Below are 72,089 nucleotides of genomic sequence, written 5' to 3'. Positions count from 1 at the left end.
GCGATAACTGTTGCGCGCAAGCAATAAGGTGTATATTGCAGCTCTTTGTGCCTGTATTACGAGTTAAAAGTAAACGCATTCGCTTGAGCACAATCTAATTTAGTGTGCGTTGGGATAGTGCAACTTGAGAGTTCTGGTTGACTTACGTGAGACAAAAAAGTTGCACAAAACACATCAAACATGCATTTAAAAGTACTGTTACTGTAATGAATGTTTTTAGTGAATATTTCAGGAGTGGAAAGAGTATAACCAATATTATCATACCAAACAGGAACTAGATTCTGTAGATTCTTTCAGTATTTATATACAGCTTTAGTGAGCTCAGTCTTCCCATGAATAATCAGCAGGAAATTGGTAAAACTTAATATAAACCTTATGGTTGTGTCTCAAGTAATGGGATGTAAATAGGCATAAACCCTCAATGCCCATCTACTTCCCAGATATGAGTGGACTTTGATATTAAGGCCCCTATGTATCAAGCCGTCTACTTAGCTGCATTCGACGGCCCCAATACGCTCGCCTAAGCTCGCCTAACATCGCCGCCGCGAACCTGAATACGTTCGCCAAAGTTATCAAAAAAGCTGTCAAGAAGTTGCGCACCAAGAACGAGCGATGAGCAGCGGACTGTTGTTAACTGACAGTCATCGATCTCGCTGCTCATCGGCTTCTTCGCAGCTTTCTTGCTAGCCTGTCACTAAGCACCCACACTATACTATACAGTTTTACCCCCTAAACCGCCGCTTCGGGAGGCCCCCGCACCTAAATAAACTTATTACCCCCTAAATCGCCGCTCCCGGACCCCGCCGCCACTATAATAAACTTATTAACCCCTAAACCACCGCCACCTACATTATACCTATTAACCCCTAATCTGCCGCCCCCTATACCGCCGCCACCTACATAAAGTTATTAACCCCTATCCTACCGATCCCGGACCCCGCCGCAAATAAATGAATTGTTTAACCCCTAAACCGCCACACCCGGAGCTCTCCGCAAATACATTATACCTATTAACCCCTAATCTGCCGCCCCCTATACCGCCGCCACCTACATAAAGTTATTAACCCCTATCCTGCCGATCCCGGACCCCTCCGCAAATAAATTAATTGTTTAACCCCTAAACCGCCACACCCGTAGCCCTCCGCCACCTACATTACATTTATTAACCCCTATCCTGCCCCCCCTACACCGCCGCCACTATATTAAATGAATTAACCCCTAAACCTAAGTTTAACCCTAACACCCCCCTAACTTAAATATTATTTAAATTAATCTAAATAAATATTCCTATAATTAAATAAATTAATCCTATTTAAAAATAAATACCTATAAAATAAACCCTAAGATAGCTACAATATAATTAATAATTACATTGTAGCTATTTTAGGGTTTATTTTTATTGTACAGGCAACTTTGTATTTATTTTAACTAGGTACAATAGTTATTAAATAGTTATTAACTATTTAATAACTACCTAGATAAACTAATTACAAAATTACCTGTAAAATAAATCCTAACCAAGTTACAAATACACCTAACACTACACTATCAATAAATTAATTAAATAAATTAACTACAATGATCTAAAATAAAATACAATTAAATAAACTAAACTATAGTACAAAAAAAACCCCAACTAAATTACAAAAAATAAAAAAATATTACAAGATGTTTAATCTAATTACACCTAATCTAAGCCCCCTAATAAAATAAAAAATCCCCCCAAAATAATAAAATTCCCTACCCTAAACTAAATTACAAATAGCCCTTAAAAGGGCCTTTTGCGGGGCATTGCCCCAAAGTAACCAGCTCTTTTACCAGCCCTTAAAAGGGCTTTTTGCGGGGCATTGCCCCAAAGTAATCAGCTCTTTTACCTGTAAAAAAAATAAATACAATACCCCCCCCCAACATTACAACCCACCACCCACACACCCCTACTCTAAAACCCACCTGATCCCCCCTTAAAAAAACCTAACACTACCCCATTGAAGACCACCCTACCTTGAGCCGTCTTCACCCAGCCGGGCCGAACTCTTCATCCAATCCGGGCACAAGTGGTCCTCCAGCCGGGCAGAAGTCTTCATGCGATCGGGGCAGAAGAGGTCCTCCATCCAGCAGAAGTCTTCATCCAAGCGGCATCTTCTATCTTCATCCTTCCGGCGATGAGTGGCTCCATCTTGAGGACCTCTGGCGTGGAACATCCTCCTCGGCCGACGAATGGCTGGTTCTTTAAATGACGTCATCCAAGATGGCGTCCCTCGAATTCCGATTGGCTGATAGGATTCTATCAGCCAATCGGAATTAAGGTAGGAAAAATCCGATTGGCTGATGTAATCAGACAATAGAATGCAGCCAATCGGATTTTTCATACCTTAATTCCGATTGGCTGATAGAATCCTATCAGCCAATCGGAATTCGAGGGACGCCATCTTGGATGATGTCATTTAAAGGAACCGTCATTCGTCGGGTAGTCGTCGGCCGAGGAGGATGTTCCGAGGCCGGAGGTCTTCAAGATGGATCCGCTCATCGCCGGAAGGATGAAGATAGAAGATGCCGCTTGGATGAAGACTTTTGCTGGATGGAGGACCTCTTCTGCCCCGATCGGATGAAGACTTCTGCCCGGCTGGAGGACCACTTGTGCCCGGATCGGATGAAGAGTTCGGCCCGGCTGGGTGAAGACGGCTCAAGGTAGGGTGATCTTCAATGGGGTAGTGTTAGTTTTTTTTAAGGGGGGATCAAGTGGGTTTTAGAGTAGGGGTGTGTGGGTGGTGGGTTGTAATGTTGGGGGGGGTATTGTATTTATTTTTTTTACAGGTAAAAGAGCTGATTTCTTTGGGGCAATGCCCTGCAAAAAGCCCTTTTAAGGGCTGGTAAAAGAGCTGGTTACTTTGGGGCAATGCCCCGCAAAAGGCCATTTTAAGGGCTATTTGTAATTTAGTTTAGGGTAGGGAATTTTATTATTTTTGGGGGCTTTTTTATTTTATTAGGGGGCTTAGATTAGGTGTAATTAGATTAAACTTCTTGTAATATTTTTTTATTTTTTGTAATTCAGTGTTTGTTTTTTTTGTAATATAGTTTAGTTTATTTAATTGTATTTTATTTTAGATCATTGTAGTTAATTTATTTAATTAATTTATTGATAGTGTAGTGTTAGGTGTATTTGTAACTTAGGTTAGGATTTATTTTACAGGTAATTTTGTAATTATTTTATCTAGGTAGTTATTAAATAGTTCATAACTATTTAATAACTATTGTACCTAGTTAAAATAAATACAAAGTTGCCTGTAAAATAAAAATAAACCCTAAAATAGCTATAATGTAACTATTAATTATATTGAAGCTATTTTAGGGTTTATTTTATAGGTAAGTATTTATTTTTAAATAGGATTAATTTATTTAATTATAGGAATATTTATTTAGATTAATTTAAATAATATTTAAGTTAGGGGGGTGTTAGGGTTAGGGTTAGACTTAGGTTTAGGGGTTAATTCATTTAATATAGTGGCGGCGGTGTAGGGGGTAGATTAGGGGTTAATCAATGTACTGTAGGTGGCGGTGGTGTAGGAGGGGGCAGGATAGGGGTTAATAAATGTAATGTAGGTGGCGGAGGGCTCCGGGTGCGGCGGTTTAGGGGTTAAACAATTAATTTATTTGCGGAGGGGTCCGGGATCGGCAGGATAGGGGTTAATAACTTTATGTAGGTGGCGGCGGTATAGGGGGCGGCAGATTAGGGGTTAATAGGTATAATGTAGGTGGCAGTGGGGTCCGGGAGCGGCGGTTTAGGGGTTCATATATTTATTATAGTTGTGGCGGGGTCCGGGAATGGCGGTTTAGGGGTTAATAAGTATAAAGTAGGTGGCGGCGGTGTAGGGGGTGGCAGATTAGGGGTGTTTAGACTCTGGGTACATGTTAGGGTGTTAGGTGCAGACACTTCCCATAGGAATCAATGGGATATCGGGCAGCAGCGAACATGAGCTCTCGCTGCTGTCAGACTCCCATTGATTCCTATGGGATCCACCGCCTCCAGGGCATGGGTTGAAAACCAGGTACGCTGGCCCGGAATAGTGGCGAGCATACCTGCTAGTTCTTTGATAACTAGCAAAAGTGGTCAGATTGTGCCGAACTTGCGTTCGGAACATCTGTAGTGACGTAACCATCGATGTGTGTCGGACTGAGTCTGGCGGATCGTATGTTACGTCACTAAATTCTACTTTTGCCGGGCTGTAGGGTTTGATAACTACAGCGAATCAGCCTCGCCACAAATACGCTGCGGAATTCCAGCGTATTTGCGGTTGACGGCTTGATAACTAGAGGCCTAAGGATCTTAGTTTTCGAATGAGCACTATAACTAGTACATGGTGGAAAATACACTAGTAATGCTCAAACAGAATAAGATCCCTGAACTGCAGTTTTTATAAAATAAATAATGCTAGCTGAAATATCACAGATAACTTAGGCGACATCAGGTAAGTAGGAAATAATTAATCTTATCCCCCTTAATCACAGTAAAGGAAGGAGTATCTCTCGATGGAAGACTCTGTGGTCATGACAGCAGTCAGCACAGAGTGGAGACAGCGAGAGACAGATGCGCTGTACAACTGAGCGTCAGACAGAAGCATGGCCGGTCAGATGCAGGACACTGCGCGCAGCTCCTGAGAGAGAGAAAGCGAGAACAGGTAGAAATCTGTGAATGGCGGTAGCAAGGATCATAGCAAACAGGAGTGGTTGAATTTAGGTGCCAGTAGAGTAAATCCGTAGGATAGATAGTTTAGTTGGATTCCAGGTGAGACTTGAAGCCAGGAGAAGCATTCAGCACTTCAATACCAAGCAAGGTATTGGAATAGGGAGGGTTATTTTATAGGCAGTAGATGGTGAGCATGCGCCTCTTAAAGATGTAGCACAACATGGTGGAGCATAAATGTCACAGTTACACTCATAATAACACTGTCTGATAAAAAATAATTTAAAAAATATTGCATTAAAAAGTTGTAAGAGCTCAAAGATATGAGGTCTCAGGCATTAGAGAAAAAAAAAGGACTGCCAAGGGCTTTAAAGGGACACTGAACCCAAATTTTTTCTTTTGTGATTCAGATAGAGCATGCAATTTTAAGCAACTTTCTAATTTACTCCTATTATCATTTTTTCTTCATTCTTTTGCTATCTTTATTTGAAAAAGAAGGCGTCTAAGCTTTTTTTTGGTTCAGAACTCTGGATAGCACTTTTTTTATTGGTGGATGAATTTTTCCACCAATCAGCAAGGACAACCCAGGTTGTTCACCACAAATGGGCCGGCATCTGAACTTACATTCTTGCATTTCAAATAAAGATACCAAGAGAATGGAGAACATTTGATAATAGAAGTAAATTAGAAAGTTGCTTAAAATGTCATGCTCTATCTGAATCCCAAAAGAAAAAATTTGGGTTCAGTGTCACTTTAACATAGAGATACATACATATATGTCTCTAAATATGTGTATGTATGTGTGTGTTTATAACATAGAATATGTGTGTGTACATATGTATTTATATATTTATATGGGTATGGGTAAAGACATATATATACATATAAACAAAAACATATGTTTACATATATAGACATAAATATAAGAGCATTGGAGCCCTTTCCAGTCAAGTAGCTAAAAACATGAAAAATCATAATTATGCAATATAGTGTTTAACTATGTATTTCCTGTAAATATTTCACATTCCAATGTTCTTCACATAGGAGAATAGGTTCTAAGTATTTTTAAATAGATATATAGTATAGATATATATTTTACCAAAAATCCATCATATATATATATATATATATACACAGCATATTTAAGAATAAATAGAACATATTCTGTTATGTGAAGAACATTGGAATGTGAAATATTCATAGCTCATGTTGGGTTAGCGCACTTGTTTAAACATGATCGGGTTTCCACGCGAGTAAGGGTGTTAGGGTTTTTTAATGCTTTTCGCGCTTCATTGTAGTCTATGGGGGTATACGGTAACACGGTCGCTATATTCTATGTTCCCCTTTTTGCACTAGTCAGGTTAGTGCTCATGCACAACTTTTTACTTTCAACTCATAATACTATTGCAACCCGACTCTCTCAAAAAGCCTCCATCTAGTGAAGTTAACGCACGAGCGGGAGCGGTAATTTGCACTCCACTTGTAATTTAGCCCTGTGTAATTAAAATGCTAATTTACATGTGAAAGATTAACCTATTGCAAACCTTCATCCCTGTTAAACCATCTGAATGCCATTTGTATCCAGGCATGATAAGTATACTGGGCATGTTTTGTGTTACATAGAAACATAGAATTTGACGGTAGATAAGAACCAAAAAGGCCCATCAAGTCTACCCATATTACATGTTACTTTTTCCTTAGGATAGCGTTATGCATGTCCTAGGCATTTTTGAATTCCTTTACAGTCTTTGTGTTTACCACCTCAAATGGAAGTTTATTCCATGAATCCACCACCATTTCTGTAAAAAAATGCTTCCTCAAATTTCTCCTGAATCTGCTACCCTTTCACTTTAGATTGTGACCCTTTGTTTTGGCATTTATTTATTTTTGAAAAATGCTTTCAGCTTCTATTTTATTAAGTCCCTTCCTTTATTTGAAGGTTTCTATCATGTCACCTCTTTCTCTTCTATCCTCTAAACTATACATATTTAGATCATAGGGTCTTTCTTTGTACGTTTTATATTTTAGACCATGTACCATTTTAGTAGCCCTGCTTTGGCCAGCTTCTAGTTTATTTATATCTTTCTTCAGAACTGTACACAGCATTCCAGATTTGGCCTAACTAATGATCTGTAAAGTGACATAAGAACCTTGCTATTTCTGCTACTAATATCTTTTCCAATGCAACCAAGTATTCGACTGGCCTTGCTGGCTGCACTGCTGCATTGTGTACCAAATTTTAAATCATCTGAAATAATAATGCCCATGTTCCTTTCTTCTTTAGTTACAGTCAGTAATGTACCATTGAGACTATAATTGGCCTTTGGGCTTTTGGATTCTATATGCATAATTTTGCTCTTGGTAATATTAAATTTCAGATCCCATTTATTTGACCAGTCCTCTAGTTTTTTAATATCACTGTTCTGGAACATCTACCCTGTTACAAATTTTTGTATCATCAGCAAACAAGCAAACCTTCCCCTTAAGCCCAATTCACTTATGAACGTGACCCTTGGGGAACACCACTAGTAACTAATGCCTCATTTGAATGTACTCCATTAATTAAAACCCTCTGTCGTCTATCTTTAAGCCAGCCAGCTACCCACTTAACAATCTTATTATCTACTCCAAGGCAATACATTTTGTGAATAAGTTTGTTGTGTGGGACGGTGTCAAATGCTTTGCTAAAGTCTAGATATGCAACATCTACGGCTACTCCCTGGTCTATTATTTTAGTTATATGGTCAAAGAAATCAATTAGATTAGTTTGACAGCAGTGAAACCATGCTGTCCTTTGTCTTCTAAGTTGTTTGTCTGAAGGAAAGATACAAGTCTTTCCATTAAAAGAGTTTCCATTAATTTCCGTGCAATTGAGGTCAAACTGACTGGCCTATAGTTAGCAGAATCTTCCCTACTACTCTTTTTATGAAGAGGAACTACATTGGCAATTTTCCAGTCTTTTGGAACAACTCCTGTCAGAAGTGACTGATTAAATAAATCAGCTATTGGAGTAGCTATCATGGATCAAAGTTCTCTTAAAACCCTTGGATGAATATTATCTGGACCCACAGACCTATTTACTTTTATTTTTTATAAAGCCATTGAAACCTCTTCCTCTGTAAAAAGAAAAGTACTACTCACATTATTATTTACAGTAATATCCCTTAATAGAATCTCACTATATTTACCATCTGTCCTAAAGACTGAACAATAGTAATCATTTAAACAGTTTGCTATTTGTTTATCTTCTTCCACTACTCTATCATCATTCTTGAGTCTAACGCTTGAGTCTAATGGGTTTTTTTTTAAATATTTACATGAACTGATTTAAAAGCACCGTTTTCAGGTTTGGCATGATTTACATCTGAAATCAGGAAGAAGACTACAGATTTCTATTAGAAGGACTGTAGACATTTTATTTATACTGGATTCTAAACCAGAGTGGATAAAAAGCAATGATCTTTTATTTAAATCATATTTTTTTATTTAAATGTGATAAAAAAATGTATTTAAATCAGATTTTATAAAATAAAATGCTTTTTAGAGAAAAATGTATCTAAATATAGTTTCTATTTAAGATAAATTATAATTCAAAGGTTATTCATCCTGAAATATGGATTAGTTTTTAACCCCTTAAGGACAAGGCCATCTTTTTACATTTCTGCGGTGTTTGTGTTTAGCTGTAATTTTCCTCTTACTCATTTACTGTACCCACACATATATAATGTTTTTCTCGCCATTAAATGGACTTTCTAAAGATACCATTATTTTCATCATATCTTATAATTTACTATAAAAAAAAAAATATGAGGAAAAAATGGAAAAAAACACACTTTTTCTAACTTTGACCCCCAAAATCTGTTACACATCTACAACCACCAAAAAACACCCATGCTAAATAGTTTCTAAATTTTGTCCTGAATTTAGAAATACCCAATGTTTACATGTTCTTTGATTTTTTTGCAAGTTATAGGGCAATAAGTACAAGTAGCCCTTTGCTATTTCCAAAATTAGCGCTAGTTACATTAGGACACTGATATCTTTCAGGAAACCCTGAATATCCCTTGACATGTATATATTTTTTTTTAGAAGACATCCCAAAGTATTGATCTTGGCCAATTTTGGTATATTTCATGCCACCATTTCACCGCCAAATGAGATCAAATAAAAAAAAAGTTCACTTTTTCACAATTTTTTTCACAAACTTTAGGTTTCTCACTGAAATTATTTGCAAAAAACTTGTGCAATTATGGCATAAATGGTTGTAAATGCTTCTCTGGGATCGCCTTTGTTCAGAAATAGCAGACATATATGGCTTTGGCGTTGCTTTTTGGTAATTAGAAGGCCGCTAAATGCCACTGCGCACCACACGTGTATTATGCCCAGCAGTAAAGGGGTTAATTAGGGAGCATGTAGGGAGCTTCTAGGATTATAAAATTGAAATTAGTGGATAAGAGTTATCCACAAGAAAGTATGCATATAGCACTCTAATGCCCAGACTTAGAAATTGACGGTATTCCTAGCGTTAAAACAACTTTTAATTAAATCAGTTAATAAAGTAAGTACTCCATCACACCATTCATACTATTAAAATGTCTGACTCTAAACTCTGTGTTGAGAGAAATTATAGTTTAAGAAGATAAACTTAATCCAATATCGGTGGCCTTGTCCACAATTATAGACACCTTCTTCTGTAATCCAATGTAATGTATAGCTAATCAGTTAGTCTTTGAGTGAATATAAATAAACTAACTTCTTGTTAGTTCTAAATTAGCCCGATCATTACACTCCGTCATCAAAGTGCATGGTCTAGATATGTGAAATCAAATTCTCCACACGTGTTTCTAAGGGTTAAATACCAGAGTATTGGAGATTCACATATATTTCTAGACTATCTAAATATGAAACCTTTATAGAAATAGGGAATAGGCGGGGGTTCATAGATCAGTAAATAATTGGTGAATATGAGATGTTTAGTAATGTGGTGGCCAGTATATAAATCACTAATAGCTGTACTCTGGCGAGTATTCAAGTGAATCTTACTTGCAATCTATCATCGCATCAAGACTTAGAATTTAACTACATGCTCCTAATGCCTTGATGTGAGGTTCGGGTGTATCTGATACTGTTTATACTGTTGGTCTTTATATGTAGACCAAAGATTACTATTTGTCAGGACAAACCACAGGCACTATGTACTTTGTTAACATCACATCTGAGTAGAGTGTATCATTATATTCATACTAATGTTAATAGTTAATTGGTCTTTATATGTAGACCAAAGATTACTATTTGTCAGGACAAACCACAGGCACTATGTACTTTGTTAACAACACATCTGAGTAGAGTGTATCATTATATTCATACTAATGTTAATAGTTAATTGGTCTTTATATGTAGACCAAAGATAACTATTGTGTCAGGACAAACCACAGGCACTATGTACTTTGTTAACAACACATCTGAGTAGAGTGTATCATTATATTCATACTAATGTTAATAGTTAATTGGTCTTTATATGTAGACCAAAGATTACTATTTCTCAGGACAAACCACAGGCACTATGTACTTTGTTAACAACACATCTGAGTAGAGTGTATCATTATATTCATACTAATGTTAATAGTTAATTGGTCTTTATATGTAGACAAAAGATTACTATTTGTCAGGACAAAACACAGGTACTATGTACTTTGTTAACAACACATCTGAGTAGAGTGTATCTCTATATTCATACTAATGTTAATTGCGCCTGGATATTAATAATCACTGGATATTAAAACGGCAAATGGCTCACTTATGTGCCCTTGGTTCATAGGGGTTAATTTGTTGTGTGTTGTGATTAGACACGTGTGCTGTTACATAGGGTTATCCTATAGAGCGAGTTAAACAGGACGAGAATATGTTGGTATTGCTATTGTACTGTATGACACTTATATTGTGCCCTATGTACTAGTTGTCAGTTCTATTAGCTTGGAACTATTATAAGTCTGTTAACTGTCTCCGGTCTCTATCAGTTCACTCCCTGTGTGTGTCGAGCTGTTAGTCTAGCAAGTATAGTTGGTTCTGTCCTTTTAGTAAGGCAGTTGATGTATAACAGTATCCTATCAACTACAGTCCCTAACTTAGTATAGGAAACCCGTGAGATATCACGTTGTCTCTTGTATCAATACTGCTCATAAGTTTACCATCATGTTATTATACTGACTGTAGTTAAATATTCAATGGTTAAATGTTATTGCGATCGTGACAATTATGTTATATTGTCAGATCGATTAAATGAGTACCCATATTAATGTGAACTTAATGCTGTGCGTTATACTGTTTCAAGATTCACTACTTGTGAATATTAATATAATAGCCACCCAGTCTGGAATCAATTAAACATTGCGGTTAACACTATAACAATTGTAGCCAAAACACTTCTTGTAACTCACGCCTACTGAGTCTCCCTATTGGTTAGACGAGTGCGTGACAAAGTTTATCTTGTATTCAAGTGTCTGTACACTCGCTGGTCGGGTGTTGCTTAGCCCTTGCTAAACTCACTGTGGCTTAATAATAATATTACGGCAAATACTTATAGTAAAGATTCACATGGGTTTGTGCTCTCAGTGTTGAATCATTATTATTTGCTTAGGTAAATTATGTAGTGGGTTGCAAAATAACGACCGCGGTGCAATTGACACAGTGTCTATACTTTAGATATAAATATCACATCACCGTACATAGAGGCTATGTAAGTAGTAGTTCAAATAAATTCCCAATTAGTTGGTACTATAGTCATAATGACTTTTCGCCCCCTCTACCTCCCAGTATCGTGTCAATGACCGCAGCTAGGTAGACATATTGTAATGCATATAGAAGTTAGTTACACTCAAAGATTCTAATTTAACAACAGAGTTTTTTTAAAACTAAAAGAGCGTCTGTGCTGCTGACGTGTTTCGCCCGTGAGGGCTTTGTCAAAGGCACCAACCCACAAAACAAATAATAGACGAATACTATCACACACCAAACTAGGGAAGTGTGACCTTACTATTATACTACTAGTGGGGATTGCCTATATAGTGCAATTGTTATTTCTTCAATTTTTTAAGCTTCTAGGGTTAATTTTAGCTTTAGTGTAGTGTAGTAGACAACCCCAAGTATTGATCTAGGCCCATCTTGGTATATTTCATGCCACCATTTCAATGCCAAATATGGTCAAATGAAAAAAAAAGTTGTATTTTTCACAATTTTAGGTTTCTCACTGAAATTATTTACAAACAGCTTGTGCAATTATTTCACAAATGGTTGTAAAAGCTTCTCTGGGATCCCCTTTGTTCAGAAATAGCAGACATATATGGCTTTGGTGTTGCTTCTTGGTGATTAGAAGGCCGCTAAATGCAGCTAGCTGCGCACCACACGTGTATTATGCCCAGCAGTGAAGTGATTAATTAGGGAGCTTGTAGGGTTAATTTTAGCTTTAGTGTAGTGTAGTAGACAACTCAAAGTATTGATCTAGGCCCATTTTGGTATATTTCATGCCACCATTTCCCCGCCAAATGCGATCAAATAAAAAAAAAAGTTCAATTTTCACAATTTTTTTCACAAACTTTTGGTTTCTCAAATTATTTACAAACAGCTTGTGCAATTATGGCACAAATGGTTGTACATGCTTCTCTGGGATCCCCTTTGTTCAGAAATAGCAGACATATATGGCTTTGGCTTTGCTTTTTGGTAATTAGAAGGCCGCTAAATACCGCTGCGCATCACACGTGAATTATGTCTAGCAGTGAAGGGGTTAATTAGGTAGCTTGTAGGGAGCTTGCAGGGTTAATTTTAGCTTTAATGTAGAGATCAGCCTCCCACCTGACACATCACATCCCCTGATCCCTCCCAAACAGCTGTCTTCCCTCCCCCACCCCACAATTGTCGCCGCCATCTTAAGTACTGGCAGAAAGTCTACCAGTACTAAAATAAAAGGTATTTTAAAAAAAATGTTTAGCATATTTACATATGCTGATGTGTAGGATCCCCCCTTAGGCCCCAACCTCTCTGATTCCCCCCCCCCCCCCAACAGCTCTCTAACCCTCCCCCTCTACCTTATTGGTAGCCATCTTGGGTACTGGCAGCTGTCTGCCAGTACCCAGTTTACTAAAAAAACTGCTTTTTATTATTTTACTATTTTTTTCTGTAGTGTAGCTTTCCCCCAGCCAAAGACCAACCCCCCCACCCCTTCCCAGATCCCTTAGATGCTTTTTTTAAAAAAAAATAAACTTTACCCCACTCTATCCCAATTTTTTTTTTTAATTTCTGTAGTGTAGCCGTTCCCACCTGCTTCCACTCCGTGCACGCACGCGCCCGCCCACCCCTGCCCTCCCGTGCATGCGCGCACCTCCTTGTGCGCCCCCAACAATCACACCCACGATCCCGCCCCCCTCAACGTCATAGGGCCCATCAATGGCCGCCCAGCCGCCTCCCACGTAAGCTCCCACCCACCAGTGATACCGGCCATCGATGCCTGGTGCAGAGAGGGCCACAGAGTGGCTCTCTCTGCATCGGATGGCCAAGGGGTGTGATTGCAGGATGCCTCGATATCGAGGCATCACTGCAATAACCAGAAAGAGGCTGGAAGCGAGCAGGACCGCTTCCAGACGCTTTAAACCCCTAATGTCGTACAGGGTACGTCGCTGGTCTTTAAAGACCAGTTTGTGTGCGACGTACCCTGTACGACATGCGTCCTTAAGGGGTTAATTATGTTGCCAGATGCTGTATGTTCATGGCTGTAGTGTTTATTTTTGGTAAATTAATTCCATTAATCCATTTACAATATCATGCTCTCCAAGAGGTTTCTGCAAGATTATTTTGGACATTTTTTTCTCTCTAGAAGATATTATCACATTCTTGGTTTTGTAGTTCTCACAATTGTGAATTTGTATATGCAGAGATAACAGGCCTCTTCTTCACAGCAAAAAAAAATCTAAAATAAACAAAGTTGAAAAATAAAGGGGCATACACTTTGTTTTTATGATACAAATAGAACATACAATTTTAAACAATTTTGCAGTTTACTTCTAATATGAAATGTGTTCATTCTCTTAGTATACTTTGTTGTAAGAACAGCAATGCACTACTGGGAGCGAGCTGAACACATTAGGTAAGCCTAGGGTTGCCACCCGCCCTGGTTTCACCGGGACAGTCCCGGTCTGAGGCTCTTTGTCCCGTGTCCCAGAACTAGCCTCAAATGCCCCGGGCTAAGCGCTCCCCTGGCGCAGCAAGCAGCAGTGAGCACAGACTTTTCAAAAATTAAGCTGCCCAGAGGAGCGCTTAGCCCGGGGTTACAAAAAAACGGGTAGGTGGAGTCTGCAGGAGAGACATAGGGAGGGGGGAAGAGGGTTGAGGAGGGGAGTCAACTCGTCACATCCTGCGGCAGAGAGAGGCAGGATATCGCGCGCAAACGCCCGCCCCACCAGTTTCTCTAGTCCGGCAGCAGACTGTACAGAGCTCCATGTCTCCTGTCTGTGAGACTGGCTAGATGGCCGCAGGAGGTACATAGATATATTTATATTTGCTTAAAGGACCAGTTATCACATTAGATTTGCATAATCAACAAATGCAAGATAACAAGACAATGCAATAGCACTTAGTCTGAACTTCAAATGAGTAGTAGATTATTTTTTATAACAAATTTCAAAGTTATGTATATTTCCACTCCCCTTGTACCATGTGATAGCAATCAGCCAATCACAAATGCATATACGTATAGTCTGTGAATTCTTGCACATGCTCAGTAGGATCTGTTGACTCAAAAAGTGTAAATATAAAAGACTGTGCACATTTTTTTTAATAGAAGTAAATTGGAAAATTATTTAAAATTACATGCTGTATCTGAATCATGAAAATTTTATTTAACCTGAGTGTCCCTTTAAGGCACATAAAAAACCTTTTAGATTCATGGTTTACTGTGTGGCACTTTTTATATAAAAAATCCTTATTGTGCCCTCGCTAGAAAGCAATTAGATAAACCTATTGACTGTTCAGTGAAAAGCTTCAGCTCTGCACAAAAAACCCTTTCACTGTTTAGCCATGTGCATTTTTAGACTTTGCATTTGCATATCAGACTGAATACATTTTTTTGTGTAAACTGTATAAAACTTTAAAAATACCCCAAAAATGGGCAAAGTGCCACAATCCAGGATGCAAAAAAAACCCCCAAAAAACTGTATAAGAATCATTCTTAAGTAAATGTTGAAAGAACTTAATAATTCTACATTAGTATTCGGATTCCTAAAACACTGGAAGGAAGGGCGCTATATATATATTTTTTTTCCATGTGTTGCACCATTGTGTGCAGAGATCAAGTAGGAATAAAATATTTTTATATATATAAAAGTGACAAGAGTCATATATGTGCAGACACCAATCAGCAGCTAGCTCGTAGTGGTGCATTGCCGCTCCAGAGCCTAACTGGGTGTGCTTTTCAAAAAAGGATAACAAGAGAATGAAGCAAAATAAATAATAGATGTACATTGAAAAGATATTTAAAACTGAATGTTCTATCTGAATCAAGAACGTTTAATTTTGACTTTACTGTCCATTTAATCCCTCTGTTCCCCTGCAAGTCTGTGTACACAAAAAAAACCCTTACTAAGTTTCAAGAAGCTAAATGAATAGAAGATTGTTTGGAGTGGAATAGATTGGCACATGGACCGACTTGTGGGGAGGGAGGGGCAAGCAGTTAAAATGAAAGTGAAACCTATAATGGTTTATAATTGTTTTGGTTTAAATAAACAATTTAATTGCAATCATTAAGTTAATAATTATTATTTCATGATTCAGATAGAGCAGGCAATTTTATGCAACTTTCTAGTTTACTCCTATTATCAATTATTCTTCATTCTCTTTGTACCTTTATTTGAAAAAACAGGAATGTAATATTAGGAGTCAACCATTTTTGGTTCAGCACCTGGGTAGCGCTTGCTGATTGGTGCCTCAGCAAGCACTACCCAGGTGCTACCCAGGCGCTGAACCAAAAACGGACCGACTCCTAAGCTTACATTCTTTTCAAATACAGATACAAAGAGAACGGAAAAATATAATACTAGGAGTAAATTAAAAAGTTCCTTAAAATTGCTTCTTTATCTGAATCATATATGGTAATGATTATTTTATCCTTCCAATAAAGTACAGCTGAAAAGTTGATCCATTATGACTGATTTACCTATTAACCTGAAGATAGTTCACCTCCCAATAATTTTATAATTATCTATATATTTCTAATGGTATATAACTAAATCAGTCATTTTCTGATATACTGTAACTGGAAAAAAAATCTGAAAAGTTATTATTTTAAAAATGAAACCCTTTATGTAGAAAACCATGATTTAAATAAAATAAACTAACTAGTTATTATTATTATTATCGGTTATTTGTAGAGCGCCAACAGATTCCGCAGCGCTAGTTATTTAAATCCTGATAAAAACAGATTTGATTTAAAGGGGCACTCAAGTCAAAATTAGACTTTTATGATTCAGATAGAGCAGCCATTTTAAACAACTTTCCAATATACTTTGATTAACAAAATATGCACAGTCTTGATATATTTACACTTTTTGAGCCACCAGCTCCTACTGAGCATGTGCAAGAATTTACAGAATAAATTTTATGCATTTATGATTGGCTGACGGCTGTCACATGGTACAGGGGGAGTGGAAATAGACATAAATTTTAAAATTGTCAGAAAAAAATCTAATACTGTAAAACATGAAACCACCCTATTGCGATATTGCATCTGCAAAGGAAAAAATCTGCAAAATCTTCAGACGTGAACGTGTTTTTATAGGAAATGCAACATTGTGGGCAAGATGCCGTTTTGTGCGCGGTTTTGATAGAATATATACAGCGCCACATATAAATGTGGCGCGTATATTTCACCCGTCGTCCACAATTTTTACTCTCATAAGCTAACATAGAACCGCGTCGCAAATCGGTATCACATATTCAGCGCAAGGACTTACGCAGCAAAAATTGAGAAATTTTATTCTATTTTCACCTCGCCACCCACACACATAGGCAGGCGCATGAAGGCCTTGCTCTGAGTATGAAAGAACCGTAACAACCGTAACTGGCTGAAAATATTAACAAACACCAAACGCATGCGCAATATAATAAAATATAATAACCCCTAATCCGCCATTAACCCACAACGCAATAATCCTAATAAAACTATTAACCCCTAATCCGATAAACCCCCACAACACAAGTACACTAATTAACCTATTAACCCCTAATCCACCAAAACCCCACAACGCAAATAATTAATTAAATTACTAAGCCCCCTTACCTAACACCTTCTAACCCCAATTAGATTAGATTAAAAAATACTAAGTAACAATTAAAATAAAAAGCTCACATTACATTACAAAACTAAGATTAAATTTATCTAAGATTACAAAAAATAAAAAAGTCTAACATTACATAAAATAATAAACCAAATTATCAAAAATAAAAAAATTAAACCTAATCCCTAGGAAAATAAAAAAGCCCCTCCAAAATAAAAACACCCCCTAATCTAATACTAAACTACCAATAGCCCTAAAAGTTAACCAGCTCTTTTATCTTAAAAAATACTAACCCCCCAAAATAAAAACCTAACACTAAAAAATCATAAACTACCCTTTGTGGGCATTGCCCTTAAAAGGTCATTCAGCTTTTTTACTGCCCTTAAAAGGGCATTCAGCTCCTTCACACTGCCCAAAATCCCTATTCTTAAAAAAAAAAAAATCCTAACTCTAACCCCCAAATAGGTACTCACCGGTCCTGAAGTCCGGTGGAGAAGGTCCTCTTCCAAGCAGTGAAGTCTTCTTCCATCGCTGCAACATCTTCTATCTTCATCCAGGACCAAACCGATGCGGAGCAGAGATGAGCGCGGAACAGAAGACCAGAGACCGCGGAGCCATCGAGTGTGGAGATCCTCTTCGTACAATCACCGCTTCACACTGAGGATTGAATTCAAGGTACGCATTTAAATATGGGGTACCTTGCATTCCTATTGGCTGATTTGATTCTTCAAATTCAAATCAGCCAATAGGATGAGAGCAACTGAAATCCTATTGGCTGTTCAAATTCTGCGCTCATCTCATCTCCACTCCGCGTCGGCTTGGTCCTGGATGAAGATAGAAGACGTTGCCGCGATGGAAGAAGACTTCACCGACCACTTGGAAGAGGACCTTCTTCGCCGGAATTCAGGAACAGTGAGTGCCTATTTGGGGGTTAGTGTTAGGATTTTTTTTATTTTTGGTTTTTTTTTTTTTTTAGAACAGTGATTTTGGGCAGTGTAAAATAGCTGAATGCCCTATTAAGGGCATTAAAAGAGCTGAATGCCCTTTTAAGGGCAATGCCCATAGAAATGCCCCTTTAGGGGCAATGGGGAGTTTAGGATTTTTTAGTGTTAGGTTTTTTATTTTGGGGGATTTGGTGGGTGGTGGGTTTTACTGTTAGAGGTGGGCCTTAGTATTTTTTAAGGTAAAAGAGCTGGTTAATTTAGGGCAATTCCTTTTAAGGGCTATTGGTAGTGTAGTATTAGATTAGGGGGTGTTTTTATTTTGGAGGGGCTTTTTTATTTTCCTAGGGATTAGGTTTAATTTTTTTATTTTTGATAATTTGGTTTATTATTTTATGTAATGCGCGTGTAATTGCTATGTGGGTTTGGCAGATTAGGGGTTAATAGATTTATAAGGTTTGTTGCTATGTGGGTTAATGGCGGATTAGGGGTTAATAGTTTAAATAGGTTCTTTGCGTTGTGGGGAGTTGGAGGATTAGGGGTTAATACTTTTATTAGGTAGATTGCGATGTGGGTGAATGGCGAATTAGGGGTTAATACATTTATTCGGTAGTTTGCGATGTTGGAGTTGGTGGATTTAGGGGTTAATACATATATTAGGTAGATCGCGATGTGGGTGGATTAGGGGGTTAATAGTTTAATTAGGCATATTGCGTTGTGGGGTTTGTCGATTTAGGGGTTAATTCTTTTATTATTAGTTCCGATATGGGGGTGATGGCGGATATAGGGGTTTGACGTGCCGGGTTTATTTTTGGAAGTCGTGTTAGACTTTTACAGGAGATTTAACATTTTTTTTATTTTATTAGGCGCCGGCAGTTTCTAACGTGCTGTAAATCACTGTCGACTCTAGAAATGTGTAATTATGCACATTTCTGAACATCGCTAGTTTATCCGACTTACGGCACTTTATGAACTGCTGGCGCTGTATATGTGATTCACCGATGTGCGAGGTAAAATTACGGGCAACGCGGGTTTCAGCAGTTACGCTGAAGCCTGCGCCGCATATGTAATCTCGCCCTGTGCACGCAAAGTCCAAACACATTCATGACAGTGTGTTTTATAGCACTTGTTTCATGTTCATGAAGTCGCAATCCCATTTAGAAGTTCAGTAATTTGGATGTAGGATAACAACCAGAAAGTCTGAAAGGGACAGTAAACACATTGTAATTACAAGACATTTCTGTTGTGTCACCACAAAATAACATAACAGCCAAGTCTAAACATTTTTAACCCCTAGTCACCATTAGGACTTTTTCGGAGTCCTGCACCCTCCTGCATTTAAGAAATAAAAAATCTGACTGGGGGACGTATATAGCATCGTAGACAGTCTCCCATGAATCCATGATCTGATCCTGGCGTTGAAGTCACATAATTGCATTGCATCTTTTTTAACCCCTTAGCTGCCAAGGGGAACAGTACATCTCTCTCTCTCTGTATATATATATATATATATATATATATACAGTTGTGCTCAGAAGTTTACATACCCTGGCAGAATTTATGATTTCTTGGCCATTTTTCAGAGAATATGAATGATAACACAAAAACTTTTCTTTCACTCATGGTTAGTGTTTGGCTGAAGCCATTTATTATCAATCAACTGTTTTTACTCATTTTAAATCATAATAACAACAGACACTACCCAAATGACCCTGATCAAAAGTTTACATACCCTGGTGATTTTGGCCTAATAACATGCACACAAGTTGACACAAAGGGGTTTGAATGGCTATTAAAGGTAGCCATCCTCACCTGTGATCTGTTTGCTTGTAATTAGTGTGTGTGTATAAAAGGTAAATGAGTTTCTGGACTCCTGACAGACCCTTGCATCTTTCATCCAGTGCTGCACTGACGTTTCTGGATTCTGAGTCATGGGGAAAGAAAAAGAATTGTCAAAGGATCTGTGGTAAAAAGGTAGTTGAACTGTATAAAACAGGAAAGGGATATAAAAAGATATCCAAGGAATTGAGAATGCAAATCAGCAGTGTTCAAACTCTAATCAAGAAGTGGAAATTGAGGAATTCTGTTTGATAACATACTGCATTCATCTTGCCATCAATTCTGACCAAATTTCCTGTGCCTTTGTAGCTCACACATCCCCAAAACATCAACGATCCACCTCCGTGTTTCACAGTAGGAATGGTGTACCTTTCATCATAGGCCTTGTTGACTCCTCTCCAAATGTAGCGTTTATGGTTGTTGCCAAAAAGCTCAATTTTGGTCTCATCACCCCAAATGACTTTGTGCCAGAAGGTTTGAGGCTTGTCTCTGTGCTGTTTGGCGTATTGTAAGCGGGATACTTTGTGGCATTTGCGTAGTAATGGCTTTCTTCTGGCGACTCGACCATGCAGCCCATCTTTCTTCAAGAGCCTCCTTATTGTGCATCTTGAAACAGCCACACCACATGTCCTGTATTTCACCTGAAGTTATTTGTGGGTTCGTCTTTGCATCCAGAACAATTTTCCTGGCAGTTGTGGCTGAAATTTTAGTTGGTCTACCTGACCGTGGTTTGGTTTCAACAGAACCCCTCATTTTCCACTTCTTTATTAGAGTTTGAACACTGCTGATTTGCCTTCTCAATTCTTTCATTATCTTTTTATATCCCTTTCCTGTTTTATACAGTTCAACTACCTTTTCCTGCAGATCCTTTGAAAATTCCTTTGCTTTCCCCATGACTCAGAATCCAGAATCGTCAGTGCAGTACTGGATGAAAGATGCAAGGGTCTGTCAGGAGTCCAGAAACTCATTGACCTTTTATACACACACACTAATTCCAAGAAAAGAGATCACAGGTGAGGATGGTTACCTTTAATAGCCATTCAAACCCCTTTGTGTCAACTTGTGTGCATGTTATCAGGCCAAAATCACCAGGGTATGTAAACTTTTGATCAGGGTCATTTGGGTAGGTTCTGTTGTTATTATGATTTAAAAAGAGTAAACACAGTTGATTGATAATAAATGGCTTCAGCCAAACACTAACCATGAGTGAAAGAAAAGTTTTTGTGTTATCATTCATATTCTCTGAAAAATGGCCAAGAAATCATAAATTCTGCCAGGGTATGTAAACTTTTGAGCACAACTGTGTATATGTATATGCTTTAATTTATCTGTTGCATTTTTGACCCTGGAAAAATGTGTTTAAATGTCTAACATTCTCTTGCAAATTAGAGCTTCTAATGTTTGCTTTTGAGAGCCCTTTAACGGAAGAGAAGAAGAAAGGGCTTCCCCCACTTATTCTTCTGCTACTTCTGTGTGCACGATGCTTATACCACATAAAAAAGGACATAAAAACCCATTTGACAAAATATAGCTGGATTACAAAATGCTTCTCAGGTTTGAAGCTGTAGTTTCTGTTTCAGGAAATTTCAGCTTCAGTTTAATTTCCCTTTTAAGGGACATGAAACCTAAAAATTCTCTATTGTAATTCAGACAGAACATACAACTTTAAAAATAAGTTTCCAATGTTCTTCTATTATCAAATTTTCTTTGTTCCTAAGTTATTGTTTGTTGAAGAGATACGTAGGTATGTGCCTAGAGCACTACATGGCAGGAAATAATCATATATTTGGCTAGTCAGTAGCAAATGATTCATTCATTCAGAAAAATGTACTTAACTCATGTTCAGTTCTCCCCCCATTCAATAGGCAAAGTTATTTTAAACATCCAAGTGAGAACAATAAAACATTTGGTTTATTTAACTTTAAAGAGCCATTCCAAGAGACCATATGTGGCCACTACCTGGAAATATGTGATAAAATCTCCTACGTTGCCTAGAAGTCTAGTTTAAGTGATATATTTTGTGGGAATGTGACCACTTACATTCAAATGCAAATGACCCCTGCTATGTAACTCTGACACTTAAATATATGTAATGCAGACACTACGTCTGGGGGAGTATACAAGCACTGAACCATGGACTCAAAAATAAAAACATTTTTTTTATTCTCTCTGTTTTCCAGAAATCTAATGAAAATTACAGGGAGTGCAGAATTATTAGGCAAATTAGTATTTTGACCACATCATCCTCTTTATGCATGTTGTCTTACTCCAAGCTGTATAGGCTCGAAAGCCTACTACCAATTAAGCATATTAGGTGATGTGCATCTCTGTAATGAGAAGGGGTGTGGTCTAATGACATCAACACCCTATATCAGGTGTGCATAATTATTAGGCAACTACCTTTCCTTTGGCAAAATGGGTCAAAAGAAGGACTTGACAGGCTCAGAAAAGTCAAAAATAGTGAGATATCTTGCAGAGGGATGCAGCACTCTTAAAATTGCAAAGCTTCTGAAGCGTGATCATCGAACAATCAAGCGTTTCATTCAAAATAGTCAACAGGGTCGCAAAGAAGCGTGTGGAAAAACCAAGGCGCAAAATAACTGCCCATGAACTGAGAAAAGTCAAGCGTGCAGCTGCCAAGATGCCACTTGCCACCAGTTTGGCCATATTTCAGAGCTGCAACATCACTGGAGTGCCCAAAAGCACAAGGTGTGCAATACTCAGAGACATGGCCAAGGTAAGAAAGGCTGAAAGATGACCACCACTGAACAAGACACACAAGCTGAAACGTCAAGACTGGGCCAAGAAATATCTCAAGACTGATTTTTCTAAGGTTTTATGGACTGATGAAATGAGAGTGAGTCTTGATGGGCCAGATGGATGGGCCCGTGGCTGGATTGGTAAAGGGCAGAGAGCTCCAGTCCGACTCAGACGCCAGCAAGGTGGAGGTGGAGTACTGGTTTGGGCTGGTATCATCAAAGATGAGCTTGTGGGGCCTTTTCGGGTTGAGGATGGAGTCAAGCTCAACTCCCAGTCCTACTGCCAGTTTCTGGAAGACACCTTCTTCAAGCAGTGGTACAGGAAGAAGTCTGCATCCTTCAAGAAAAACATGATTTTCATGCAGGACAATGCTCCATCACACACGTCCAAGTACTCCACAGCGTGGCTGGCAAGAAAGGGTATAAAAGAAGAAAATCTAATGACATGGCCTCCTTGTTCACCTGATCTGAACCCCATTGAGAACCTGTGGTCCATCATCAAATGTGAGATTTACAAGGAGGGAAAACAGTACACCTCTCTGAACAGTGTCTGGGAGGCTGTGGTTGCTGCTGCACACAATGTTGATGGTGAACAGATCAAAACACTGACAGAATCCATGGATGGCAGGCTTTTGAGTGTCCTTGCAAAGAAAGGTGGTTATATTGGTCACTGATTTGTTTTTGTTTTGTTTTTCAATGTCAGAAATGTATATTTGTGAATGTTGAGATGTTATATTGGTTTCACTGGTAAAAATAAATAATTGAAATGGGTATATATTTGTTTTTTGTTAAGTTGCCTAATAATTATGCACAGTAATAGTCACCTGCACACACAGATATCCCCCTAAAATAGCTATAACTAAAAACAAACTAAAAACTACTTCCAAAACTATTCAACTTTGATATTAATGAGTTTTTTGGGTTCATTGAGAACATGGTTGTTGTTCAATAATAAAATTAATCCTCAAAAATACAACTTGCCTAATAATTCTGCACTCCCTGTATAAGAGCAACTGATTTAATGAGATATCTGGATGAATAAATATATAACAATGTATGGTCTGCTGGATTTTTGTATAATTTTGAACACTGCATAGAAATGAATGTGTATATATATATATATATATATATATATATATATATTTTTTTATTTTTTTTTTAAGCATAAAATGTCTTAGCCTCTGTGTTTTTAAGAATATTTGTGGATCTAAAAAAAGAAAGAGATTAATAACACTTATTTTTATTTCAGATGGACCATAGACAAGATTCATGCATTCAGAATTTGTTAGAAATGTGAAACATGCTGTATTTGTATGAATATATATATAACAGATGTATAAATGCCATTAATTTCAGAATAATTAGCAGTATAAATTGCTTTAATATAATATAATGTTAAAGACACATGATGTTTCATATTAAAATAATAAGAAAAATTATATGATGCTGCCCCATCTATAATTAATATTGTGAGTGATTGATGCAGGAAGTTAGGGTCTAATGAATAACCACTTCATAGAAATATTGAATTGTTAAAAATGTTAGATGGTGAAATGTATTGCTGTGTTGTTTGTCATGTGGCCCCCCGATGGACAGAATCCGGTGTTGCGATGCAGGAATTACAGCTAGAGGACAATTGGTTGCTAACAAAGGTGCATTTTCCCTAGCAACCATATATCCCAGGCTGCCCAATCAGAAGGGACAAGGTTCCGAAGGGCCACCCATATTCCTCACCTATGATTAGACAATATAAGTTGGAAGGCAGGATGAGTAAGAGACTGGCTGCTAAGGATTTTGCTAAACTGACTGAAAACTGTTGCGTGGGAGACAGTCAAACTATAAGCAAAGTAGGCCATACTTTTCTTATCAATTGCAATTACACTTATTTTTATATGAGGTGGGACAAGTCTTGAAGCTCAAAATCATTTGGTAAAGTATATATATATATATATATATATATATATATATATATATATATATATATATATATATATATAAAGTGTTACTTATTACAGGTAATATTTTATAACAAAATATAGGCATAATGACTGCAGTTTAAAGTACAGTTGAGAGATTTAAAAGAGCAGTTTGTATTTTAGTTTATATTCATAGTCTGTGTATTGTTAAACATATATCCTTAATGCTAAACTATGTTATCTGTGCAAATAGTTATAACTCAGAGTTTGATTGTTGGCACAAATAATATATATAACTTCTGGTGTTTCAATTAGAGTATATATACTGTCCTATTGTTTAACTAAGCATTGTTAAAATTGTATTGCTTGGATGTTAAAGACCTTGAAATCTCATTGTGTTAATAACTGAATGAAATTCTATTGTAAGTAAGGCTAATTTTAAGGATATACTTGCATGAACTCTGCATAGTATATTTTAATAGTTTTTAAACGCGTATAATATTGATCATATTCTGGTTCCCATAAATATATTTCAATATGTTCATAGATATTAACTAATAATAAAGAATTCAGGAATTTATATTAATTTTATTGTCCTAATATATGTATATTTGATTGTGGGTTTAGTTTAAAGAAAGATTGTTAAATATATTAAGTTATAACCCTGCCATATACTCACATATTATTTGGAGAGTACTACTAAGATTCTTATAAATATACTGACATAGTGTTCCAGACACGTGCACGCTCCTGAGCTTACTGCCCTTCTTTTCAACAAGAGATACCAAGGGAACGAAGAAAATTTGATAATAGAAATAAATTAGGAAGTTGTAAACTGCATGCTCTGTCTGAATCATGAAATAAAAAAAATGGGTTCCATGGCCCTTTAAGTGATTTACAGCAGAATTTTTCCCCCCAAGGCAATAAAGATGAAATGTCCCAAAAATAATAATATCAATGACAGCAAGTGCAGCAGGAGAGAGCTGGCTGTTGACTGCTGCTCCTCATTTTAAACAAATGGTAGCTAACTGGCAATAGAAAAGTTATTCAAGTGGGTGTTTATGTTTAGAAATGAGGAGCATTTGCCCCCTCCCCCGTAATGACAACAATGGATGAGTCCAAAAGTAAACACTAAGGGCTAAATCAGGGGTCGCCAACCTTTCAGACCTCAGGGACCACTAAACTCACAATTTTTAATCCCGTGGACCACTAACATGATTATTTTTTAAAGGTACAAACCTCTTTAATGTGTGTGTGTGTGTGTGTGTGTGTGTGTGTGTATATATACAGTATCTCACAAAAGCAAGTACACCACTCACATTTTTGTAAATATTTTATTATGTCTTTTCATGTGACAACACGGAAGAAATGACACTTTGCTACAATGTAAAGTAGTGAGTGTACAGCCTGTATAACAGTGTAAATTTGCTGTCCCCTCAAAATAACTCAACACACAGCCATTAATGTCTAAACCGTTGACAACAAAAGTGAGTACACCCCTTAGTGGAAATGTCCATATTGGGCCCAAAGTGTCAATATTTTGTGTGGCCACCATTATTTTCCAGCACTGGCTTAACCCTCTTGGGCATGGAGTTCACTAGAGCTTCACAGGTTGCCACTGCAGTCCTCTTCCACTCCTCCATGATGACATCACAAAGCTGGTGGATGTTAGAAACCTTGCGCTCCCCCACCTTCCGTTTGATGATGCCCCACAGATGCTCAATAGGGTTTAGGTCTCGAGACATGTTTGGCCAGTCCATCACCTTTACCCTCAGCTTCTTTAGCAAGGCAGTGGTCGACTTGGAGGTGTGTTTTGGGTAGTTATCATGTTGGAATACTGCCCTGCGGCCCAGTCTCCGAAGAGAGGAGATCATGCTCTGCTTCAGTATGTCACAGTACATGTTAGCATTCATGGTTCCCTCAATGAACTGTAGCTCCACAGTGCCGGCATCACTCATGCATGCCCAAACCATGACACTCCACCATGCTTGACTGTAAGCAATTCACACTTGTCTTTGTATTCCTCACCTGGTTGCCATCACACACGCTTGACACCATCTGAACCAAATAAGTTTATCTTGGCCTCATTGGACCACAGAACATGGTTCCAGTAATCCATGTCCTTAGTCTGCTTGTCTTCAGCAAACTGTTTGTGGGCTTTCTTGTGCATCATCTTTATAAGAGGCTTACTTCTGGGACTACAGCCATGCAGGCCAATTTGATGTAGTGTGCGGCGTATGGTCTGAGCACTGACAAGCTGACCCCCCACCCCTTCAACCTCTGCAGCAATGCTTGCAGCACTCATACGTCTATTTCTCAAATACAACTTCTGGATATGATGCTGAGCACGTGCACTCAACTTCTTTGGTTGACCATGGCGAGGCCTGTTCTGAGTGAAACCTGTCCTGTGAAACCACTGTATGGTCTTGCCCACGGTGCTGCAGCTCAGTTTCAGGGTCTTGGCAATCTTCTTATAGCCTAGGCCATCTTTATGTAGAGCAACGATTCTTTTTTTCAGAGAGTTCTTTGCAAAGAGGTGTCATGTTGAACTTCCAGAGACCAGTATGAGAGAGTGTGAGAGCGATAACACCAAATTTAACACACCTGCTCCCCATTCACACGTGAGACCTTGTAACACTAATGAGTTACATGACACCGGGGAGGGAAAATGGCTAATTGGGCCCAATTTAGACATTTCCACCTAGGGGTGTACTCACTTTTGATGCCAACGGTTTAGACATTAATGGCTGTGTGTTGAGTCATTTTGAGGGGACAGCAAATTTGCACTGTTATACAGGCTGTACACTCATTAATTTACATTGTAGCAAAGTGTCATTTCTTTAGTGTTGTCACATAAAAAGATATAATAAAATATTTACAAAAATGTGAGGGGTGCACTCACTTTTGTGAGATACTGTGTATATATGTGTATATATATATATATATATATACATACACACACTGTACATGACTAGTATAACCATAGCTAAGTTTACATTATGTATATATTTACACATTTTTAAGAATTATTTTTTTGGAATTAACTAATTGAATGATTATGACAGAACTGAGAGAATACTTCCAAATAACAGGTGAAGGGTGAGTGACAACTTTTGAGCTGGAAACAGAGAGGTAGAAAGTGGGGAAAAAAGAACTATGTTTAAAAGGACCACAAGACTTTCAAGTTACCTCCCCAGTTCGGAATTATTCAAAACTACTTATGATCATGGACAGACATTGGAGTCATAAATTAAGTTTATATCAGAAAGCTCTCAATATGGATGTGAGCTAACCACAACTGATATTTCTGGCAATTACTATAATACTGGTGGGATATGGCTGATCTGCTGGATGGAAATTACTGTAATTCAGGTGAAATGTCTTTGTGTGCGAGAAAATTATTAGAATGAAAAATAATATTTAATTTAAAAAAAAAAAGATGGAGGGGAGGAAGACAAACAGTGATGTAAGTTCATCTAAAGGAATTAGGAAAACTACTACAAAGAGACGGGTAAAGGGAAGAAAATAAATTAAATATAAGAGACTTTTTTTAAGATTTTCTTTTTTTATATATATTTTAATTCCACTATTTCAAGCCAAGACTATACCAACCTCTGCTGGCTTTAGAATGGAAGAATTTATCTCTGAGCAGCATCCCGGGCGGGAGGAGTTAAAAATACAAGCTACGCAACGTGCTTAGGGAGATTGTAATTTAACTTCTCCTCCATCGGTTTTCACTGATGTCCAGCCAGGCACTGTAGGGAGTTGAGGCGCGACGGGGGTGCCACCGTCAGAGGAGATTCATTCCTGCTTGATGGTGTCAAGGACCACCAACATCTTCTTGTGGACCACCAGTGGTCCATGGACCCCTGGCTGGCGACTACTGGGGTAGATTACAAGTGGAGCACCAAATATTGCTTTTGCAAAATCGATATTTGCGCTCCACTTAGTAATACCAACGCACGGTACGCAAATGTGCGCTAGTATTACAAGTTGAGTGCAATGCGAACGGGACCTCGCGTTCGCATTGCACAGAAGCTTTGCAATTATGAGAGCGCTTCCATAGTCTACAATGGGAGCCTCATTCTCATGCCGTGAGAAACAGCTGAGAATCTAGCGCAGCGAAGGCGGGTACGTAGCGCAGCAATGGCAGCAAATTTAAATAGAAATATATCATTTTTTCTCACACCCCACATCTGCCAACTTTAAGGCCTTAAAACTGCTTTGTGCAATTATTTTTTTAAAACTTATTATTGACACCACTACACTGAAATTTGGCGGCAATTGGGGGACATTTAGAAAACGAAACAGAGATCTTATCTCTGGTTCATTTTCAGAGCACTTATTTCTACCACGAGCTCGCTGTAGCATTAACAAGTCATTTGTAATAGCTGGTTGTTTATAGCGCGCACGTAAATGGGGGGATTTGCCCGTTTACAGGCATGGAATAAATTTGCGCTCCACTTGTAATCTAGCCCTAAAGCATTGATCATTAGTTCTCAATCTTGTCCTATGATTCTTCTCTTTTTCTCTCAGTCTTTAATGATAGTTTGGGCTCAAGTTAAATGCACTAAAGGTACAGTCAAGTCAAAAGGAAAATGTAAGCATGCAGTTTTAAACATTGTCCCAGTTGACTTCTATTATCTAATTTGCCTTGTTCTCTTTGCATCATTTGTTGAAAATCATACATAGGTAGACTCTCTACTTGCATTACTGTTATACCAAGCTGCAGAGCAGTGCAGACCTCTTTGATAGGCACTGGATAATCATTTCCCTCTATCATGGCTTTTTCTATATTTACATTACAAATATCACCAGGAAAGAGGGACCTGCTTCTAATACTTGTGAAAGCTGTTACCTCTCAGCTCTGCAGAGCGGCTGTGCAGTAACATAATGTAAGGGGCAGGAACACATTGTTACTATGTATGTAACAGTCAATATGCTGTTACTCACTGGTCTCACACACAGACACCCTGTATCTAAACACAGCTACATAAATCAGATAGACAATACAGTGCCACCCTGTGCACACAGTCTGTGGGCGAGGAAACAAACCTGCCCAGGTGATACCTCCCCTAACAAAACATGGTGCAGTATTGCACACAGGGCAGTAACCTCTTCCCCCATCAAATCTTAGATTTGGTATTACACTTCTGCTGTGCACTTTTGTTATAATCAGAAGCATTTAAATATCCCAGAAGTAACCTTTATCCTATATTTACTGGGAAAGAGTATTTGGTCCACAAAAACACTGTACTATATTCACTTAGTTGTCCTTATAAAATGTTAAAGTGAAACCTACTGAGTACATGTTTATGTATGGTGTCTAGTGTTTGGAATACATCTGTACAGAGTTTATGGGGTAGATTTACCAAGCAGCAGATGCTTCTATCTACCCCTGTACTTTCAAGCTCGCCGGAAATGTAAATTAAGAAGCAGCGGTCATAAGATCACTGCTACTTAACTCATCTGACACCATTGAGGTGGTAGACAGCAATCAGCCCGATCGGATACGATCGGGTTGATTAAAACCCCCTTTAGCGGCATTGACAAGCATTTCACTAAAAATGCTTGTGCAATGATAAATGCCGACAGAGTATGCTGTCGGCATATATCAAAGTGAGGCGGACACGATCCGCTACAGCAGATCGCGTCCGCCCGCACATTGCTAAATCTACCCCTATGTGTTCTATGTAATATGTAATAAGAAACAGCAAAATAATATAAATATAAATAAAAGAAATGCTTGTGCAATGACAAATGCAGACAGCGTATGTCATAAGAAACAGCAAAATATTTTAAAGCAAATTAGAACTATCCCTTCCCTTATCAATGTTATATATATTAAAGGAACATCAAATTAAAAAAGTAATTACTCATAGAATGTTTAATTATACTCAATTAAAAAAAATAAAAATAAAAGCACTTATTTATTATTTTACCTACTTTTACTGTCATTCATATCTGAAATTTGTTGTGCATTCTGTAAAATGGAGAACCCTGACATGACTACATGCTACACAGTGATAGGCTGATATGTGCAGCAGCTTGTTTATATCTGTCCCTGATTGGCCACAAAAAAGGATGTAAGATAAACAACATTCAAAAGGATCTTCAAGGGGTGTTCCACAGGCCTGCAAAATAATGCACATTTTTTTTTAACAAAATAACAGGTTTAAATGCTTTTGACATTTTTTTTTATGCAGATCTTGTGCATTGCAGTGAGTAATTTTTTATGTAAATATATTTTTTTTTATTGTTTCTTTAAAGTCATGGGGCGCGATCCGATATAGATCGCAGTTTGCGGCGCAAGCGAGGGAACCGGCGTCGCCCGCAGTTTCAGCTCGCAACTCGAGCTATCCCATATAAGTCGCCGTCAGATGCTAACGTGCCGTAAGTCTGACAAACCAGCGATGTCCAGAAATCTGCGTAAGTACAAATTTCTGGCGTCGCCAGTGACTTGCGGCACGTTAGAAACTGCCGGCGCCTATAAAACCTGACTAAAGTCTAAAACACCCGCACTGTCTAACACGCCTCCCTAACATAGCCCGACAAGTCTAACACGCCTCCCTAACATAGCCCGCACTGTCTAACCCTCTATCCGCTATCCCCCCTCACTATCCTAACAATAAAAAAGCTATTAACCCCTAAACCGCCGCTCCCGTACCCCGCCGCAACCTAATAAAGTTATTAACCCCTAAACCGCCGCTCCCGTACCCCGCCACCAGCTATATTATATCTATAACCCCCTAAAGTGAGCCCCTAACACCGCCGCCATCTATATTACAATTATTAACCCCCAATGTAAGCCCCTTACACCGCCGCCATCTCTATTAAAATGATTAACCCCTAATTTAATCTACCTACCCCGCCGCCAGCTATATTATCTATATTAACCCTAAGTATATTATAGTTAATATAGGTATTACATTATATATATTAACTATATTAACCCTAATTATATTAGGGTTAATATAGTTAATATAGTTACTATAGTATTTATATTAACTATATTAACTCTATCTAACCCTAACACCCCTAACTAAATTTATATTAAATTAATCTAATTCATTTATAAACTAAAATATTCCTATTTAAATCTAAATACTTACCTATAAAATAAACCCTAAGATAGCTACAATATAATTAAAAATTACATTGTAGCTATGTTAGGGTTAATATTTATTTTACAGGTAAATTGTTAATTATTTTAACTAGGTATAATAGATATTAAATAGTTATTAACTATTTAATATCTACCTAGTTAAAATAATTACCCAATTACCTGTAAAATAAATCCTAACCCAAGTTACAAATACACCTACACTATCAATAAATTAAATAAACTACAAACATCTATCTAAAAATACAATTAAATTAACTAAACTAAATTACAAAAAAAAACCACTAAATTACAAAAAATAAAAAAAGATTACAAGATTTTTAAGCTAATTACACCTATTCTAAGCCCCCTAATAAAATAATAAACCCCCAAAATAAAAAAAATGCCCTGCCCTATTCTAAATTAAACAAATTTCAAAGCTCTTTACCTTACCAGCCCTTAAAAGGGCCTTTTGTGGGGCATGCCCCAAAGAATTCAGCTCTTTTGCATACAAATACAATACCCCCCCCCATTACAACCCACCACCCACATACCCCTATTCTAAAACCACCCAAACCCCCCTTAAAAAAGCCTAACACTACCCCCCTGAAGATCTCCCTACCTTGTCTTCACCACACCGGGCCGAACTCCTGATCCGATCCGGGCGATGTCTTCCTCAAAGCGGCAAAGAAGAATTCTTCCTCCGGCGATGTCTTCCTCCAAGCGGCAAAGAAGAATTCTTCCTCCGGCGACGTCTTCCTCCAAGTGGCAGCAAAGTCTTCATTCTTCCGGCGGCATCTTCAATCTTCTTTCTTCGCTCCGCCGCTGCGGAGCATCCATCCCGGCCGACTACTGAACTTGGAATGAGGTACCTTTAAATGACGTCATCCAAGATGGCGTCCGCCGAATTCCAATTGGCTGATAGGATTCTATCAGCCAATCGGAATTAAGTTAAAAAAATCTGATTGACTGATTGAATCAGCCAATCAGATTCAAGTTCAATCCGATTGGCTGATCCAATCAGCTAATCAGATTGAGCTCGCATTCTATTGGCTGATCGGAACAGCCAATAGAATGCGAGCTCAATCTGATTGGCTGATTGGATCAGCCAATCGGATTGAACTTGAATCTGATTGGCTGATTCAATCAGCCAATCAGATTTTTTTAACTTAATTCCGATTGGCTGATAGAATCCTATCAGCCAATCGGAATTCGGCGGACGCCATCTTGGATGACGTCATTTAAAGGTACCTCATTCCAAGTTCAGTAGTCGGCCGGGATGGATGCTCCGCAGCGGCGGAGCGAAGAAAGAAGATTGAAGATGCCGTCGGAAGAATGAAGACTTTGCTGCCGCTTGGAGGAAGACGTCGCCGGAGGAAGAATTCTTCTTTGCCGCTTGGAGGAAGACATCGCCGGAGGAAGAATTCTTCTTTGCCGCTTGGAGGAAGACATCGCCCGGATAGGATCAGGAGTTCGGCCCGGTGTGGTGAAGACAAGGTAGGGAGATCTTCAGGGGGGTAGTGTTAGGCTTTTTTAAGGGGGGTTTGGGTGGTTTTAGAATAGGGGTATGTGGGTGGTGGGTTGTAATGGGGGGGGTTATTGTATTTGTATGCAAAAGAGCTGAATTCTTTGGGGCATGCCCCACAAAAGGCCCTTTTAAGGGCTGGTAAGGTAAAGAGCTTTGAAATTTGTTTAATTTAGAATAGGGCAGGGCATTTTTTTTATTTTGGGAGTTTGTTATTTTATTAGGGGGCTTAGAATAGGTGTAATTAGCTTAAAAATCTTGTAATCTTTTTTTATTTTTTGTAATTTAGTGTTTGTTTTTTTTTGTAATTTAGTTTAGTTAATTTAATTGTATTTTTAGATAGATGTTTGTAGTTTATTTAATTTATTGATAGTGTAGGTGTATTTGTAACTTAGGTTAGGATTTATTTTACAGGTAATTGGGTAATTATTTTAACTAGGTAGATATTAAATAGTTAATAACTATTTAATATCTATTATACCTAGTTAAAATAATTAAAAATTTACCTGTAAAATAAATATTAACCCTAACATAGCTACAATGTAATTATTAATTATATTGTAGCTATCTTAGGGTTTATTTTATAGGTAAGTATTTAGATTTAAATAGGAATATTTTAGTTTATAAATGAATTAGATTAATTTAATATAAATTTAGTTAGGGGTGTTAGGGTTAGATAGAGTTAATATAGTTAATATAAATACTATAGTAACTATATTAACTATATTAACCCTAATATAATTAGGGTTAATATAGTTAATATATATAATGTAATACCTATATTAACTATAATATACTTAGGGTTAATATAGATAATATAGCTGGCGGCGGGGTAGGTAGATTAAATAAGGGGTTAATCATTTTAATAGAGATGGCGGCGGTGTAAGGGGCTTACATTAGGGGTTAATAATATTAATATAGCTGGCGGCAGTATAGGGGGATTAGATTAGGGGTTAATAATTTTTATATAGGTGGCGGCGGTGTAAGGGGTCAGATTAGGGGATAGATAAGGTAGATGACAGCGGTGTAAGGGGTTCTAATTAGGGGATAGATAAGGTAGATGGCGGCGGTTTTAGGGGCTCACAGTAGGGGGTTAGTTTATGTAGATGGCGGCGGGGTCCGGGAGCGGCGGTTTAGGGGTTAATAACTTTATTAGGGATTTCGGGGGGGGGGGGATCGCGGTTGACAGGTAGATAGACATTGCGCATGCGTTAGGTGTTAGGTTTATTTTAGAAGATCGCGGTTGACAGGGAGATAGACATTGCGCATGCGTTAGGTTTATTTTAGCTGCCAGTTTAGGGAGTTACGGGGCTCCAATAGTCAGCGTAAGGCTTCTTACGGCTGCTTTTTGTGGCGAGGTGAAAATGGAGTAAGTTTTCTCCATTTTCGCCACGTAAGTCCTTACGCTGCATATTGGATACCAAACTGCGCGGGTTTGGTATACCTGCCTATAGCCCAAAAAACTACGGGCGACGGCAGAAATATACGCGCGTAACTTCTAGGTTACGCCGTATATAGGATACCAAACCCGCGCAAATATTGGCGTCGCCGGCTTTTGCGGGCGACGATTTTTATCGGATCGACCCCATGAAGTGTTTTCTAATAAGTTTTATTTTTTAGACCATGACCATTTAGTGGCCTCCTCTAGTACATCTATATTCTCCAGGACATATGGTCTCCAGAGCTGCACACAATATGCAAGATGGGCCGAGCTAGTGATCTGTAAATTGGTAAAGGATAAGAAATTCACATTTTCTAATACCTTTTCTAATGCAGCGTATTAACCTGCACTACACATCTGGTGAGCCAATGACCAATGGCATATGTGTGTAACCGCCAATCACCAGCTAGCTCCCATTGCTGCACCTGAGCATATCTAGGTATGCTTTCCAACAAAGGATACAAAGTAAACTTAATAGTTGAAGTAGCCTGAAAAGTCTCTTTAAAGGTACAGTCTAGTTGAAAATATTAATTGTTTAAAAAGATAATCCCTTTATTACCCATTCCCCAGTTTTACATAAACACTATTATTTTAAAGTGCCAGTAAACCATAAAAAAAGTTATATAATTCTGCACATAGTGCAGAATTATATAACATTATAATAGCGCAAACATTGTAAAACCAAATTTCCCCTTTGAATTTAAAAAAATAACTGCTGTTTTACACTATGTGCAGAATTATATAACATTTTTTTTATGGTTTACTGTCCCTTTAATATACTTTTACCTCTGTGATAACTTTGTATCTAAGCCTCTGCAGACTGCCCCCCTTATTTCAGTTCTTTTGACAGACTTGCATTTTAGCCAATCAGTGCCCTCTCATAAGTAATTCCACAATGCTAGCTATATGGCACACTTGAACTAACACCCTCTAGCTGTGAACAACTGTCAAAATGCAGCCTTCAAGGGCTTAGAAATTAGTATATGAGCATACCTAGGTTTAGCTTTCAACAAAGAATACCAAGAGAACAAAACAAATTTAATAATGAAAATAAATTGGAAGTTGTTTAAAATTGTATGTCCTATCTGAATCATGAAAGATTAATTTAGATTAGACTTTCCCTTTAAATGACTTGTTATGTCTAAAAATGTAATATTGACTCTTATGTCCCTTTAATGCTCAGTTTATCTACCCATTGTCTATGTATAACCCACACAGCCAGCATAGGAAGTTTGCTATTTACAAAACTTTATCACACAGAAAGCTAATTGTGTAACTGCTAGAAATGGTGTCATGTGAGAATCTCTAAGAAGTGATTGTGTTTACTGCTAGGACTGCTGACTGCAGATTGGCATGCAGATAGGTGAATGATCAACCTCACATATCACTATGTGTTTGATCCTATACCCCAGTGATTTTCAACCTTTTTTTTTTGACATGGCACACTTTTTTACATTAAAAAATCCTGTGGCACACCACCATCCCAAAATTTTACAAAACCACACATTGTAGCCTAATACAGTATATGTGTATATATATATATATATACACACACACACACACTCTACTGTGCTGTCATGCCATGCCTCCTACAAACTATACATGACATATTGACATTCATTCACAATCATAATGATTGTCTGTGAATGAATGTCAATATGTCATGGTTGTAAATGATGCCTGATGAGCCTGTCACATACCTCTCAATATTTTTAAATTTGAAAGAGGGACACCCCTGCTGGCTGGAACTGTTCTGGAGGAGGAGCAAAGCTGTGCCAGCATGCATGGGGGATTGAAGTGTCGCAGCGTGTAGAGACGGCACTAGACACGTGTTGTGGTGGGTGGGGGTTCGTTCCAAGTGTGAACACGGGTCTGGGAAGCGAGTTGCCGCTGCGCTATTACCCTCAGTCATCATCTCACTCAAAATAGAAAAACGGCCCAGAATAAAAAACAAGCAAAATTTTAAAAATGTAACACTGTTGTCAGTCTGCCGCGGCACACCTGAGGATCTCTCACGGCACACTGGTTGAAAAACACTGCTATACCCAGTCCCTGCACCTTCTTCTTAGTTTACAACAGGCTCAGCAAAGCTCTTGGTAGCACTTGCAACAAATTTGGTAGCACTCTGCATCAGGGTAACCACCATACTCCATGTTTTCATTGGCTTCAGTTGTAGTGCTTAGCATCTATGCTATATATCATCAATATATCTTTAATTGTTGATATATTATGGATTTAAAAACAATATACATGTTAATGATTCTGCACTGCCCCTTTAAGACACCATGGCTACTCAATATAATTTTTGTTTAGATTATAGCCAATTTGGGCACACAGTCACTCTCTCAGATAGCTTTGTCACATTATACCTTCTAGCTTTAATTTAAAGGTTTACTTTACTGGATGCCAACAGCCCCTTTAGTCTGTGTAGAAATGTGTATGAAGAGCTGACCAATAGAACATGCTGTCTTAGCAATACAAGCTCTTACTGTCTCTCTGACCTACTCCAACAGATACCAATGGTTCTACTTGCTGGAACTTCTTATTTACACATCCTGCCTATAAACAGATATTTTGCTTTGCATGATGCATTATTGTAGCCTTGTACGTCTGCACTGCGGAATATCTTAGTTTTCAACACTAAATAAATACTAAATAGAATGATGCAGTCAAAGAAAAGTTTAGTCTGAGAGTAACTTGTAGATGTCTTTTTTTAAAGTTGCATTAGTTGTTTAATTATTGACAAAATAAGTTTTAAGTTTTAGTGCCTATAAAACAATGGGCGCTGCCATGTTGTAACTTAGGTTACCTTCTCTGCTGTGACCAATTAGGGACAGTTATAAATAGGTCACTAGAGTGTGCAGCCAATGGCTGTGTGGAATATAACAGTGTTCTGCACTTCTATTTCTAACAGGAACTGAAAAGCTCTCAATTTCAGATTGGAATTGCAGGAAAAGGGGAAAAAATAAATAATGAAAGTATATTGCAAAGTTGTTTTTTAATATACAGTATATATATATATATATATATATATACACACACGATTTATCATTTTATATTACCATCTCAAAGTGTTTAATGTCCCTTTAATAACGTCATCACTTCTAAACTGTAATATCCACCCCTAGGCTCTGTTTTCACTCTAAAAAGAGTCATTACCAGGTGTATGTACACAAAGGGACATTCAGCTGAAAAGGCAAGTTATTAGTAATAATAGCTATAATATTCTTTTGCTTTTTAACCCCTTAAAGACCAGCGACGTACCCTGTATGTCACTGGCCTTTTTTTGGGACTTGATTGTTTTATAGCGCAGTCTTGCCACCAGCGTTGAGACTGCTCTATTCCACAAAGCCTGCTGGAGAGAGTGGATTAATAGTGTGTTCTTGCTACACTTGTGCTATTATGTCCTGAAAAAACCCTTAACGACCAGTGACATACAGAGTACATTGTGGTCATTAAGGGGTTGAAAATAAAAATCCCTTTAAAATGGTATTTCTAATTTGAAATGCAAATCAGTGTAGTTCAATATCTAGGGAAATCAGCTCTGCTTGTTTTTATCACGTTCACATGCTTCTTTATATTATCGTACAACAAAACCCAATACTTTGAGCCTGATGATATAAATCTTTGCGCTCAGACAAGAAGATATAAAATGATCTTCCAGCGCTGCAAGGTCCCTAAATGGCAGATTTTGCTATACTTCTCCGAGCGGCATTACCTGCATTTCTGTTTGTGAAGAAGACACAAGCCCAATGTCATATAGCACGACATGATTACATTATTGGGCTCGATTTATCAAACTAGGGCGGACAGGGGTGTACATATTTGCCCCTGTCCGCCTCAGCTCGCCTGTGGTGGGCAGCAATCCGCTGCCGTAATTCAGCATTGCACAAGAGCGCTATTTTGCGCTCTTGTGCAACACCACCCTCTGCCCACGCACAGCCAAGCAGGTAGGAGTTGTCAATCTCCCCAGTGGAGAAGAGGGTAGGAAGTGGTCTGAAGACCGCTGCTTGATAAATACTGACTGCAGGTTATTATTATTATCGGTTATTTGTAGAGCGGCAACAGATTGCGCAGTGCTTGTGAGAACCTGCAGTCGTAGGGTGGTGATAAATCAAGCCAATTAGGTCCTTTCCCTATTTTTACATTTAATATTTGCACTTTCTCATTTGTATTTTAATGCATTTAGATACAGCAGTGATTTTACAAATTCTGTGATACTTTAACAAATTCACAGTTTTTCTCAGTTTAGAATCTTGTGAGAGCTCACAGTGAGGGAGGATCTTTTTAGACCATCTCATCTGGGCGGGTTCAGCCCCTGTGAAGTCTGCACTACAATTTCTCTCCAAGCAGGATAATCTTTTATTATCAGGCCCTTAGAAAGAATAATTAGAAATTAACATTTTATTGCTTATCTTCCCCATCTAATCCCCACTAGGAGTGTATTTTCTTCTGCAGGTTTCCACAGCTTTTATTATAGCCAATACTTAAAGGAACAAGAAAACAAAAAACAACTTATGATTCAATTAGAAAATGCAATTTTAAACAACTTTTCAATTTACCACTGTTATCTAATTTGCTTAATTCTCTTGGTATCTTTTGTTGAAAAGCATACATAGGTAGGCTCAGGAGCTAGCTGCTGATTGGTGGCTGCACATATATGCCTCTAGTCATTGGCTTACCAATGTGTTCAGCTAGCTCCCAGTAGAGCATTACTGCTCCTTCAACAAAGGATACCATTAAATTGAAGCAAAATTGACAAAAGAAGTAAACAGAAAAGTTGTTTAATGATTCAGACAGAGCATAATTTCTTTTTAAAGAAAATGTTAGGGTTTCATGTCCCTTTAAGTATAGAAACTTTCAGTATAGGTGGGGATATCACAGGCAAAATCAGCTATTTTAAATGCTGATATGAAAAGTTAAGCTATATGTAAAGAATTTAATACACCAGGGACGTGCACTCATAAGAGGCAGGGGAGGCAGTGCCTACCCTACCATATGTGGCCAAAGCTTAATTAAATTTTAATTAAAACAAAAAAAAAAAGTAAAAAAATGTTTTCCCCCCATGTAATGCTATGGAGAGGCAGGTACAGGAATGCTTCTCTCCATTGCAGTACATGGGTCAAAGGAAAAGCTGTGCTGCAGCGCCACCTGTGTTCTGTCAATATATTAGCTGCAAAAATTGGGACCAATAGGAGGCACCCCTCTTGATGCCTCCTAGCAAGTGAAGGATATATAGATTAATCAGAAGGAGAGCAGGGTCATGTGACACAACTGGAAGCTGAGGTAACCTAAGAACAGATGACACCAAGCAGAAGAGTAAAGTAGTATTCTACATCTCTTGTGATTCACAAATTGTGTTCAGATACAGCTCATAAACAGGGGGACAGTAAGTGAGCATAACCCAATACTGACAGGAAGTCAAAGGGTCAATTCAAATTTAAATCCATAATTTAAAACCCAGAGTTTGAAGTTAAGTGTGCAGTGTCCACATTATTTAAATTAAAGTTTTTGACATTGAATATTGCTAAGCCTCCCTTTTTCATGGTTATTTGATTTAATTAGATACAAACTCAATATATGTTATGTCTGTTCAGTCAGATGATACAGTATCTATTTTTATTTTTCTATGTGTCTCCATTTATTTAAAGACTGCTGTTCACTTGTAATTCACAAATCAATTGAAAGCTGTTGTATTGTGTTTTTAATATTGCTGTTTTTATACAAGTTTATATTAATAAAAAGGAGATAATGAGTCATTTAAAAAATATATGTAATTATTGCAGTTAAATGTTTTTAGAAATAATGCCACTGTAAAGTAACTGGTTAAACACATAGTCAAAGGGAGACATTTAAAATTAAACTTTCATTATTGAGGTAGAGCATGCTATTTTAATAGACTTTTCTAGTTATTTATATTTTGAGAATTAGCATCAACTGTTACTGGCCCCATGTCAGCAAATCAAATTAGTTTTTGAAAGGAACATGAAAGTCATAATTACATTTCCATCATTCAGATAGAAATTGCACACAAAAAATAAATAAATAAACATTCTATTTTACTTTTATTATTATGTACTTAATTCTTTTGTTATCCTTTGGTGTCCTTTGTTGAAGAGCATACCTAAGTGGGATGTGCACGTGCGTTTCTTGAACACCATATTGCAGCAGCAGCTGTGTTGACAGTATTGATAACTTGTCCTTTGTGTAAAATTTGTATGGTAAATTATTTCTATTTTTACAATAAAGTAGTGAGTAGAGAAAAGATTGTGTATCATTCTAATTGCTTAGTAACTGGCACTGTGCCACAGAATTGTGTGAGTGTGTATGTGAGCAGAGTGTGTGTGGGTGTCAGTAAGCAGAGTATGTGTGCTTTATTCTCCAGGTAATCAATACATTTCCGATGAGCTGGTGCTTTAGTGCAGTGTTTCTCAACTATGGTCCTCAAGTACCCCCGACAGGCCAGGTTTTCATTATAGCTGAATCAGTGCACAGGTGAAGTAATCAGCTGATCAGTAACTCAGTGGTTACTAACTTGCTCTCACCCATCACCTGATTATGTCACCTGTGCACTGGTTCAGCTATCATTTAAACCTGCCCTGTTGGGGGTACTTGTGGCCCTCTGTACATGTGTTTCTCCGTTGTATGATATCTAGTGCCTCACCAACCTCTGACCTCACTGCACGTCACTGTAATACACTCCAGCACATAAAATGGATTATTGGGAACAAATTAGAAAATAATGTAGGGTCCCTTCAATGCCTTAGTTAACAATGTGCGTTTTGGGCAACAAAGAAGTTACGTGTGAGATACTAGCAAGCAAGATGTTATAAAGACACTAAAACCTGCATGGCCTCCTTTAGAACAATATTTACATGACCCATAGGCCTCTATTTAACAAGGTCTGGCGGACCTGATCTGACAGTGCGCATCAGGTCCGCCAGACCTCGCTGAATACGGAGAGCAATACGCTATCCGTATTTAGCATTGCACCAGCAGCTCACAAGAGCAGCTCACAATGGGCCGCCAGCGGGGGGGTGTCCATAACCTGGACAGACATGATTTCCGGCGATGTCTGTCCAGGTTATGGAGCAGCGGTCTTTGTGACCGCTGCTTCATAACTGCTGTTTTTGGCGAGTCTGAAGACTCGCCAGAAACACGGGCCGTCAAGATCCTTTCAGAGCTTGATAGATAGGCCCCATTGTGAGGACAGGAATAAGTAGTAGGCTAATATGTCTTGCAAAGCAGGAACTATAACAATGCGCAGCCAGTAGTGGGACCTAGCGAAAAGCTAAAAGACTACAGACCTATATTGTGATTTCTGGGTCATAGTGTTCTTGCAAAAATGGATAACATTCTTGCAAAACTGCTGCCATAAAGTGCTTCAGAGAGGCTGAGGCGCACGCTCCTGATATTATGTCCCTGCTTTTCAACAAAAGATATCAAGAAACAAAATAAATCTGATAATAGAAATAAATTAGAAAGTCATTAAACATTGCATTCTCTATCTCAATCATTAAAGGGACAGTCAAGTCAAATTTAAACTTTCATGATTCAGATAGGGAATGCAATTTTAAACAACCTTCCACTTTACTTTTATCATCAAATTTGCTTTGTTCTCTTGGTATTCTTTGTTGAAAGCTAAACCTAGGTAGGCTCATATGCTAATTTTTAAGCCCTTGAAGACCACCTCCTATCTCAGTGCATTTTGACAGTTTTTCAGTTACACTGTGCTAGTTTATGTGTGCCATATAGATAATATTGTGTTCACTCCCATGGAGTTATTTATGTGTCAGCACTGATTAACTAAAATGCAAGTCAAAATAACTGAAAAAGGGAGCAGTCTGCAGGGGCTTAGATACAAGGTAATCACAGAGGTACAAAGTGTATTAATATAACCTTGTTGGTTATGCAAAACTGGGGAATGGGTAATAAAGGGATTATCTATATTTTTAGACAATAACAATTTTCAAGTAGATTGCCCCTTTAAAGAAAAAAATTGGGTTTCATGTCCCTTAAATTTAAAAGGGCACTTAAAACAAGACAGAACAATTGAGATTTTCCATAGTTCTCTCAAAGTATTGGTCTCACTGTGTGCACAATTAAATACAATCAGGGGGATTTTGAGTAAATATAAAGATAAGCCAATGAGGTTTGCTCTATATAGATGCTCAGCCCATTTGATGGGATGGGATTTCATTTGGCACATACAGTTATTAACTATGCAAAAATATTCCTAAAGAAGCAAGCATCCATACCTTTTTTTAAGTACTGTCCAATTTCCTCTTGCTTTAAAGTCTCTGAGCCCGTTGTTATCTATGCTCTGAAATGTGGTACTAGTGAATGTATTAACTGCACTTTTACACAATAGATCAGGGAGTTTTCATAAACAGGGTATAAAACAGACTCCAAATATTATTATTGCAGCCCCTGGAATGTAATCATCAGTCGCTGTACAGTTCTACTTGTGACAGTGTTGTTTGAGTATATGGTGGCTTCAATGCAAACATGGAGGGATGCTGTCAGAGAGCGCTGTAACTAGTGTCCTTATAGTAAGCCTTTGGTTAGGGTTGTTGTTTCCATGTGCCTTGGTTTAATTAAAGGAATATTAAACCATGCTCCTTTAGTAAAAACAAATATGTTAAATCAAAGTAAAAATAAAAAGAAACAGATTGTGAAATAAAAAAAAAAAACATAATTTATGCTTACCTGATAAAGTTATTTATTTTATGGTGTTGAAAGTCCACGATCCTTTACTCTTGGGAAATACTCTATTCTCTACCACTAGGAGGAGGCAAAGATTCAAACACCAAGAGCTCTATAAAACCCCTCCCACCTTACACATACCTTAGTCTAACATATAACCAACCATGTATCATAGTAACATAGTAGATAATGTTGAAAAAAGACTGAAGTCCATCGAGTTCAACCTATACAAATCTAAAATACTTACAAAAAACTCCAGTTAAGCTTAAATAACCCCACTAAAAGGTGACTCATTTAATACTAGCAATCATATCCATGAATTTTGTTTACATACAGAAATGTATCCAGACTATTTTTAAATGTATCTAGGGTATTGGCATTCACTACCTCCTTTGGTAATGAGTTCCACAATTTTATTGCTCTTACAGTGAAAAAACTTTTCTGTTGCAGGAGATTAAATCTCCTTTCCTCCAACCTTAAATTGTGACCTCTTGTCAGAAACAATTTTCTAGGAATAAACAGAGCTTCTGCCATCTCTGAATATGGGCCTTGAATATATTTATATAAAGTAATCATGTCACCTCTGAAGCGCCTTTTTTCTAAAGAAAACAGACTCAGTTTGGCTAGCCTCTACTCATAGGTTAATTTCTCCAATCCCCTTATTAGCTTTGTGGCCCTTCTCTGAACTTTTTCTAGTTCTGCAATAACATAATTTATGCTTACCTGATAAATTCCTTTCTCCTGTAGTGTAGTCAGTCCACGGGTCATCCATTACTTATGGGATTATATCTCCTCCCTAACAGGAAGTGCAAGAGGATCACCCAAGCAGAGCTGCTATATAGCTCCTCCCCTCTACGTCATACCCAGTCATTCGACCGAAACCAAACGAGAAAGGAGAAACTATAGGGTGTAGTGGTGACTGGAGTTTAATTTAAAAATTTAGACCTGCCGTAAACAACAGGGCGGGCCGTGGACTGACTACACTACAGGAGAAAGGAATTTATCAGGTAAGCATAAATTATGTTTTCTCCTGTTAAGTGTAGTCAGTCCACGGGTCATCCATTACTTATGGGATACCAATACCAAAGCTAAAAGTACACGGATGACGGGAGGGAAAGGCAGGATCTTTACACGGAAGGAACCACTGCCTGTAGAACCTTTCTCCCAAAAACAGCCTCCGAAGAAGCAAAAGTGTCAAATTTGTAAAATTTTGAAAAAGTGTGAAGTGAAGACCAAGTTGCAGCCTTGCAAATCTGTTCAACAGAGGCCTCATTTTTAAAGGCCCAAGTGGAAGCCACAGCTCTAGTAGAATGAGCTGTAATCCTTTCAGGAGGCTGCTGTCCAGCAGTCTCATATGCTAAACGTATTATGCTACGAAGCCAAAAAGAGAGAGAGGTAGCCGAAGCTTTTTGACCTCTCCTCTGTCCAGAATAAACAACAAACAGGGAAGAAGTTTGACGAAAATCCTTAGTTGCCTGCAAATAAAATTTCAGGGCACGGACGACGTCCAGATTGTGCAGAAGTCGTTCCTTCTTTGAAGAAGGGTTAGGGCACAATGATGGAACAACAATCTCTTGATTGATATTCTTGTTAGTGACTACCTTAGGTAAGAACCCAGGTTTAGTACGCAGAACTACCTTGTCTGAATGAAAAATCAGATAAGGAGAATCACAATGTAAGGCCGATAACTCAGAGACTCTTCGAGCCGAGGAAATAGCCATTAAAAACAGAACTTTCCAAGATAACAGCTTGATATCAATGGAATGAAGGGGTTCAAACGGAACACCTTGCAGAACGTTAAGATCTAAGTTTAAGCTCCACGGCGGAGCAACAGTCTTAAACACAGGCTTAATCCTAGCCAAAGCCTGACAAAAAACCTGAACGTCTGGAACTTCTGACAGACGTTTGTGTAAAAGGATAGACAGAGCTGAGATCTGTCCCTTTAACGAACTAGCAGATAAACCCTTTTCTAAACCTTCTTGTAGAAAAGACAATATCCTAGGAATCCTAACCTTACTCCATGAGTAACTCTTGGATTCGCACCAATATAAGTATTTACGCCATATTTTATGGTAAATTTTCCTGGTAACAGGTTTCCTAGCCTGTATCAAGGTATCAATCACTGAAATTAGATTTGGATGTTTGAAAGGACCCTGAATCAGAAGGTCCTGTCTCAGAGGCAGAGACCATGGTGGACAGGACGACATGTCCACTAGATCTGCATACCAGGTCCTGCGTGGCCACGCAGGCGCTATTAGAATCATCGATGCTCTCTCCTGTTTGATCCTGGCAATCAATCGAGGAAGTATCGGGAAGGGTGGAAACACATAAGCCATGTTGAAAACCCAAGGTGCTGTCAGAGCATCTATCAGTACCGCTCCCGGGTCCCTGGACCTGGATCCGTAACAAGGAAGCTTGGCGTTCTGGCGAGACGCCATGAGATCCAGATCTGGTTTGCCCCAATGATGAAGCAGTTGGGCAAACACCTCCGGATGAAGTTCCCACTCCCCCGGATGAAAAGTCTGGCGACTTAGGAAATCCGCCTCCCAGTTCTCCACGCCTGGGATGTGGATCGCTGACAGGTGGCAAGAGTGAGACTCTGCCCAGCGAATTATCTTTGAGACTTCCATCATCGCTAGGGAACTCCTTGTCCCTCCTTGATGGTTGATGTAAGCCACAGTCGTGATGTTGTCCGACTGAAACCTGATGAACCTCAGAGTTGCTAACTGAGGCCAAGCCAGAAGAGCATTTAAAACTGCTCTTAATTCCAGAATGTTTATTGGAAGGAGTCTCTCCTCCTGAGTCCATGATCCCTGAGCCTTCAGGGAATTCCAGACAGCGCCCCAACCTAGCAGGCTGGCGTCTGTTGTTACAATCGTTCAATCTGGCCTGCTGAAGGGCATCCCCCTGGACAGATGTGGCCGAGAAAGCCACCATAGAAGAGAATCTCTGGTCTCTTGATCCAGATTTAGCATAGGGGACAAATCTGAGTAATCCCCATTCCACTGACTTAGCATGCACAATTGCAGTGGTCTGAGATGCAGGCGTGCAAAAGGTACTATGTCCATTGCCGCTACCATTAAGCCGATTACCTCCATGCATTGAGCCACTGACGGGTGTTGAATGGAATGAAGGACACGGCAAGCATTTAGAAGTTTTGATAACCTGTCCTCTGTCAGGTAAATTTTCATTTCTACAGAATCTATAAGAGTCCCCAAGAAGGGAACTCTTGTGAGTGGCAATAGAGAACTCTTTTCTACGTTCACCTTCCACCCATGCGACCTTAGAAATGCCAGAACTAACTCTGTATTGAGACTTGGCAGTTTGGAAACTTGACGCTTGTATCAGAATGTCGTCTAGGTACGGAGCTACCGCTATTCCTCGCGGTCTTAGTACCGCCAGAAGAGAGCCCAGAACCTTTGTAAAGATTCTTGGAGCTGTAGCTAACCCGAAGGGAAGAGCTACTGTTACAGAAGCATTAGTTATTTTGTTGTGAAGAAACTTATTTCCCAGCAGCAATGCCTGAACCAGCCAAGCCAGCGCCTAAGAAGGGCTCCAAGAAAACTGTAACAAGTATCATTTCATAAAGGGTTAACTCTGTTCAGTTTTGAGAAAACTATTTTCTGAGGCAGGTTTCCTAGCATATTGTGTACTGTAATTAAGTTTGTGATAAGCATTCACTGCTAGGTGATAAGAAGGACTCAATTGTTTTCTTGTGTGTACTTGTTATCTGCGGTGGCCTGTCCAAGGGCTTTGTCTAAATGTGTGATGGGGGATTTTATGCTTCCCCCCCTGGGAGTGCCCTGTGTGCATGTAACCTAAATAAAAAGCAGGCTGGGCATCCCAGTCCTCAGTTCCTGGTTGTCCCTCAATCGCATCGTTGATTCGTTTTTGTGGGCAGAAGGGTATCCTAGCTGTACTACAGCTAAGGGGGATTATTCTACATTTGGGAGACTCATATAGAATACTATGGAAAGCAGTTTCTCCCCTCTTCAGCAATAGGAATCCAGGCTACTAAGCGGTCCATCTCTCAGCGAGACTAAGGGTAACCGTAACATTTGGCGGCAGTGGTGGGATTTTTCCTGGATTTCCTAGGAGAGGTACAGAACGGATGGAGAGCGCTTACGAAAAATTGAAGCGTACAACCCTAAAGGATTTACTTGAAAGCAGAGGGGGGTACGCCAGCAACCGGCCGAGGAGAGAGCTGATCGCAGAATTGACCGAACTGGATCAGAGCTTCACAATGGCGGAAACACCGACCACGATTAGTGACGAAAAAACCAGGATTGTTCGGGAGAGGCTCTCACTGTACGGGCCGAACCCCTCCATGGAATTGGTACAGCAGTTGATGGCGGAAGCGGACAAGGATATACGAGAGACTCGAGCCCACGAACTCAACCTAGCGAACGCACACCGCAATGCTGAAGCCCCGCAGGTAATCATCCCTGTCGAAAATGCTGGGAGGCCCAAGATACCCTATGCGGCATTTCGACCCTTCCTAGAGAGCGAGACAGGGATTGATGAATATTTGGCGGACTTCGAAAGGCAATGTGCCCTGCACCAGATTCCCAACAGGGAGTGGCCCACGATATTGTCTGGGAAACTATCCGGGCGAGCCCTGGAAGCCTTTCGTACTCTGGGTGCTGAGGAAGTGACACAGTATGAGCTAGTTAAGGAGACACTGTTGCGACGGTACGCAGTAACTCCGGACGCGTATCGCCGACAGTTTCGGGGCACGAAAAAGAAGCCTAACGATACCCATATGGAATGGGCGCACCGAATGCGGAGAGCGGCAAATCACTGGATGAGCGGAAGTAAAGCGGTGACTGGTGAGGAAATTTTACAATTGTTTCTCTTAGAACATTTTTATAATGGCATGGAACAGCAAGGGAAGGAATGGCTGCGAGACAGGCGACCCTCTACCTTAGAAGAAGCAGCCAAATTGGCCGATGAACATTATGACTCCCGTCTTCACGAACCCAGAGAGGTTTACCGTGCACCCCCTCGTGCTGAATTCCGAGCCCCGGTGCCCGCAGGGCCCGCCCGACACTCAGGACCACCCAATAACAGCTCTGAGCGTCCCAGACCGACTTGCCACCGATGCAAGCAACCAGGGCATTTCATGGCTAGCTGCCCCCTTAATACGCACCAGACACCCAGGAATTACAATTACCCCTCTGGGGCATATCGTCCGGCTCGGACCCTCTGTGTTAACCAAGAGGCCCCTATGGAGGAATATTTGGGGCCGCTTCACGAGGCGGACCCTGTATATGCTGCCTCAGATAACCGCCAGCACCATCGGCAGAAGGGATGGCTCGAGGGGCGATCTACCGAGGGATTGAGAGACACAGGGGCTACTATCACGCTGGTACAGAGTCATTTGGTGCCGGAGCACAAGCGATCTGGACAGACTGTGGCCATTAGAGTGGCGGGGGGGGATGTGTACAAAATTCCAACAGCTAAAGTGCATCTTGATTGGGGAGCGGGAAAGGGGGCTGTGAACGTGGGCATAATGGATAATTTACCTGCCGAAGTACTACTGGGCAATGATTTGGGCCCCATGACTTCTGCCTATGCTCCAGTATGCAACAACGAGGCGGACCCAGTGACTACACGGGCCCAAGCCCGGACGGAGCGAGAACTCTCACCAGTGCGGGAGACACAGGTAAGACCTACCCCGACCTTGCCTGACATGTTAGGCCCCATACCCTGGGACACCCCAGATGCTTTCGAGACAGAGTCTAAGACTGACCCGACCTTACAAAAGTACCGGGAACGAGCAGAGACCGGAGGGGGCGGGGCAGATAATGAAACATTCTTATGGGAAAAAGGGAAACTATACCGCTGGACAGAGAAAAGGGGACAGCGTAGGCGACAGCTGGTAGTGCCCCACAAATACCGTCAAGAAATCCTCAAGATAGGCCACGACATCCCCTTAGCAGGCCACCTAGCTGTAACCCGTACCCTACACCGCATTACTCACACGTTCTTTTGGCCAGGGGTACACGCTGACGTTAGAACTTACTGTAACACCTGCGATGTGTGTCAACGAGTAGGAAGGCGAGGCGATCACCCTAAAGCCCATCTAGTAAATATGCCCATTGTAGAGGAACCCTTCAGCCGGGTTGCTATTGACCTAGTGGGACCACTGGCTACCCCTAGTCCCTCCGGTAAGCGCTACATTCTTACCGTAGTGGACTACGCTACCAGGTACCCAGAGGCTGTCGCCCTATCCAACATACAAGCGGATACGGTAGCGAATGCACTAGTACAGGTGTTCTCCCGGGTAGGATTTCCAAAAGAAATCCTATCCGACCGAGGCACCCAATTTACGGCTGAATTGACCCAACAACTCTGGCAGGTTTGCAAAATTAAGTCCCTCCTGAGCTCCCCATACCACCCCCAGACGAACGGGCTGTGTGAGAGGTTCAATGGGACCCTCAAGCAAATGCTCAAGACGTTCACTCAGGAATACCGAGACTGGGAACGCTTCCTGCCGCACCTCCTTTTTGCTTATCGGGAGGTGCCCCAGGAAACGACAGGGTTCTCTCCCTTCGAGTTGCTCTACGGAAGAAAGGTACGGGGACCCCTAAACCTGATCCGGGAGCACTGGGAGGGAGAGATGGAGACTGACGGTGTCCCCATTGTGCCATACGTGCTGGAACTCAGGGACCGAATGGAGCAATTAGCCAAATCCGTGCGGGCTAATCTCCAGTCGGCCCAGAGAAGACAGAAAGTATGGTACGATCGGGGGGCCCAAAAGAGAATCTTTACCATAGGACAAAAGGTGTTAGTACTTAAGCCGGTGAAGACAGACAAATTGCAGGCATCCTGGCAGGGCCCCTACCAGATCGTAGAGAAAAGGGGAGACACCACTTATGTGATAGCTAGCTGCCACGACAACAATCTTAGAAAGACATTCCATGTAAACATGCTCAAGGAATATTTTGAGCGACCAGAGAACGTGACGGCCGTATGTTGTTCCCCTCAGGAAGGCCCCGACAGTCTACCCATTCCAGACCTATTAGAAAAGAGTCTCCCCACAGGTATAGTGGCTCAGGTTCAGATAGGAGACCGACTTAGCCCCACTGAAAGGGAGCAGCTCAACCAACTCCTACAGTCCAAACACCTCACCTTCTCCCCGAAGCCAGGGTACACTACTTTAACCACCCACCAGGTAGATACTCCGGGACAAGCTCCCTTGCGCCAGGCTCCGTACCGAATCCCCGAAGCAGTTAGGATAGGAATGAAGAAGGAGATCGATGAGATGCTCCAACTCAGGGTAATTGAGCCCTCCGATAGTCCCTGGGCCTCCCCAGTTGTCTTGGTGCCCAAGAAAGATGGGACCACCCGGTTCTGCGTAGACTATCGGAGGCTCAATGAAAAGACCGTGACGGACGCTTACCCTATGCCCAGGGTAGACGAGCTACTCGATCGTATAGCCAGGGGAAATTACCTGACCACTATTGACCTCTGCAAAGGTTACTGGCAGATTCCCCTGGCCCCGGAGGCTATCCCCAAGTCGGCATTCGTCACCCCATTCGGCTTATATCAGTTTAGGGTAATGCCGTTTGGGATGAAGAATGCCCCAGCTACATTCCAGCGCTTGGTGGATAGGCTCCTGGATGGCTTCCAGAGTTTTGCTTGCGCCTACCTGGACGACATAGCGATCCACAGTGAGTCATGGGAGGACCACTTAGCTCACATAGGAATGGTTCTGGATCAGATCCGGGCTGCTGGCCTGACTCTGAAGCCAGAAAAATGCCACTTTGGGATGGCCGAGGTACAGTACCTGGGTCACCGGGTGGGGTGTGGAAAGCAGCGACCAGAGCCGGCCAAGATAGAAGCTGTCGCCAATTGGCCCACCCCCATCACTAAGACTCAGGTCCTAGCCTTCCTGGGCACGGCAGGGTACTATAGACGGTTCGTACCAGACTACAGCACACTTGCCAAACCCCTGACTGACTTGACCAAGAAGAACTTACCTCGACAGGTCCTGTGGTCTCCCCACTGTGAAACGGCTTTCCAGGCTCTCAAAAATGCTCTAATTAACGCTCCTGTCTTGGCGGCTCCAGCCCTTAACAAACGTTTTATCGTCCATACAGATGCTTCCATGTTCGGGCTGGGAGCCGTCCTCAGCCAAGTAGGCGAAGATGGAGGGGAGCATCCAGTTGCCTACATCAGCCGGAAGCTCCTGCCCCGCGAAGTCAGCTATGCAGCGGTCGAAAAGGAGTGTTTGGCTTTGGTGTGGGCATTAAAGAAATTGACTCCCTATTTATATGGGCAGGAGTTCACTCTGGTCACCGACCATAACCCGTTGGTGTGGCTGAACCGGGTCTCTGGAGATAATGGCAGGCTATTACGTTGGAGTTTATCGTTGCAACCCTTCAATTTCACCATTACTTACAGACCTGGGAAACAGAATGGCAACGCCGACGGGTTGTCCAGACAAACCGACCTCAGCCCCGCATAACCAGCGGTCTGGACAGCCTTAGTCTGCCCCGAAAAGGGGTCAGACCGTGTCTGCCAGAGTGTTCCACAGAAAGGGAGCACTGTTACAGAAGCATTAGTTATTTTGTTGTGAAGAAACTTATTTCCCAGCAGCAATGCCTGAACCAGCCAAGCCAGCGCCTAAGAAGGGCTCCAAGAAAACTGTAACAAGTATCATTTCATAAAGGGTTAACTCTGTTCAGTTTTGAGAAAACTATTTTCTGAGGCAGGTTTCCTAGCATATTGTGTACTGTAATTAAGTTTGTGATAAGCATTCACTGCTAGGTGATAAGAAGGACTCAATTGTTTTCTTGTGTGTACTTGTTATCTGCGGTGGCCTGTCCAAGGGCTTTGTCTAAATGTGTGATGGGGGATTTTATGCTTCCCCCCCTGGGAGTGCCCTGTGTGCATGTAACCTAAATAAAAAGCAGGCTGGGCATCCCAGTCCTCAGTTCCTGGTTGTCCCTCAATCGCAGCGTTGACTCGTTTTTGTGGGCAGAAGGGTATCCTAGCTGTACTACAGCTAAGGGGGATTATTCTACATTTGGGAGACTCATATAGAATACTATGGAAAGCAGTTTCTCCCCTCTTCAGCAATAGGAATCCAGGCTACTAAGCGGTCCATCTCTCAGCGAGACTAAGGGTAACCGTAACAGCTACAAACTGGTAATGCCTGTTTAGGAAGGCAAACCTTAGATACCGGTAATGATCCTTGTGAATCGGTATGTGAAGGTAGGCATCCTTTAAATCCACTGTGGTCATGTACTGACCCTTTTGGATCATAGGTAAGATGGTCCGAATAGTTTCCATTTTGAACGATGGAACTCTTAGGAATTTGTTTAGGATCTTTAAGTCCAAGATTGGTCTGAAGGTTCCCTCTTTTTTGGGAACCACAAACAGATTTGAGTAAAAACGCCTCTTTCTTTATCTGGTTTGTTGACAACCTTGAAAGATGAAATCTCCCTTTTGGAGGAGAAGCTTTGAAGTCCAGAAGATATCCCTGAGATATGATCTCTAACGCCCAGGGATCCTGGACATCTCTTGCCCAAGCCTGGGCGAAGAGAGAAAGTCTGCCCCCCACTAGCTCCGTTTCCGGATCGGGGGCCCTCACTTCATGCTGTCTTAGGGGCAGCAGCAGGTTTTCTGGCCTGCTTGCCCTTGTTCCAGGACTGGTTAGGTTTCCAGCCCTGTCTGTAGCGAGCAACAGTTCCTTCCTGTCTTGGAGCGGAGGAAGTTGATGCTGCTCCTGCCTTGAAGTTACGAAAGGCACGAAAATTAGACTGTTTGGCCCTTGGTTTGGCCCTGTCTTGAGGTAGGGCATGGCCCTTACCTCCAGTAATGTCAGCGATAATTTCTTTCAAACCGGGCCCGAATAATGTCTGCCCTTTGAAAGGGATGTTAAGCAATTTAGATTTAGAAGTCACATCGGCTGACCAGGATTTAAGCCACAGCGTTCTACGCGCTTGAATGGCGAATCCGGAGTTCTTAGCCGTAAGTTTAGTTAAGTGTACTACGGCATCAGAAATAAATGAATTAGCTAGCTTAAGGACTTTAAGCTTGTCTATAATCTCATCCAATGGAGCTGTGCTAAGGGTCTCTTCCAGAGACTCAAACCAGAATGCCGCCGCAGCCGTGACAGGCGCAATGCATGCAAGGGGTTGTAATATAAAACCTTGCTGAACAAACATTTTCTTAAGGTAACCCTCTAATTTTTTATCCATTGGATCTGAAAAAGCACAGCTATCCTCCACCGGGATAGTGGTGCGCTTAGCCAGAGTAGAAACTGCTCCCTCCACCTTAGGGATCGTCTGCCATAAGTCCCGTGTGGTGGCGTCTATTGGAAACATTTTTCTAAATATAGGAGGGGGTGAAAAAGGCACACCGGGTCTATCCCACTCCTTGTTAACAATTTCTGTAAGCCTTTTAGGTATAGGAAAAACGTCAGTACACGCCGGTACCGCAAAATATTTATCCAGCCTACATATTTTCTCTGGAATTGCAACCGTGTTACAATCATTCAGAGCCGCTAATACCTCCCCTAGTAATACACGGAGGTTCTCAAGCTTAAATTTAAAATTCCAGTTTACTTGGATCAGATCCGTCACCCACAGAATGAAGCTCTCCGTCCTCATGTTCTGCAAATTGTGACGCAGTATCAGACATGGCTCTATTATTATCAGCACACTCTGTTCTTACCCCAGAGTGATCGCGTTTACCCCTAAATTCTGGCACTTTAGATAGTACTTCAGTCATAACATTAGCCATGTCTTGCAAAGTGATTTGTATGGGCCGCCCTGATGTACTTGGCGCCACAATATCCTGAGCGGGAGGCGAAGGTACTGACACGTGAGGAGAGTTAGTCGGCATAACTTCCCCCTCGTTGTCTGGTAAAATTTTCTTTACATGTACAGATTGGCTTTTATTTAAAGTAGCATCAATGCAATTAGTACACAAATTTCTATTGGGCTCCACATTGGCCTTTAAACATATTGAACAAAGAGATTCATCTGTGTCAGACATGTTTAAACAGACTAGCAATGAGACTAGCAAGCTTGGAAAATACTTTTCAAATAAATTTACAAGCAATATAAAAAACGCTACTGTGCCTTTAAGAAGCACAAAAAAACTGTCACAGTTGAAATAACAATGAACCAGATTAGTTATAGCAACCAAATTTTCACAGTAAATGCATTAAGTTAGCAAAGGATTGCACCCACCAGCAAATGGATGATTAACCCCTTAGTACCCAAAAACGGATAACAATTTAATATTAACGTTTTTATCACAGTCAAACACACTCTCACAGGTCTGCTGTGAGTGATTACCTCCCTCAAAACTAGTTTTGGAGACCCCTGGGCTCTGTAGAGACGTCCTGGATCATGGAGGAAGAAATAGGAAGACTGTGACTAAATTTTTACTGCGCAATAAAGCGCTAAAATAGGCCCCTCCCACTCATATTACAACAGTGGGGAAGCTCAGTAAACTGATTTTATTCAGAAACAAACGACAGCCATGTGGTAAAATCATGCCCATAAAGTTTTATCACCAAGTACCTCAGAAAAAAACGATTAACATGCCAGTAAACGTTTTAAAAATAAAATTATGAAATGTTATTAATAAGCCTGCTGCTAGTCGCTTTCACTGCAGTGGAGGCTCAAATATTACTTAAATATATACAGTATTTTCTTAGTGAAATTCCATTCCCCAGAAATACCTCAGTGTATACATACATACATATCAGCCTGATACCAGTCGCTACTACTGCATTTAAGGCTGCACTTACATTACATCGGTATTAGCAGTATTTTCTCAGTCAATTCCATTCCTTAGAAAATAATATACTGCAACATACCTCCTTGCAGGTGAGCCCTGCCTGCTATCCCCTGTTCTGAAGTTACCTCACTCCTCAGAATGGCCGAGAACAGCAAGTGGATCTTAGTTACGACCGCTAAGATCATACACAAACTCAGGTAGATTCTTCTTCTAATGCTGCCTGAGAAGAAACAACACACTCCGGTGCCGTTTAAAATAACAAACTTTTGATTGAAGAAATAAAAACTAAGTTTAACAACCACAGTCCTCTCACACGTCCTATCTATTAGTTAGGTGCAAGAGAATGACTGGGTATGACGTAGAGGGGAGGAGCTATATAGCAGCTCTGCTTGGGTGATCCTCTTGCACTTCCTGTTAGGGAGGAGATATAATCCCATAAGTAATGGATGACCCGTGGACTGACTACACTTAACAGGAGAAATCTTTTTTTGCGATCGGTCCCCAGAACTGCACTCCATACTCAAGGTGAGGTCTTACCAGGGCTTTATATAGTGACAGAATTATGCTTTCCTCCCTTGAATCAATGCCTTTTTTAATACATGCTAGTATCTTATTAGCCTTTGAAACCGATGCCCTGCATTGTGCACCCATCTTTAGCTTGTTATCTATTACTACTCCCAAATCCCTTTCCTTCTCTGTTTGGCTAAGTCTTGTCCCATTTAAAAAATACGTTGCCTGCTTATTTTTACTTCCAAAATGTAGAACCTTGCATTTTTCTGTATTCAATCTCATTTTCCATTTACTTGCCCATACTCCTAATTTTTGCAGGTCCCTTTGTAACGAAAGTTCATCCTGCTCTGACCCAATGACCTTACTTAACTTAGTATCATCTGCAAAAATAGAGATGTCGCTATTTAATCCTTGCTCCAAGTCATTTATAAAAATATTAAAAAGAACGGGGCCCAGTACTGATCCCTGGGGGACTCCTCTGATTACCTTTGTCCAATCTGAGTATGATCCATTTACTACTACTCGTTGCTCCCTATCTTTTATCCAGTTATTTATCCATGAGCTAACATTTTCAGCTATTCCCAGTCCCTTAATTTTGTGCATTAATCTCTCATGTGGCACTGTATCAAATGCCTTTGCAAAATCTAAGTATATCACATCAACTGATTCCCCTTTATCTATATTTTTACTTACTTCCTCGTAGAATCTAATTAGATTAGTTTGACATGATCTATTTCTCCTAAAACCATGCGGATTAGAACTCATAATCTTGTTTACACGAATATGCTCATTAATATAATCCCTTATAATGCCTTCAAATATTTTCCCCACTATTGATGTCAAACTAACTGGTCTATAGCTTCCTGGATCATCCCTGCTTCCCTTTTTGAAGAGTGGCACCACATCAGCTTTACGCCATTCCTGGGGTACCATGCCTGAGGATAATGAGTCTTGAAAAATTAAGAGTAGAGGTTTGTCTATAACAGTGCTGTTCCCTTAACACCCTTGGGTGTATTCCATCTGGGCCTGGAGTTTTATTTACCTTAATATTATCCAGTTTTTTCCTGATATCCTCTAAACATAACCTAGTTAATGGTATGGACTGTCATATTCTATTTTGTTCCAAAGTATCATCCAATGGTTCCTCTCTTGTGTATACTGAAGAAAATAAAAAAACTGGTTTAGTACCTCAGCCTTCTCCCTGTCATCATTTATCATGCTACCCCCCACGCATTTTAATGTACCTATATTATCCTTCTTAGATTTTTTGCTATTTATGTACTTAAAGAACCTTTTAGGGTTAGATTTAGAATCCTTTGCAATTAATTTTTCATTTTCAATTTTGGCTAATTTGATTGCTTTTTTTGCATGCATTTTTATAACCATATGGTATTTGTTGATATGTATATTTATTTAACAAAGTTTTAAATATTATCCATTTATCCTCTGTATTTTTATTAGAGAATACATTGTCCCAACTTTATTATTATTTAATGATTTCCTTGAATCGTTGAAATTTGCTTTTTTGAAGTTAAAAGAATTAATTAAACCTTTAAGACACTGTATATGAAAAGAGATTTCAAATGTGACTATGTTATGATCACTGTTAACCAAATGTTCTTTGACTTCTATGTTTGATATTATATCTGTATTGTTTACTAGCACTAAATCCAATATAGCTTTACTCCTAGTTGGCTCCTCTATTAATTGTGACAAGAAGTTATCCCTGAGAACATTTAAAAATATTTCCCCCTTAGCTGAATTACTAGTTTCATTGGCCCAGTTTATATCAGGGTAGTTAAAATCTCCCATAATTACAGCACTGTTATTAGCAGCCTTACCTATTTGTATTAGTAGTTGAGTTTCCTCCAGGTCACTAATGTTAGGGGGCTTGTAGCATGTTCCTAGTAATGGGCCGCCAGCGGGGGGGTGTCCATAACCTGGACAGACATGATTTCCGGCGTTGTCTGTCCAGGTTATGGAGCAGCGGTCTTTGTGACCGCTGCTTCATAACTGCTGTTTTTGGCGAGTCTGAAGACTTGCCAGAAACACGGGCCGTCAAGATCCTTTCGGAGCTTGCTAGATAGGCCCCATTGTGAGGACAGGAATAAGTAGTAGGCTAATATGTCTTGCAAAGTAGGAACTATAACAATGCGCAGTCAGTAGTGGGACCTAGCGAAAAGCTAATAGACTACAGACCTATATTGTGATTTCTGGGTCATAGTGTTCTTGCAAAACTGCTGCCATAAAGTGCTTCAGAGAGGCGCACGCTCCTGAGATTATGTCCCTGCTTTTCAACAAAAGATATCAAGAAACAAAATAAATCTGATAATAGAAATAAATTAGAAAGTCATTAAACATTGCATTCTCTATCTCAATCATTAAAGGGACAGTCAAGTCAAATTTAAACTTTCATGATTCAGATAGGGAATGCAATTTTAAACAACCTTCCACTTTACTTTTATCATCAAATTTGCTTTGTTCTCTTGGTATTCTTTGTTGAAAGCTAAACCTAGGTAGGCTCATATGCTAATTTTTAAGCCCTTGAAGACCACCTCCTATCTCAGTGCATTTTGACAGTTTTTCAGTTACACTGTGCTAGTTTATGTGTGCCATATAGATAATATTGTGTTCACTCCCATGGAGTTATTTATGTGTCAGCACTGATTAACTAAAATGCAACTCAAAATAACTGAAAAAGGGAGCAGTCTGCAGGGGCTTAGATACAAGGTAATCACAGAGGTACAAAGTGTATTAATATAACCTTGTTGGTTATGCAAAACTGGGGAATGGGTAATAAAGGGATTATCTATATTTTCAGACAATAACAATTTTCAAGTAGATTGCCCCTTTAAAGAAAAAAATTGGGTATTATGTCCCTTAAATTTAAAAGGGCACTTAAAACAAGACAGAACATTTGTGATTTTCCATTGTTCTCTCAAAGTATTGGTCTCACTGTGTGCACAATTAAGGGGATTTTGAGTAAACATAAAGATTAAGCCAATGAGGTTTGCTCGATATGGATGCTCAGCCCATTTGATGGGATGTGATTTCATTTGGCACATACAGTTATTAAATATGCAAAAATATTCCTAAAGAAGCAAGCATCCATACCTTTTATACTCTTCATCTAATATAACAAGTCAATGTAAACACACAACAATTTTTAAGTACTGTCCAATTTCCTCTTGCTTTAAAGTCTCTGAGCCCGTTGTCATCTATGCTCTGAAATGTGGTACTAGTGAATGTATTAACTGCACTTTTACACAATAGATCAGGGAGTTTTCATAAACAAGGTATAAAACAGACTCCAAATATTATTATTGCAGCCCCTGGAATGTAATCATCAGTCGCTGTACAGTTCTACTTGTGACAGTGTTGTTTGAGTATATGGTGGCTTCAATGCAAACATGCAGAGTCGCAGTCAGAGAGCGCTGTAACTAGTGTTCTTATAGTAAGCCTTTGGTTAGGGTTGTTGTTTCCTACATGTGCCTTGGTTTTATTAAAGGAATATTAAACCATGCTCCTTTAGTAAAAACAAATATGTTAAATCAAAGTAAACATAAAAAGAAACAGATTGTGAAATAAAAAAAAAACAATTTATGCTTACCTGATAAAGTTATTTATTTTATGGTGTTGAAAGTCCACGATCCTTTACTCTTGGGAATTACTCTATTCTCTACCACTAGGAGGAGGTAAAGATTCAAACACCAAGAGCTATATAAAACCCCTCCCACCTTACACATACCTTAGTCTAACATATAACCAACCATGTATCATAGTAACATAGTAGATAAGGTTGAAAAAAGACTGAATCTATTAATACGCTCCACAATATGCCTAACACGAGCCCCTGGAAGACAGCAAACTGTTCTATTTAAAGGGTCTGGCTGACAAAATTACCCTATCAACCTTCCTAATAATAGAGTCTCCTACCACCAACATCTACCTCAGGCCCGGACTTGTATGCCCCTCTGCCATCACTGAAGGACTGTTAACTATAGTATGCCCCTCTACCATGTTTGAAGGACTGCCTACCCTAGTATGCTGCTCTTCCACAACTAAAGGACGGTTCACTATACTAGGCAAACCAGCCCTCTCCGACACTGCCACCCCCGAACTGATATCCCCAACATCTTCACTTAATCTGGCAAATCTATTGGGGTGTACCAGCTCAGAACTGGCCTGTCTCTTCCGCTTACCTTTACTTCGCCCTCTAACTGTGACTCAGCTACATCCTGGAATCTCCTCATCTGAATCATCCCCATTCCCACTGCTACAACCAGCTCAGTCCTATCCATTTCCCTTTCAAGTGTTTCAAGGTAAGGAAAAAAGAATAGCCAATAAAGGAGTAGGAAAAAAAATGGATGTGCTGAAAAAAAAAAACTAACCCCAGAAAAAAAACAAAGGATGGGGTCTCATGGACTCTCACCAGCATGAAAGAAATTGATTTATCAGGTAAGCATAAATTATGTTTTCATTCATACAGGTGGTAAGAGTCCCACAATCATTTACTCTTGGGAACTAATACCCAAGCAGTGGACTCCATGAGTAATAACATAAAGGGAGGGATTTAAAAACATCTTATTTCACTGAGAAAATAAATCTACAACCTCAATAACATTTTCCATTTTTTTTTTTTCAAATCCACTTAAAATAAGCAAACAGGTGAAAAAAAAATCAAACAGACAACTACCTGAAGAACCTTACAACTAAAGGCGGCTTCAGAAGAAGCAAAAACATCAAAATAGTAGAATTTTGTAAACGTATGCAAAGAAGACCAAGTGGCTGCCTTGCAAATTTGATTAACTGAAGCCGCATTCGTGAAACAAAAACTAGAAGTTTGTCGAAAATACTTAGTAGCATCAACAAAATATTTCAATGCACTAACATCCAAATAATGCAAAGATATTTCAGAAGCATTCTTAAAATTACAACACAAAGGAGGAACAACAATCTCTTTGCTAATGTTATCAGAAGAAACAACCTTAGGCTGAAAATGAAATGTCTGTAAAAGAGCCTTATCCTGATGGGGAAAAAAAAAAATCAGATGAGGTTCACAAGAAAGAGCAGATAAACTCTTCTAGGAAAAGAAATAGCCAAAAGAAACAACATTTTCCAAGAAAGTAGTTTAATGTCCAATTTATGCATAGGTTCAATAGGAGAAGCCTGCAAGACCATTAACACTAGGGTAAGATATGCTTGATAAACAGGTTTAATACGAACCAAATCCTGAACAAAACTATGGTCAGGAAGATTAGCAATCTTTCTGTGGAACAAAACGGAAAGAGCAGAAATCTGCCCTTTTAGAGAACTGGCAGATATGCCCTTATCTAGACCATCCTGCAAAAATTGCAGAATCCTAGGAATCCTGAAAGAATGCCAGAAAAAAAAACATGATTAATACAACATGAAATAAAGGCCTTCCAGACCTTGTGATAGATTTTCCTGGTGACAGGCTTATGAGCCTGAATCAGAGTTTCAATTACAGAATCATAGAAACCCCTATGTCTCAGAACTAAGCAGTCAATTTCCATTTCATCATTTGAGATCTGGATGGAAAAAAAGGACCTTGGAACAGAAGGTCTGACCAGAAAGGAAGAGGCATGGGGAGCAACTGAACGTCTGAACCAGCTCTGTATACCGAGGCCAAGCTGGGGCAATCAGGATTAGAGTCTACTTCTCTAGCCTTATCTTGGAAAACACTCTGGGAAGAACCAAAAGGTGGAAACCGATAAGCAGGCTGCCACTAACTCTGCCTGAGGAGCCCTGGACCTTGCAAAGTAACTGGGAAGTTTGTTGTTCAAAAGAGAAGCTATGAGATATATTTCCTGGAGACCCCAAACATCCACAATCTGATTAAACACATCCTGGTGAAGAGACCACTCCCCTAGATGTAGAGACTGACGACTGAGAAAGTCTGCTTCCCAATTGTTCACTCCTGGGATGTTAATTGCAGAGACTAGACAAGAATTGGCTTCTGCCCAGGAGAGAATCCAAGACACTTCCGATCACTGCCAGGGAACTCTGAGTTCCCCCCTGTTGGTTGATATAAGCTACTGCTGTGACATTGTCTGGAAACAGAGATGAGACTCCCTTTTCAACAGAGGCCAAGCTTGAAGGGCCCTGAAAAAAAGTTATAAAGCATTGATTGGTAACCTCACCTCAGAGGATATCAAACTTCCTATGCTGTCACAGACCCCCAAACAGCTACCCAACCGAAAGACTTGCATCTGTAGTGATCACATTCCAGGGTTGGATGAGCAAAATAAAGCCCATTGAATAGTAAACTGCTGATCCTGCCAGCAATTTAGAGACTGACTTGTATTGGGATCCAAAAATCTTTTGAAACAGCCGAGTATAATCCCTGCACCATTGGCGCAGCATACAAAGCTGAAGACGCCTCATGTGAAATCAAGCAAATGGAATTGCATCCGATTCTGCGATCATAAGACCTAGAACCTTCATACAAAGAGCAAACAAGGTGAAAGAGAGGCTAAGGTTCAGACAAGCTGACACCAATTTTAACCTTCTCTGCTCTGTTAGAGAAAGAATCATGGAGACTGAATCTATTTAAAATCCCCAGAAAATTACCTTTGTTTGAGGAATCAAATAACTTTTTGGAAAATTGATCCTCCAAACATGTTGAAGAAAGAAGAGTTGGTTGGTGTGAGATTCTGCTAAAGAAAAATACAGGGCTTGAAACAAGATGTCATCCAGGTATGGAAATGCTGCAATACCAAGTTCTGATCACAGACAAAAGGGCACCCAGAACCTTTGTGAAATTTCTGTAGCCAGACCAAATGGTAGAGCAACAAACTGAAAATGCTTTTCCAGAAAGGCAAACCTCAGAAACTGGAAATGTTCTCTGTGAATTGGAACATGAAGGTAAGCATCCTTTAAATCTATTGTGGACATAAAATGACCTTGCTGAACAAAAGGCAGAATAGTCAAAATAGTTTTCATTTTGAAATATGGAATCCTTACAAACTTGTTCAGAGACTTCAGATCCAGAACTGGTCTGAAAGTTCCCTCCCTCTTTGGAACAATGAAGAGATTAAAATAAAATCCCATCCCCTGTTTCTACAAATGAACTGAAACAATCACTCCCATAGCTTCCAGATCAGAGACAGACTGGAAAAAAGCATGAGCTTTTACAGGAATCCTTGTAACATTGGACAGAAAAAAAAACCTTCCTCTGGGAGGACTTGTTCTGAATCCTATTCAATAACCCTGAGAAACTATATTCAGTACCCAGGGATGTGGAATATATTGAAATCAAGCCTCCTGAAAAATGTTTAATCTGCCCCCCTACCAGAACTTCTGGATAGGGGGCCAAATCTTCATGCAGATTTGGTAGTAGGGGATATATGTCTTACCCTGTTTAGACTTGTTCCAGTTATACTAGGTCTTGAGACTGAGGTGCCTTGTTTCTGAGCAAAGTCGTCAACCTTTTGTTCCCTTTTTTGGACGGAAGGAACAAAAACAATTAGACGCTTCGTCCTGGGGAAGAACCAAACAACTTCTTTCCCTCAAAGGAAAGACAATCTAGATTTAGACACCATATCAGCAGACATGCTTTTGACATTAATCCAGGGGTCAAGTCGAGCGAGAACACATGGGAACGGAGTTCCTGCACTATTTTTGCAGGAGGAACTAAGTTCCCTCTGCACATAGAACAGAAACACTTCAGAAAACACTGCTGCTGCTCCTGGTGTGAGGAGCTGGAGCACAGTCTGGTTAGAGGGATAGTGAGATCCTCTAGTAATAGGCAGTAACACTTCCTACTAAATGGAAGCCTGTCAGCGGTCCTGCTGTGTAATCACCCCACAATGTGTGTAACACCTTGTGCTTACATTTCTGTGTGGCTTGCTTTGGGGTTATTTAGATCCCCTCAGCAGAAATAGGACTATTGCACCTTAAGTGGGTGCGACAGAGGAGGATTCTCAGGCCTAAAGGCAACCGTTGATTGGATTAAATTTGCTTTCATTAACCAAAGTGTTTAGATTATATACATACAGTGTGTATATATACATACAGTGTGTATATATATATATATATATATATATATATATATATAAATATAATATAATAATAATTGTTAGGGGGTGGAAGTCTTGGTGAGTTCCTACACTTTTTTTTGTAGGACTTGACCCCTGCATTAATCTTCACAATATCAAAACACAGCATCACACATAAAAGAATTGAAACAAACCCAATAAATTTGCACTAACAAAGTCATCATAAAACTGCTCTAAAAGACTAGACAACTAGTAAGTAGAAGCAGCTGCTACATCAGCAATATTAATAGCTGGTCTGAGTATATAGCCTGCATGTAAAAATGTCCTTCTATGAAAGGATTCTAACTTTCTGTCTAAAAGGTCTTTTAAAGAAGTAAAGTCTTCCAAATGAATAGTAGTGCCCCATCCACCTTGGGAACTGATTCCCATAAATCTAAATTAGTAGCAGGTAAAGGATATAACTTTTTAAGTCTTGCAAAGAGTAAAATAAACACCTGGCTTAGACCATTTCCCTAGAGATCATGTCAGAAACAGCATCAGGTACAGGGAAACCTCAGGGAGATTTACAACAGTCTTAAAAACTGCATTTAAAGTATTACAAGGCTTTTGAGAAATGTCAGAATCTTTAACCCCTAAAGTAACTAAGACCTCTTTTAAAAGAGACAAAAACAAGGAAATATCAGATTGAACATCAGATGTGGAATCCTCATCCCCAGAGGAAACTTCACCATCTGAAGAAAAAAAACTGTATCCGTGGTCTCAGGGCAGAGAGCAATTGTAGAAGCTAAAATCTGAACTGACCTTTTACGCTTGTTTGAAGGCGGGAAAGCAGCCAACACTTTGGAAACTGCAGCTTTGATAAAAAAAAAAAATCATGGCAGGAGGCACTACCTCAGCATTATCCTGTAGGTGCATTAGTACCCAAAGAAACTGCATTAAATTGGCCTGATTGCATTAACACATCTAAACATGAGACACATAAATTAGATGGAGAAGGCACTTCAATAAACACTATTACACCCCCTAAAAAAAGCTTGAGGAATGGAAACCATTTATCCCCTCCCTAAGCAGCTTTAACATGTACAATGCACGTTAAGCCAAATTGAAAAACAGAACAGGAGGAAAAAAAGAACATTACATCCGAGCGGGCGCCAAACAACTGATAACTAAGAATATTATACGCGCCAAAAGCCAGAGGCCAACCCCAACGCACGGGTAACATATAGGAAGCATAAAAGGGACATGTGCTAACCCGAAATAGCTATATGACTGTCTAAATGTTAAATAAAGATACATACCAATAGACACTCGTCCACTAGCAATCAAGTAGCAGACAGCCAAACCAGTACTGAAATATCAGCAGAGGTTATGGAATAGGAGTATATAGTAGATCCTTAATGGGAGGCAGAAGACAAGTCCCTGCGACCAATTATAGAGGGTTTATTAAAATGTTTCCATAAAGGTAAAAGAATCATAAACCATAGCACAAATAAATCCTTGTGACAAGCACTGTACTCTGAGGAGAAACCGGGCCTCAATAGAGACTGAAAACTCCTCTCTCTGAAGAATCACATGCACATCTTCATTTTTCAACCATCTCCAGTAGAGATAAAGTAAAGACTATGATATGTTTGAGGTGGGAGGGGTTTTATAGAGCTCTTGGGGTTTGGAAATATTTGCCTCCTACTAGTGGTAAATTCCTAAGAGTAAAGGATCATGGACTCTCACCGCCTGTAAAAAAATAAATTAAAAAAAAAAAAAGGTCAAATCCATTTAAACAATTATTTCTATTAAAGGGACAATTAATCAAAAAAAATTCTTTCATAATACAGATAGAGCATGACATTTTAAGCAACTTCTAATTTACTCCTATTATCAATTTTTCTTTGCTCTTTTGCTATCTTTATTTTAAAAGCAGGAATGTAAGTCTTAGCAGCCAGCCCATTTTAGGTTTAGCACCATGGATAACGCTTGCTTATTGGAGGCTTACATTTAACCAATAAGCAAGTTACCCACCAATAAGCAAGCATAACCCAGGTTCTCAACCAAAAATGGGCCTGCTCCTATGCATCACATTCCTGCTTTTTAAATAAAGATAGCAAGAGAATGGAAAAAAATGATAATAGGAGTAAATTAGAAAGTTGCTTAGAATTGCATGCTCTATGTGAATCATGAAATAATTTTTTTGGGGTTTAGTGTCCCTTTAAGTATAAAGCACTGCTTAGTGCTTTTTTATTACAACAGAGAAACAGACTGTTTAATATCCCTTTAAGTCTCATAACAGGCGGTGTAAATTCAAGTGTTGTCACTGATCTACTCGTGCAAAAGATAAAGCTAAGGAGATCTGAGTTTGTATACTCTAATATTCTTGTGCTGAATTAAAAGGACATACATGTCAATAGTATACTAGAACTGTACAGCCACAATAACACAGAGATTGGCAAACACACAGGTGATCATCTTGGAACATACTTCTGCACTGACTGGTGCATGCGCTCTCTTTGCACAGGCACGATTGTCAGATACACAAGTATATGATACGTGAACATTTAGCTTCTATAGCAGCTGAAATTATTAATGAATCAAAAGGTCTTGCTTTGCAAATGTACACATTTTAAGCACACACTTGTAGTCCAAATAGAGTCTGAGAGGTAGTTTGGGGTTTTTAATCCTTTCTCAATTAGTTGTATTGAAATATCAGCATTGAGAACGGAGTAGAAACTTGCATGCACAGGTCTAGTGCCAAATATATGACAACTGTAATGTCTTAAAACATTTATTTAGATATAGATTTTATGCAGCGATTTACACTTTAATATTCTTTGAATCCTCAGTGTAATCCTCATAAGAATGCTATTCCAATTATCAAACACTTTTTGATAATGTTTTTATGAAAACTCACATAATGACTGGACTTCACCACCTGGTCATGCAGCATTATTTAAACACTTGTAGGTTTTGACCAATGTGAAATGGACATTCTGTTAGTTATTCTGTTAATAAAGAAGTTATATTTGCAGCAAGCTCACTACATTGTTACCAGTCATGCAAATCTACTGAGACAGTGCATTGGCAATACACCTGTGATGTTTTTTGTTAACTAGTGCCTAACTTACTCCAGAGCAGGGGTTGGCAACATGTTACCCAGGTAGCTGAATAGCACCAAAAACCATGTCACATCACTGTATACAGGTACTACACTAGTGCTGTAGTTTACTAATAGCTCACCTTAATAGCCAGTGAACAATTACTCATACCAGCTGCATAGTTGCTTGTATGGCAGGTATAGCTTACAAAAAGTCTTATTTTATGTCTGTTTACTCAAAGCCTGATATTTAGGGCCTGCAGATATAGAACTTTCCTCCAGCACTGAGATCCTTCACAAGATTTTAAAAATGGCAGATTTTACTTAGTTCTCCAAGGGGAGTTACCTGTATTTCTGTATGTGAAGGAAACACAAGTACAGTACAATATACCACTACCTATCAGGTGTCCAGCTGCATTTACATTTTGTGCTTTACATGTTATATTATTTTAGACATCTGTTTTCAAGTTTTATTCAATTTAAAAACTTTGCACTTTCCATTTTGTATTTTAACGCATATAGATTATGTATACAGCAGTGTATTTAGGATTTGTGATTTTACAAATCTGATTATGCTTTCAGTTTTCAGGTTGCAAATTAGGGTCATACTCACATTTATGTGTATCCTTAAATTAAATTGCACTTTGTATTTGTTTTCTTTAAACTACAACTGGCACCTTAGGTTTTCCAGAGCTTCATTACTTTCTATGGGCCTGATAATCAAAGATTCTCTAGTTTGGAGAGAAGTCACAGTGCAAATTTCACAGGGGCTGAATTCTATAAGAAAGTGCGGAACCTGGAAGTTCCAGAAAGATAAGAAATGCCTTCCATAGAAAATGATGCTGTCTGGGATACAGAATTTCACAAGGAAAGTTAACATTAGAGTACCTGGGACTGATAAAGATGCAGTTTGCAGCAAATGCAAATTAAACTGAATTGCCTTGTTTACCCCATAACCCCCCTGTCCCTACCCCTTTCTGAAGGGCTGGGTTTTAGAGTAAACACATAAGTGCAATCACTGCTGTATCTAAAACTAAATGCATTAAAATACAAAAGTGAGTACAAAGCTTAAATAAATATATTACTAAATGCAAAGTGTAAGTGTAACAAGACTCATGTCATGCTCTGCCATATTGCACTGGACTGGTCTCATTTGCATACAGAAATGCTTTAAAAACACACCTTTAAAAAAAATGTAGCAAAATTTGACCGTCTAGAATCTTGTGACAGATCTTTTAATGCTGGAGGATAATTTTAGATAATCTCATCTGATCATAGTGCTTTATGGGAGACATCTCTCCTAGCTCCGTCCTTTAGAATTCAATGAATTCTGCCTCTATGAAGTCTGCTCTATAATTGCTCTACAAGCAGGAAAATAAACTTTTTTTGTATGCGTCACCCCACTAGGAGCATAATTTCTACTAAACCTTCAAGTTCTTCTATAACAAGTAAAAGTAGGGATACAACCGGCAAAATTAACTATTCCAAATGTCAAAATAAAGATAAAGAACCCACTTGTAAACAATTTAATACATTCTACCTGATACAATAGATCATTGGGAATATATTAAAAAGGAGAGAGAAAATCTACACTGTCCCTTTAAGGATCCTAGCATCCCCTTTTAGTTAAAGGGCCAGTAAACCTAAAAAATAATGTTATATAATTCTGCACATAGTGCAGAATTATATAACATTAGTGCTATAGTTATAAAACCTTATATTCCCTTTGAATTTTTTTAAAATATGTCAGTTTTTCAGACCCGCTCTCCTGAGCGGGTCTGTTTTTATTACACAGCGCATCGGGCCAGCTGTATAGTCACAGCCAGGCCCGACCGCGCCATAACACTAAGTGCAGCTCGCTCCTGCTGTCAGACAGAGAAGGAGCGAGCTGCACTTAGTGTTATGGCGCGGTCGGGCCGGGCTGTGACTATACAGCTGGCCCGATGCACTGTGTAATAAAAACAGACCCGCTCAGAAGAGCACAGAGAGCGGATCTGAAAAATCAACATTTTTAAAAAATTTAAAGGGAATATAAGGTTTTATAATGATAGCACTAATATAATATAATTATATAACATTATTTTTTAGGTTTAATGACACTAACTTTAAAATGACCATTAAACATTAGTATCACACGACACTAACAAGATTACATTTCATTAAAGTAACCGTGCTAGTGTTCTGTTGTCAATCCATTTAAGCAATAAATGTTTTTTACAAAATGTCAGTAGCAGCTTTCATAAAAGCAGAGAATTTAGGCACAGGCTGTTGCTGTAACCATGTTTGTGTACTCATTTTGGTAAACCTGGTGTGCATGCCCAGAGAATAAAAAGCAAAACTAGGCTTTGACTAGGGTAGGCAGATTAGATTGTATGGTTTTGGTCTATAGCGCTCGTTTCCAAACTCGTCCATAGGCCTCCCTAACAGGCCAGATTTTCAGGATTGCCTTGGGTGAGAACATTTAAAATAAACATGGTTACTAATCAGCTGTTAATTTCACCTTGCTCTAGTTCAAATATCAACAAAATCTGGTCGGTTAGGGAGGCCCGAGGACAGGTTTGAAAACCAGTGATCTATAGCAATTGTGAGAAACCTGAAGCAAATATAAGATTTACAATTAGTGTGGGTTAAGGAGGGAATTGGGGAAGAAGACTTCCTAGTGCTTAACGCAAAAAAAAATATATATAAAGAAGAGGAAAATACATCACTGGGCTGATGTCTTATTAAAGATCTTTTCTACTGTATCTTTATTAGAAACATTTTTTCATATCCTACCAAAAAAAACAAAAAAAACTATTCCATAAAATGTAAAATAAAGTCTACATTTTGTTTTATCCCTCCGGGAATGTCAGCCTTTAGAGATTAAAGGGACATAAAACAAGTTGGGATATAGACAAAATATATGTACTTTAATTACTTAAAAAGGACAGTCAAGTCCAAAAAACTTTCATGATTTAAAAAGGGAATGTCATTTTAAACATTCCAATTTACTGTTATCACCAATTTTGCTTTGTTCCCTTGGTATTCTTAGTTGAAAGCTAAACCTAGGAGGTTCATATGCTAATTTCTTAGACCTTGTAGACCGCCTCTAATCTAAATGCATTTTGATCACTAGAGGGCATTAGTTCATGCACGTGAAGTTACCCTGGAGTGAGCACTGATTGGCTAAAATGCAAGTCTGTCAAAACAACTTAAAGGGACAGTATACACTCATTTTCATATAACTGCATGTAATAGACACTACTATAAAGAATAAGATTCACAGATACTGATATAAAAATCCAGTATAAAACTGTTTAAAAACTTAATTAGAAGCTGTCAGTTTGGCTCTGTTGAAAAGGTAGTTGGAAAGCCCACTGCAAATGGCAAATAAGACACTCCCCCCTCCCCCTTCTTTTGCATATGAAAGGACCCTTTACACAAACAGGAGCAAGCTGGAGAAGGTAGCTGACAGTATTCACATAAAACTTTGGGGCTTGGTTAGGAGTCTGAAAATCAGAGCAATGTTATTTAAAAATGAGCAAAACTAAACATTTTTTTTTTTTTTAAAAAATAAAACAACTTTATGGGCTATATAAATAGATCTACAAAACATTTATGCAAAGAAAAAATGTGTATAATGTCCCTTTAAATAAGGGGGCAGTTTGCAGAGGCTTAGATACAAGGTAATCAGAGGTAAAAAGTATATTAGTATAGCTGTGTTGGTTATGCAAAACTGGGGAATGGGTAATAAAGGGATTATCTTTCTTTTTAAAAAACAAAAATTCTGGTGTTGACTGTCCCTTTAAGTTTCCAAATTGTACAGCCCCCCACCCCCCACACACAATTCCTTCTATGTCTGTATCTATATCCACCTTTGTTTGGTAGAATGCAAGACTAACACTCATTATCTGCTGGAGCATGCCTAGCAGCAAATAAGCTGCTGTAAACTACAATGCCTGCGTTTCTGATGCTAAACACTGATAAGGGGGTGGATCAGACTACTCCAGACAGCATGGCTATGCAACTAATTTTGCTTATTTTTGAAAATTATTTTAAAATACTTGCCAGCAATTTTTAAACATTCTTTTTATGCAAACTATTTTTTACTTAATTAGCCCTTTTAGGATATGCACATAACTCAACATGTTTTATGGCACTTTAACCACTGACTAATTCAGTCAAAACAGGCCCCAGCAGTGACCCCTAAAATACTGCCATACTTAACATTCTCTGGTTTAGTCTTTGCTCAAGATTGTAACTACAAATAAAAAAAAAAAACGTACATTTTCATGTGAGTACTGGACAAGTAAAGACATCTTTAAAATTAGAGAAATCTGTATTTAGCTAAATGGCAAAATATTAGGTTACAATATTCAAATATTAGAAAAAATATCTCCAAAACAGATTACATCTTAGAAAAAAAAAACTGAAAATCAGTAGGACTCTGCAACAGTCTTGAACTTTCTAACCAATATAGGAAAGACTTATGTGCACTGGCTCAGGAGGCAAGTGTTTTAGCCAAACTTCCTGCCCTTGTCATGTGTAACCTTTTACACAGAACTCTGTATGGCACACTTATTGCTTTTCTGTCCCACAGTTCTCTGCATGTGGGGCGTTCATCCAAACACACGAAGGATGAGATCTGGGCATGTTCACCAACCAAGTCTGGAGTAGGAAAACCATCATTCCTCGGTAGGTAATCCCTTATGAGACTCCCCCACAGACAGCAGGGGCAGGAATTACACTGCAATGACAGCAGAAAGTAAACAGGACATATGTGAGCGGCTGCTGATTAATGCCGCTAGCTTTTAGGGGTGCAAATTTGCAGTAGAGGGTCCTCCCATCTATCCCCTGCTCACAAGCTGCTGAAAACCTCTTTCTTTTTATTCCAGTCCATTGTGGGTGCTTTCTTCTGAGACCGTTTCTTGTGGGCACGCTCCTTGGCCAATGCTAGAGACATGTTCAGGTCCAGTGAGGCCGCCGTAGATGGTTCAGGGTCAGAGTTGGGTACTGGGGAAGAGTCTGGCAGATCCTGAGAAGAGAGACTTTGGATTAGGCCACCACATCTAGCATCAATCTCAGGGAAGGTAAAGGGGACTTTAATTTATGGAGGTAGTTTAGAAAGTTGCAAAAGCCAAGTTAATCTGTTCTTATAGATGATATCAGCAAAATTAAAAACAAGTTTAAGATTAACCCTCAACCCCCTCATGCTCCAACTTAATTGAGTCAAGGACACTTTCAAATCAGAGCCAACATTGAATATGGGGGGGGGGGGAACCAATCAATAATAGGCGTTCAAGCTGTGAATACAATAACCAGTTTACCTTAGCTGTGTCTTGCTGGGGGGTTACAGTTAAAGGAAGAGGCTCTGGTGAAGGCAAAGGGGATTCGAGTGCACTGTCTGATTCCTGGCTGTCATCAGGTTTATCCTCCTGCAACAATAAGTGTAAGGTGTGAAATTGGGAGATTCCTAGGAAGCTGCATGATGCGAAAGGAAG

At 39.4% G+C, this 72,089-nt stretch overlaps 1 protein-coding gene across 3 annotated transcripts in view; it reads right to left on the bottom strand.

Annotated features, from left to right (window-relative positions):
* Positions 1–70,908: 70,908 nt before the first annotated feature.
* Positions 70,909–72,089, bottom strand: part of NHERF1 (NHERF family PDZ scaffold protein 1) — an 8,028-nt gene continuing 6,847 nt past the window's right edge. For all 3 annotated transcript variants that reach the window (XM_053708870.1, XM_053708871.1, XM_053708869.1), the window contains 2 exons: positions 71,916–72,023; positions 70,909–71,623 (listed from right to left, as the gene is read on the bottom strand). In XM_053708870.1, coding sequence (XP_053564845.1) covers positions 71,447–71,623; positions 71,916–72,023 — 285 coding nt within the window. In that variant the 3' untranslated portion in view covers positions 70,909–71,446. The remainder of the gene's footprint in view (positions 71,624–71,915; positions 72,024–72,089) is intronic.

Source organism: Bombina bombina, chromosome 1, assembly GCF_027579735.1.
Source record: "Bombina bombina isolate aBomBom1 chromosome 1, aBomBom1.pri, whole genome shotgun sequence".
NCBI lineage: Eukaryota > Metazoa > Chordata > Amphibia > Anura > Bombinatoridae > Bombina > Bombina bombina.
The sequence above is the reverse complement of the archived record's forward strand: the minus strand, read 5'-3'. Positions and strand labels throughout refer to the sequence as shown.